Source organism: Lolium perenne, chromosome 5 (genome assembly GCF_019359855.2).
Source record: "Lolium perenne isolate Kyuss_39 chromosome 5, Kyuss_2.0, whole genome shotgun sequence".
NCBI classification, from domain to species: Eukaryota; Viridiplantae; Streptophyta; class Magnoliopsida; order Poales; family Poaceae; genus Lolium; species Lolium perenne.
Genome location: NC_067248.2, coordinates 51557791 through 51629178, shown reverse-complemented (window position 1 = coordinate 51629178; position 71388 = coordinate 51557791). Strand labels below are relative to the sequence as shown.

Below are 71388 nucleotides of genomic sequence, written 5' to 3'. Positions count from 1 at the left end.
GACGCGCACCCGATAAAAGTTTTTTGCACTCCAGGATCATGCCCGGGGACTTGATTCTGTGTAGGGTAACGTTGTTTTGTCAAGCGGCAGTTAACCAGCAAGAAGCTGGGCACGTTACTCATTATCCTTTACGCATTTGGGAGAACACAAGCCTCGATATAAATTTATCGGATGGTTTATGAGGACCCGCAAGAAACTTCGGCAGAGGAAAACATTCGAGTAGTACAACTTGAGTCTACACACGGATTACAAGCATCCGTATATAGACTCGGGGGCTACTCCCATCGGGAGCGCAGGACGCGCACCCGATAAAAGAAGATGAAGCTGTTGCAAGATGGACAAGAACAAATAAAGGAGAAGAATATTCAGTGGAGGCATGCTTTAGTCTCTACCTGAAAAATCTTCGGCTAGACACTCGGGGACTACTGACGTGGGCATTACCCTTCAGGTAACTGATACGCGTGAAGCACACGTCCGTTGGGAACCCCAAGAGGAAGGTGTGATGCGTACAGCAGCAAGTTTTCCCTCAGTAAGAAACCAAGGTTATCAAACCAGTAGGAGTCAAGGAACACGTGAAGGTTGTTGGTGGAGGAGTGTAGTGCGGCGCAACACCAGTGAAACCGGCGCCAACGTGAAACCTGCACAACACAATCAAGATACTTTGCCCCAATGTAACAGCGAGGTTGTCAATCTCACCGGCTTGCTGAAAACAAAGGATTAAACGTATTGTGTGGAAGATGATGTTTGTTTGCAAAGAACAGTAGAGAACAATGATTGCAGTAGATTGTATTCATATGTAAAAGAATGGACCGGGGTCCACAGTTCACTAGTGGTGTCTCTCCAATAAGATAAATAACATGCTGGGTGAACAAATTACAGGTGGGCAATTGACAAATAAAGATTCAATACATATCATGATGATTACTATGAGATTTAATCAGGGCATTACGACAAAGTACATAGACCGCTATCCAGCATGCATCTATGCCTAAATAATCCACCTTCAGGTTAGCATCCGCACCCCTTCCAGTATTAAGTTGCAAACAACAGACAATTGCATTAAGTATGGTGCGTAATGTAATCAACACAAATATCCTTAGACAAAGCATCGATGTTTTATCCCTAGTAGCAACATCACATCCACAACCTTAGAACTTTCTATCACTGTCCCAGATTCAATGGAGGCATGAACCCACTATCGAGCATAAATAAACCCCTCTTGGAGTTACAAGTATCAACTTGGCCAGAGCCTCTACTAGCAACGGAGAGCATGCAAGAACATAAACAACACATATATGATAGATTGATAATCAACTTGACATAATATTCTATATTCATCGGATCCCACCAAACACAACATGTAGCATTACAAATAGATGATCTTGATCATGTTAGGCAGCTCACAAGATCTAAACATGATAGCACAAGAGGAGAAGACAACCAACTAGCTACTGCTATGGACCCATAGTCCAAGGATGAACTACTCACGCATCAATCCGGAGGCGGGCATGATGATGTAGAGCCCTCCGGTGATGATTCCCCTCTCCGGCAGGGTGCCGGAGGCGATCTCCTGAATCCCCCGAGATGGGATTGGCGGCGGCGTCTCTGTAAGGTTTTCCGTATCGTGCCTCTCGGTACAGGGTATTCGCGACGAAGGCTTTAAGTAGGCGGAAGGGTAGGTCATGAGGCGGCACGAGGGGCCCACACCATAGGGCGGCGCGGGCCCCTCCCTGGCCGCGCCGGCCTATGGTGCCGGGCCCTCGTGGCCCCTCTTCGTATCCCCTTCGGTCTTCTGGAAGCTCCGCGGAAAAATAAGACCCTGGGCATTGATTTCGTCCAATTCCGAGGATATTTTCTTTGTAGGATTTCTGAAACCAAAAACAGCAGAAAACAGCAACTGGCACTTCGGCATCTTGTTAATAGGTTAGTGCCGGAAAATGCATAATAATGATGTAAAGTATGTATAAAACATGTGAGTATTGTCATAAAAGTAGCATGGAACATAAGAAATTATAGATACGTTTGAGACGTATCAAGCATCCCCAAGCTTAGTTCCTACTCGCCCTCGAGTAGGTAAACGATAACAACAAATAATTTCTGAAGTGACATGCTACCAACATAACCTTGATCAACATTATTGTAAAGCATATGAGATGGATGGAGTGATTCGAAGAAAAAGATTGCTAACAAAAGATAATGACTAAACAATTGAATCATATAGCAAAACTTTTCATGAATAGTACTTTCAAGACAAGTATCAACAAGACTTGCATAAGAGCTAACTCATAAAGCAATAGATTCAAAGTAGAATGCATTGAAGCAACACAAAGGATGATTAAGTTTCAGCAGTTGCTTTCAACTTGTAACATGTATATCTCATGGATATTTGTCAACATAGAGTAATATAACAAGTGCAATAGGTAAACATGTAAGAATCAATGCACACAGTTAACACAAGTGTTTGCTTCTAATATAGAAAGAAGTAGGTAAACTGACTCAACATAAAGTAAAAGAATGGCCCTTCGCAGAGGGAAGCATGGATTACTGTTTTTGTGCTAGAGCTTTTATTTTGAAAACATAGAAACAATTTTGTCAACGGTAGTAATAATTCATATGTGCTATGCATAATACTTCCTACAAGTTGCAAGCCTCATGCATATAATACCAATAGTGCCCGCACCTTGTCCTAATTACCTTGGATTACATGGATTATCATTGCATAACATATGTTTCAACCAAGTGTCACAAAGGGGTACCTCTATGCCGCCTGTACAAAGGTCCAAGGAGATCAATTGCATTTGATTTTTCGTTTTTAATAGATCTCAACTTAAGACATCCATACCGGGACAACATAGACAACAGATAATGGACTCCTCTTTAATGCTTAAGCATTCAACAACAGATAATATTCTCATAAGAGATTGAGGATGTATGTCCAAACTGAAAACTTCCACCATGATACATGGCTTTGGTTAGCGGCCCAATGTTCTTCTCTAACATATGCATACTCAAACCATTTGATCATGAAATCACCCTTACTTCAGACAAGACGAACATGCATAGCATCTCACATGATATCCAACAAAGGTAAAAAGTTGATGGCGTCCCCAGAAACATGGTTACCGCTCAACAAGCAACTTATAAGAAATAAGACACATAACTACATATTCATCACCACAATAGTTTTTAAGCTATTTTCCCATGAGCTATATATTGCAAAGACAAAGGAATGAAATTTTAAAGGTAGCACTCAAGTAATTTACTTTGGAATGGCAGAAAAATACCACATAGTAGGTAGATATGGTGGACACAAATGGCATGGGTTTTGGCTCAAGGTGTTTGGATGCACGAGAAGCATTTCCTCTCAGTACAAGGCTTTGGCTAGCAAGGTTGTTTGAAGCAAACAAAAGTATGAACAGGTACAACAAAACTTACACAAGAACATATTGCAAGCATTATAACACTCTACACTGTCTTCCTTGTTGTTCAAACACTTTACCAGAAAATATCTAGACTTAGAGAGACCAATCATGCAAACCAAATTTTAACAAGCTCTACGTTAGTTCTCCACTAATAGATTAAACTACATGATGCAAGAGCTTAAACATGATCTAATGAGAGCTCAAAACAATTGCCAAGTTTCAAGTTATTCCAAACCATATGAAGCATTTTCTGATTCCAACCAAATAGCAATCAACGAAGCAATTTTCAGCCTTCGCCATGAACATTAAAGCATAACTAAGAACACAAGTGTTCCATATGAAAAAGCGGAGCGTAATATCTCCAATACAAGAATGGCGGGATCCAACTTTATTCAAACCAAAAAAAAAGCAAACAGACGCTCCAAGTAAAGAACATAAGATGTGATGGAATAAAAATATAGTTTCACTAGAAGTGACCTGATAAGTTGTCGATGAAGAAGGGGATGCCTTGGGCATCCCCAAGCTTAGATGCTTGAGTCTTCTTAAAATATGCAGGGATGAACCACGGGGGCATCCCCAAGCTTAGACTTTACACTCTTCTTGATCATATTGTATCATCCTCTTCTCTTGACCCTTGAAAACTTCCTCCACACCAAACTTAAAGCAAACTCATTAGAGGGTTAGTGCATAATCAAAAATTCACATATTCACAGGTGAAATAATCATTCTTAACACTTCTGGACATTGCACAAAGCTACTGAAAGTTAATGGAACAAAGAAATCCATTCAACATATCAAAAGAGGCAATGCGAAATAAAAGGCATAATCTGTCAAAACAGAACAGTCCGTAAAGACGAATTTTACTGAGGCACTTAACTTGCTCAGATGGAAAAAATCAAAACTAATGAAAGTTGCGTACATATCTTAGGATCACACACGTAAATTGGCAGATTTTTTTGATTTTTTTACAGAGAGTTCTGCGCAAATTCGTGACAGACAGCAATTCTGTTTCTACGCAGCAATCCAAATCTAGCATCAACTTTACCATAGAGACTTTACTTGGCACAAAAAACATGATAAGGAGAGGTTGCTACAGTAGTAACAACTTCCAAGACTCAACAATACAGTAGTAAAATAAAACATGGGTTATCTCCCAAGAAGTGCTTTTCTTTAACGCCTTTCAGCTAGGCGCAGAAAGTGCAAATCAAGTATTATCTAGAGAAGAAGCATCAACATCATTACCTGGGGAGTTGGGAGTTTTCTCAACAATGCATTGTATCAGGTCTATATAAGTAACTCCTCTTTCATTGCTCTTAGGCTTACTATTCTCATCAAACAAATTTTCAGGAACAAGCCAAGCATAGTTATTTTCTAAAGCTTTATGCATCCCTAGGAGCTTACTAGGTATTGGTACTTTGATCTCCCCCTCACCATTAACATTATTAGTATACTTTAATGTTTCCATGTCCTTCTTTTCAAGTGTTTTTGCAAAATCAGTATAAAACCCAAGCCTCTTATGCTTAATAAAAACTTTTCTAGCTTCTTTAGCTATATCAGCAAATTCTCTAAGAAGGACCTCTAAAACAAAATCTCTCTTTTCCCCCATCTCCATATCAGAGAGTGTAAGAAACATGTGTTGCATTATTGGATTAAGATTAACAAATCTAGCCTCCAACATGTGTACTAAGGAAGCAGTAGCAATTTCATAATTAGGAGCAAGTTCTACCAAGGATCTATCTTCAAAATCTTCAACTATACTAACATGAGTGAAAAATTATTCTATATTATCTCTTCCAATGGTAGACCCTTGCCCTACCGGTATATCTTTCAGAGTGAACTTAGGAGGAAGCATGATGAAATAAACAAAAGGTAAATAAAGTAAATGCAAGTAACTAATTTTTTTGTGTTTTGATATAGAACAAGCAAATAAGACAGAAAGTAAAGCAACTATTTTTTTGTGTTTTTGATATAAAGCAAACAAGACAGTAAATAAAATAAAGTAAAGTAAGACAAAAACAAAGTAAAGAGATTGGATGTGGGAGACTCCCCTTGCAGCGTGTCTTGATCTCCCCGGCAACGGCGCCAGAAAAAGAGCTGCTGGCGTGTAGTTGACGTGGGAGTTAGAAATCTCCGGGGTGCAGCTTTTCTTCAGTTCCCCGGCAACGGCGCCAGAAAAAGAGCTTGATACGCGTGAAGCACACGTCCGTTGGGAACCCCAAGAGGAAGGTGTGATGCGTACAGCAGCAAGTTTTCCCTCAGTAAGAAACCAAGGTTATCGAACCAGTAGGAGTCAAGGAACACGTGAAGGTTGTTGGTGGAGGAGTGTAGTGCGGCGCAACACCAGTGAAACCGGCGCCAACGTGGAACCTGCACAACACAATCAAGATACTTTGCCCCAACGTAACAGTGAGGTTGTCAATCTCACCGGCTTGCTGAAAACAAAGGATTAAACGTATTGTGTGGAAGATGATGTTTGTTTGCAAAGAACAGTAGAAAACAATGATTGCAGTAGATTGTATTCAGATGTAAAAGAATGGACCGGGGTCCACAGTTCACTAGTGGTGTCTCTCCAATAAGATAAATAACATGCTGGGTGAACAAATTACAGGTGGGCAATTGAAAAATAAAGATTCAATACATATCATGATGATTACTGTGAGATTTAATCAGGGCATTACGACAAAGTACATAGACCGCTATCCAGCATGCATCTATGCCTAAATAATCCATCTTCAGGTTAGCATCCGCACCCCTTCCAGTATTAAGTTGCAAACAACAGACAATTGCATTAAGTATGGTGCGTAATGTAATCAACACAAATATCCTTAGACAAAGCATCGATGTTTTATCCCTAGTAGCAACAGCACATCCACAACCTTAGAACTTTCTGTCACTGTCCCAGATTCAATGGAGGCATGAACCCACTATCGAGCATAAATACCCCCTCTTGGAGTTACAAGTATCAACTTGGCCAGAGCCTCTACTAGCAACGGAGAGCATGCAAGAACATAAACAACACATATATGATAGATTGATAATCAACTTGACATAATATTCTATATTCATCGGATCCACCAAACACAACACGTAGCATTACAAATAGATGATCTTGATCATGTTAGGCAGCTCACAAGATCTAAACATGATAGCACAAGAGGAGAAGACAAGCAACTAGCTACTGCTATGGACCCATAGTCCAAGGGTGAACTACTCACGCATCAATCCGGAGGCGGGCATGATGATGTAGAGCCCTCCGGTGATGATTCCCCTCTCCGGCAGGGTGCCGAAGGCGATCTCCTGAATCCCCCGAGATGGGATTGGCGGCGGTGGCGTCTCTGTAAGGTTTTCCGTATCTTGGCTCTCGGTACAGGGGTATTCGCGACGAAGGCTTTAAGTAGGCGGAAGGGTAGGTCAGGAGGCGGCGCGAGGGGCCCAAACCATAGGGCGGCGCGGGCCCCTCCCTGGCCGCGCCGGCCTATGGTGCCGGGCCCTCGTGGCCCCTCTTCGTATCCCCTCCAGTCTTCTGGAAGCTCCGTGGAAAAATAAGACCCTGGGCGTTGATTTCGTCCAATTCCGAGAATATTTCCTTTGTAGGATTTCTGAAACCAAAAACAGCAGAAAACAACAACTGGCACTTCGGCATCTTGTTATAGGTTAGTGCCGGAAAATGCATAATAATGATGTAAAGTATGTATAAAACATGTGAGTATTGTCATAAAAGTAGCATGGAACATAAGAAATTATAGATACATTTGAGACATATCAGTAACCGTTGCCCTATCCTGTGCAGCCCAACTGGAGTCCCATGAAGATACCCGACGGCAAGGTGGGCCACTAGGACGGTGCTGAAGGAGATTCCTTGGAGTACAAGACAAAGAGTCGAACAAGGAAAGTTTAGTACTAGATCTTTTGTAAACCTAGTCGTACCCGGACAGATCTCTTGAGACCTGGCCTCCTATATAAAGGCCAGGAGAGAGGCTGCCGAGGGACACAATCAATCTTAGCAACTTTAGCCACCAGAAGTCTAGAGCTAGGTCGCCGTAGAACTTAGCCTCTCGACGAGATCATAGCTGAAACCTTCGGCACCCCATTGTAACCCAATATTTTCATAATCAAGATCAGACAAACAGGACGTAGGGGTGTTACCTCATCGAGGGCAATGAACCTGGGTAAATCGCTTTCCCCGCTTTTCTATTAACCGATGTCTCATGTCAGCCTACAGGATTCCATCAACCCTAAGCCCCAAACGGAGGGCATTGTCGAGGAGCACCCTCGTCACCCTTCGACAAGGAAAGGCGCGTCAACTGCCATTTCTAGTTCTTTTTGAGCTTGCTATAGCAATGCATCCGCGCGAACAACTTCCCATCCGAGTTCTTCCGGTACATATCTATGGCCTTGTCGAACTAACAACAGGAAACATAATCACAGATCATCGAACAAAATGTAGGCGCTACAGATTAGCTAAGAAAGAGTCATACCACGCCGCTGACATAGATGTCGTTGTCGCCTCTGGTCTCGACCTCATGATGGAACCCATGGAGCATGTTCACCTACGCGTGGATGATAGCCCATCGCGTTGACATTGCGTTCTGGCTCCTCTTCATTGTCACTTTGTTGAATTCACTGTTTATTAGCTTGCGCTCATCGAACTCGGTCTTGATCCTCACCCAATACTTCCCGTACTTTTGGTTGGCGCCGATGATGGAGTCATGGCTCACCGTCGACTACGACTCGCAAAGACATTGATCCTCTAGAACCGTCCACTTTGGGCCTCGTATGCCCGACGCCTTCTTCTTCTTCCTCACGCCGGCCGCGTCAATCTCCACGAGATCATCGGCATCCTCCGCGGCACCCGCGTCCTCTTCGTCGCCGCCCTCTTCATCCTCGTCGTTGTTGTCCTCCACCCCCTCCCCCTCCTCCTCCTTGTCCTCCTCGTCCTCCTCAGCACCGGCGCCCTCGAATTCGAGCGGGCCCCTGCAGCCAGTGAACGGGGCGCCGTCTGCACCGGGTCCTGGCTCGCGCTGGGGCGCTTGCTCGTATGCCAGGGAGTAGAAGATGGCGTTGGGGTTGAAGCCGCCATGCGGTAGTGTATCCTGGAGTGGCGGAGGGGCCGTCGTTGTAGAACCCGGATGTCGACGGAGACACCACTCCTGGAATGTACACCGGCGCCGACGTACTCCATGGGCTCGCGTTGGTGGTAGCGATGCACCCGGCTAGCGCGTGCTGGTGCGCGCGCGCCGCCAACGCCTTCTTCTCCAGCTGCGCCGTCCTCCGTCCCTTCCGCTCTGCCGTTGACATCTTCCGGCGCAGACAGTCTTGATGCCACTGATCTTCGGTCCAGCCTTCCGGCTTCTTCTTCGGAGCCGGTGCCTTCCGCGGCTTCGCGAAGGGCGCCTTCGCCCCTTTCGTCTCATTGCCCGGCGGCTTCTTGGCCCCTTTGTTGGCCATGTTTTTGGTGTTGGAGATATGCCCAAGAGGCAATAATAAAGTGGTTATTATATATCTTTATGTTTATGATAAATGTTTGCATACCATGCTATAATTGTATTAACCGAAACATTGATACATGTGTGTTATGAAAACAACAAGGAGTCCCTAGTAAGCCTCTTGTATAACTAGCTTGTTGATTAATAGATGATCATAGTTTCATGATCATGAACATTGGATGTTATTAATAACAAGGTTATGTCATTAAATGAATGATGTAATGGACACACTCAATTAAGCGTAGCATATAATCACGTCATTAAGTTCTATTTGCTATTAGCTTCCGATACATAGTTACCTAGTCCTTCGACCATGAGATCATGTAAATCACTTATATCGGAAGGGTACTTTGATTACATCAAACGCCACTGCGTAAATGGGTGGTTATAAAGGTGGGATTAAGTATTCGGAAAGTATGAGTTGAGGCATATGGATCAAGAGTGGGATTTTGTCCATCCCGATGACGGATAGATATACTCTGGGCCCTCTCGGTGGAATGTCGTCAGATTAGCTTGCAAGCATATGAATGGTTCATAAGAGATGACATACCACGGTACAAGTAAAGAGTACTTGTCGGAGACGAGGTTGAACAAGGTATGGAGATACCGATGATCAAACCTCGGACAAGTAAAATATCGCGTGACAAAGGGAATCGGTATCGTATGTAAATGGTTCAATCGATCACTAAGTTATCGTTGAATATGTGGGAGCCATTATGGATCTCCATATCCCGCTATTGGTTATTGGTCGGAAAGAAGTCTCAACCGTGTCTGCATAGTTCACGAACCGTAGGGTGACACACTTAAGGTTTGATGTCGTTTTAAGTAGATATGGAATACGGAATGGAGTTCAAAGTTTTGTTCGGAGTCTCGGATGGGATCTAGGACATCACGAGGAGGTCTGGAATGGTCCGGAGAATAAGATTCATATATAAGAAGTCACTTTCCAAGTTTGGAAATGATCCGGTGAATTTATGGAAGGTTCTAGAAGGTTCTAGAAAAGTCCGGAAGAAATCATCATGGAAGGTGGAGTCTCGGCTAGCTTGGCCGGCCAGCCATAGGGAGGAGGAGTCCCAGGTGGACTCCACCAAAGGTGGCCGGCCACCACATCAAGGAAGGAGAGGAGTCCCACCCCAAGTAGGATTCGTCTATATGGCAGTTTTCAAATTGGGGTCTTACTCGTTCTCTGGGCAAACCCTAGATGTGTTCCACCTATATAATGAGGGGCAAGGGGAGGGGGCCAGCCACACCAAAGCCACCTTGGCCGCACCCCATAGAGGCTGGCGCCCCCCTCTCCCCAAACCCTAGCTACCCCTCCTCCACATATCTCTCTCGCAGCGCATATGCGAAGCCCTGCCGGAGATCTCCACCACCACCGCCACCACGCCGTCGTGCTGCCGGGATTCCGAGGAGGATCTACTACTTCCGCTGCCCGCTGGAACGGGGAGGAGGACGTCATCATCAACACTGAACGTGTGACCGAGTACGGAGGTGCTGCCCGACTGTGGCACCGTCAAGATCTTCTATGCGCTTTTGCAAGCGGCAAGTGATCGACTACATCAACAACGAGATCTAATCTCGTAAGGCTTTGGAAATTTTCGAGGGTTAGTATCATGATCTTCTCGTTGCTACCGTCTTCTAGATTGCATCTTGGCTTGTTATTCGTTCTTGCGGTAGGAAATTTTTTGTTTTCTATGCTACGAATCCCAATCAGTGGTATCAGAGCCGTGTCTATGCATAGATTGGTTGCACGAGTAGAACACAATTGTTTTGTGGGCGTTGATGCTTTGTTGTCTTTAGTTCGTGTACTTTGCATCTTGCGGCATGGTGGGATGAAGCGGCTCGGGCTAACTTTACATGACCGCGTTCATGAGATTTGCTCCACGCTCGACATGCAACTTGTATTGCATAAGTGGCTTTGCGGGTGTCTGTCTCTCCCACCATAGTGAAGATCCAATTTACTCTTTCTATTGACAACACTAGTATCACCGTTGTGGTTCATGTTCGTAGGTAGATTGGATCTTACTCGAAAACCCTAAACCACATAAAATATGCAACCCAAATTAGAGGCGTCTAACTTGTTTTTGCAGGGTTTGGTGATGTGATATGGCCATGATGTGATGATGAATATGTATGAGATGATCATTATTGTATTGTGGCAACCGGCAGGAGCCTTATGGTGGTCTTTCAATTTCATGTTGAGTATTATTTCATAGTAGTTGTAATAGTTGCTACATGGGAGAACAATCATGAAGACGGCGCCATTGACCTTGACGCTACGCCGACGATGATGGAGATCATGCCCGTTGATGATGGAGGATCATGTCCGTGCTTTGGAGATGAAGATCAAAGGCGCAAAGACAAAGGGGCCATATCATATCACATATGAATTGCATGTGATGTTAATCCTTTTATGCATCTTATATTGCTTAGATCACGACAGTAGCATTATAAGATGATCCCTCTCACTAAATATAAAGATAATAAAGTGTTCATCCTTAGTATGCACCGTTGCTAAGAATTGTCGTTTCGAAGCATCACGTGATGATCGGGTGTGATAGATTCTACATGTGCATACAACGGGTGCAAGCCAGTTTTGCACACGCGGATACTAAGGTTGCCTTGACGAGCCTAGCATGTACAGACATGGTCTCGGAACACGGGATACCGAAAGGTAGAGCATGAGTCATATGATTGATATGATGAACACTTTGAGTGTTCGCCTTTGAAGTTACATCTTGTCTCGTGATGATCGGACTTGGTGTAGTGGATTTGGTTCGTGTGATCACTAAGACAATGCGAGGGATATTGTTTTGAGTGGGACTTCACCTAGTTTAATTTTGTAGAATTAAAATTTGAACTCAATTTGTCATAAACTTAGTCTAAACTCTTTGCAAATATATGTTGTAGATCATGGCGTCCCCATCAATCAATTTTAACTAGTTCCTAGAGAAAGAAAAGCTTAAAAGCAATGGTAGCAACTTCACCGACTGGTTCCGTCATGTGAGGATTTTCCTCAATGGCGGAAATCTGCAATATGTGCTTGAAGCACCGCTAGGTCCCCCACCACCACCTGCAGTATCTGAGAACGTAAAAAATGTTTACGAGACTCGGGTGACTCGTTACTCTCAAGTTCAGTGTGCCATTCTGTGCATCCTAGAGGCAGAGCTCCAAAAGCGTTTTGAGCACCACGACCCTTGTGATATGATCAATGAGCTCAAGGTTATCTTTGAAACTCATGGGGCCGTGGAGAGCTATGAGGTCTCGAAACAGTTCTTTGGTTGTATGATGGAAGAGGGCAGCTCTGTTAGTGAGCACGTGTTCGCTATGTCCGGACACGCGAAGAAGCTCAGTGACTTGGGGATTACGATCCCTAACCAGCTGGGTATTCATCGTGTCGTCCAATCACTGCCACCAAGTTACAAGAACTTCGTGATGAACTACAACATGCAGAACAGGAACAAAGAGTTACCCGAACTCTTCTCCATGCTAAAATCTGCTGAGATTGAGATAAAGAAAGAGCACCAAGTGTTGATGGTCAATGATGCGCGTAGATGTACACGTCCGTTGGGAACCCCAAGAGGAAGGTATGATGCGCACAGCGGCAAGTTTTCCCTCAGAAAGAAACCAAGGTTATCGAACCAGTAGGAGCCAAGAAGCACGTGAAGGTTGTTGGTGGAGGAATGTAGTGCGGCGCAACACCAGTGAAACCGGCACCAACGTGGAACCTGCACAACACAATCAAGATACTTTGCCCCAACGTAACAGTGAGGTTGTCAATCTCACCGGCTTGCTGAAAACAAAGGATTAAGCGTATCGAGTGGAAGATGGTGTTTGTTTGCAAAGAACAGTAAAGAACAATGATTGCAGTAGAATGTATTCAGATGTAAAAGAATGGACCGAGGTCCACAGTTCACTAGTGGTGTCTCTCCAATAAGATAACTAGCATGCTGGGTGAACAAATTACAGGTGGGCAATTGACAAATAAAGATTCAATACATATCAACGATGATTACTATGAGATTTAATCAGGGCATTACGACAAAGTACATAGACCGCTATCCAGCATGCATCTATGCCTAAATAATCCACCTTCGGGTTAGCATCCGCACCCCCTCCAGTACTAAGTTGTAAACAACAGACAATTGCATTAAGGATGGTGCATAATGTAATCAACACAAATATCCTTAGACAAAGCATTGATGTTTTATCCCTAGTAGCAACAGCACATCCACAATCTTAGAACTTTCTGTCACTGTCCCAGATTAAATGGAGGCATGAAACCACTATCGAGCATAAATACTCCCTCTTGGAGTTACAAGTATCAACTTGGCCAGAGCCTCTACTAGCAACGGAGAGCATGCAAGAACATAAACAACACATATATGATAGATTGATAATCAACTTGACATAATATTCTAGATTCATCGGATCCCACCAAACACAACATGTAGCATTACAAATAGATGATCTTGATCATGTTAGGCAGCTCACAAGATCTAAACAATGATAGCACATGCGGAGAAGACAACCAACTAGCTACCGCTATGGACCCATAGTCCAAGGATGAACTACTCACGCATCAATCCGGAGGCGGGCATGATGATGTGGAGCCCCTCCGGTGATGATTCCCCTCTCCGGCAGGGTGCCGGAGGCGATCTCCTGAATCCCCCGAGATGGGATTGGCGGCGGCGGCGTCTCTGTAAGGTTTTCCGTATCGTGGCTCTCGGTACATGGGTATTCGCGACGAAGGCTATATGTAGGCGGAAGGGTAGGTCAGGGGGCGTCACGAGGGGCCCACACCATAGGGCCGCGCGGCCAGGGCCTGGGCCGCGCCGCCCTGTGGTGTGGCCACCTCGTGGCCCCACTTCGTTATCCCTCCGGTCTTCTAGAAGCTTCGTGGAAAAATAGGACCCTGGGCGTTGATTTCGTCCAATTCCGAGAATATTTCCTTTGTAGGATTTCTGAAACCAAAAACAGCAGAAAACAGCAACTGGCACTTCGGCATCTTGTTAATAGGTTAGTGCCGGAAAATGTATAATAATGATGTAAAGTATGTATAAGACATGCAAGTATTGTTATAAAAGTAGCATGGAACATAAGAAATTATAGATACGTTTGAGACGTATCAAGCATCCCCAAGCTTAGTTCCTACTCGCCCTCGAGTAGGTAAACAATAACACAAATAATTTCTGAAGTGACATGCTACCAACATAACCTTGATCAACATTATTGTAAAGCATATGAGATGAATGGAGTGATCTGAAGCAAAAGATTGCTAACAAAGATAATGACTAAACAAATGAATCATATAGCAAAACTTTTCATGAATAGTACTTTCAAACAAGCATCAATAAGACTTGCATAAGAGCTAACTCATAAGCAATAAATTCTTAGTAGAATGCATTGAAGCAACACAAAGGATGATTAAGTTTCAGCAATTGCTTTCAACTTGTAACATGTATATCTCATGGATATTTGTCAACATAGAGCAATATAACAGGTGCAATAAGTAAACATGTAAGAATCAATGCACACAGTTAACACAAGTGTTTGCTTCTAAGATAGAAAGAAGTGGGTAAACTGACTCAACATAAAGTAAAAGAATGGCCCTTCGCAGAGGGAAGCATGGATTACTATTTTTGTGCTAGAGCTTTTGTTTTGAAAACATAGAAACAATTTTGTCAACGGTAGTAATAATTTATATGTGCTATGCATAATACTTCCTACAAGTTGCAAGTCTCATGCATAGAGTACTAATAGTGCTCGCACCTTGTCCTAATCAGCTCGGAAAACATGGATTATCATTGCATAACATATGTTTCAACCAAGTGTCACAAAGGGGTACCTCTATGCCGCCTGTACAAAGGTCTAAGGAGAAAGCACGCATTGGATTTCTTGCTTTTGATTATTCTCAACTTAGACATCCATACCGGGACAACATAGACAACAGATAATGGACTCCTCTTTTAATGCTTAAGCATTCAACAACAAATAGTATTCTCATAAGAGATTGAGGTTGTATGTCCAAACTGAAACTTCCACCATGATACATGGCTTTAGTTAGCGGCACAATGTTCTTCTCTAACATATGCATACTCAAACCATTTGATCATGAAATCGCACTTACTTCAGACAAGACGAACATGCATAGCATCTCACATGATATCCAACTAAGATAAAAAGTTGATGGTGTCCCCAGAAACATGGTTACCGCTCAACAAGCAACTTATAAGAACTAAGACACATAACTACATATTCATCACCACAATAGTTTTTAAGCTATTTGTCCCATGAGCTATATATTGCAAAGATAAAGGAATAAAATTTTAAAGATAGCACTCAAGTAATTTACTTTGGAATGGCAGAAAAATACCACATAGTAGGTAGATACGGTGGACACAAATGACATGGGTTTTGGCTCAAGGTGTTTGGATGCACGAGAAGCATTTCCTCTCAGTACAAGGTTTGGGATAGCAAGGTTGTTTGAAGCAAATACAAGTATGAACAGGTACAACAAAACTTACACAAGAACATATTGCAAGCATTATAAGACTCTACACTGTCTTCCTTGTTGTTCAAACACTTTACCAGAAAATATCTAGACTTAGAGAGACCAATCATGCAAACCAAATTTTAACAAGCTCTACGGTAGTTCTCCATTAATAGATTAAACTACATGATGCAAGAGCTTAAACATGATCTATGAGAGCTCAAACAATTGCCAAGTTACCAAACCATATGCAGCATTTTCTGATTCCAACCAAATAGCAATTTAACGAAGCAATTTCAGCCTTCGCCATGAACATTAAAGCACAATTAAGAACACAAGTGTTCCATATGAAAAAGTGGAGCGTAATATCTCCAATATAAGGATGGTGGGATCCAAATTTATTCAAACAAAACAAAAATAAAAGCAAGCCGACGCTCCAAGTAAAGAACATAAGATGTGACGGAATAAAAATATAGTTTCACTAGAAGTGACCTGATAAGTTGTCGATGAAGAAGGGGATGCCTTGGGCATCCCCAAGCTTAGATGCTTGAGTCTTCTTAAAATATGCAGGGATGAACCACCGGGGCATCCCCAAGCTTAGACCTTTCACTCTTCTTGATCATAGTATATCATCCTCTTCTCTTGACCCTTGAAAACTTCCTCCACACCAAACTTCAAGCAAACTCATTAGAGGGTTAGTGCATAATTAAAATTCACATATTCAGAGGTGACACAAGCATTCTTAACACTTCTGGACATTGCACAAAGCTTCTGAAAGTTAATGGAACAAAGAAACTCATTCAACATAGCAAAAGCGGCAATGCGAAATAAAAGGCAGAATCTGTCAAAAACAGAACAGTCCGTAAAGACGAATTTTTCAGGGGCACTTAACTTGCTCAAACGGAAAAACTCAAAACTAATGAAAGTTGCGTACATATCTGATGATCAGGCTCGTAAAGTTTCAGATTTTTTTGATTTTTTTACAGAGATCTCTGCGCGAATTCGTGACAGACAGCAATGCTGTTTCTGCGCAGCAATCCAAATCTAGCATCAACTTTAACATAGAAACTTTACTTGGCACAAAAACATGATAAGGAGAGGTTGCTACAGTAGTAAACAACTTCCAAGACTCAACAATACAGTAAATAAAATGAAACATGGGTTATCTCCCAAGAAGTGCTTTTCTTTAACGCCTTTCAGCTAGGCGCAGAAAGTGCAAATCAAGTATTTTCAAGAGATGAAGCATCAACATCATTATTTTTCTTACAAACACAACTTGTTGCAGAGGGTACCTTAGATTCTCCATTATCTAAATTTTCTATGGTGGTGCTAGGGGTTTTATCAATTTTAGGCCTATAATAATTCTTTGGTTTAGGCACCTTAGAGGCATACATGAATTTTTGCTCTTTACCCACATAAGCTTTCTCCTTAAACTTAAGAGAAGAAAAAGTTGAACCCAAGGTTCCCATAGCTTTTTCAAGTTCACCAATCCTATTGATTTGATTATCATGGACAACACAAGTTCCTAGGACACTAATTCTTTCATCAATTCCTCCTAAGGATTTATCAAGTTCATCAGTTTTATCAAGTAACATTTCCAATTTTGTTTCAACACTTGGAACATTTTTCTCTATGGTTTCCAATTTTTTCATAACATCCTCAAGAGAGATTTCAATTTTAACTTCATTAACAGGTGGTATTCCAACTAGACTCTCAATGATGCAACTAGCTTCTAAAGCGGGAGTACCTAGGAAATTACCTCTCGAAAGAGTATCAAGAACATACCTATTCCAACTAGATAAGCCAACATAAAAGTTCCTAAGAAGGATAATAGTGGAGTGTTTCTTAATGCACCTATGATGAGCATTACTAATTCTGTACCAAGCATCTTTAAAACTTTCTCCACCTTGTTGCTTAAAAGAACGAACTTCGACTTCAGGGTTACTCATTATAACAGTAATAAAAGTAAACTAGGCAAGTAGAATAAAGACAAGTAACTAATTTTTTTGTGTTTTTGATATAGAGCTAGTAAACAAGATAGGAAGTAAAGTAACTAATTTTTTTTGTTTTTAATATGAAGCAAACAAGACAGTAAATAAAATAAAGTAAGCAAGACAAAAACAAAGTAAAGAGATTGGATGTGGAGACTCCCCTTGCAGCGTGTCTTGATCTCCCCGGCAACGGCGCCAGAAAAGGTGCTTGATGCGCGTAGATGTACACGTCCGTTGGGAACCCCAATAGGAAGGTATGATGCGCACAGCAGCAAGTTTTCCCTCAGAAAGAAACCAAGGTTATCGAACCAGTAGGATCCAAGAAGCACGTGAAGGTTGTTGGTGGAGGAATGTAGTGCGGCGCAACATCAGTGAAACCGGCGCCAACGTGGAACCTGCACAACACAATCAAGATACTTTGCCCCAATGTAACAGTGAGGTTGTCAATCTCACCGGCTTGCTGAAAACAAAGGATTAAGCGTATCGAGTGGAAGATGGTGTTTGTTTGCAAAGAACAGTAAAGAACAATGATTGCAGTAGAATGTATTCAGATGTAAAAGAATGGACCGGGGTCCACAGTTCACTAGTGGTGTCTCTCCAATAAGATAACTAGCATGCTGGGTGAACAAATTACAGGTGGGCAATTGACAAATAAAGATTCAATACATATCAACGATGATTACTATGAGATTTAATCAGGGCATTACGACAAAGTACATAGACCGCTATCCAGCATGCATCTATGCCTAAATAATCCACCTTCGGGTTAGCATCCGCACCCCCTTCAGTATTAAGTTGTAAACAACAGACAATTGCATTAAGTATGGTGCGTAATGTAATCAACACAAATATCCTTAGACAAAGCATTGATGTTTTGTCCCTAGTAGCAACAGCACATCCACAACCTTAGAACTTTCTGTCACTGTCCCAGATTAAATGGAGGCATGAACCCACTATCGAGCATAAATACTCCCTCTTGGAGTTACAAGTATCAACTTGGCCAGAGCCTCTACTAGCAACGGAGAGCATGCAAGAACATAAACAACACATATTGGATAGATTGATAATCAACTTGACATAATATTCTAGATTCATCGGATCCCACCAAACACAACATGTAGCATTACAAATAGATGATCTTGATAATGTTAGGCAGCTCACAAGATCTAAACAATGATAGCACATGCGGAGAAGACAACCAACTAGCTACTGCTATGGACCCATAGTCCAAGGATGAACTACTCACGCATCAATCCGGAGGCGGGCATGATGATGTAGAGCCCCTCCGGTGATGATTCCCCTCTCCGGCAGGGTGCCGGAGGCAATCTCCTGAATCCCCCGAGATGGGATTGGCGGCGGCGGCGTCTCAGTAAGGTTTTTCGTATCGTGGCTCTCGGTACAGGGGTATTGGCGACGAAGGCTATATGTAGGCGGAAGGGTAGGTCAGGGGGCGTCACGAGGGGCTCACACCATAGGGCCGCGCGGCCAGGGCCTGGGCCGCGCCGCCCTGTGGTCTGGCCACCTCGTGGCCCCACTTCGTTATCCCTCCGGTCTTCTGGAAGCTTCGTGGAAAAATAGGACCCTTGGCGTTGATTTCGTCCAATTCCGAGAATATTTCCTTTGTAGGATTTCTGAAACCAAAAACAGCAGAAAATAGCAACTTGCACTTCGGCATCTTGTTAATAGGTTAGTGCCGGAAAATGTATAATAATGCTGTAAAGTATGTATAAAACATGCAAGTATTGTTATAAAAGTAGCATGGAACATAAGAAATTATAGATACGTTTGAGACGTATGAGTCAACAAGACCACCAGTTTCAAGAAGCAAGGCAAACCTAAGAAGGGCAACTTCAAGAAGGGTGGCAAGAAAGCTGCTGCGCCTCATGAGAAGCCTAAGGCTGGCCCTAAACCTGATACTGAGTGCTATTACTGCAATGGGCAGGGGCACTGGAAGCGTAATTGCCCCAAGTACTTGGTTGATCTGAAGAGCGGCCTTGTCAAGAAGAAGAAAGGTATATTTGATGTACATGTTATAGATGTCTATCTTACTGGTTCTCGTACTAGTGCCTGGGTATTTGATACTGGTTAGGTTGCTCACATTTGTAACTCGAAATAGGAACTACGGAATAAACGAAGCCTAGCGAGGGACGAAGTGACGATGCGCGTTGGAAATGGATCCAAGGTCGATGTGATCGCTGTCGGCACGCTCCCTCTACATCTACCTTCGGGATTAGTTTTAAACCTCAATAATTGTTATTTAGTGCCTGCGTTGAGCATGAACGTTATATCTGGATCTTGTTTAATGCAAGAAGGTTATTCATTTAAGTCAGAGAATAATGGTTGTTCTATTTTTATGAATAATATCTTTTATGGTCATGCGCCTGAGATGAATGGTTTATTCTTGTTAAATCTCGATAGTAGTGATACACATGTTCATAACATTGATGCTAAGCAAATTAAATTGAATGATAATTCTACTTATATGTGGCACTGTCGTCTTGGTCATATTGGAGTGAAACGCATGAAGAAACTCCATTCCGATGGACTTATTGAATCACTTGACTTTGAATCACTTGATAGATGCGAAGCATGTCTAATGAGAAAAATGACTAAGACTCCATTCTCTGGTACAATGGAGCGAGCTACAGACTTATTGGAAATCATACATACCGATGTGTGCGGACCAATGAGTGTAGCCTCGCAGATCGACAAGGGAGCGTACCACTCCTGATTGGTATGATCCTTGTCTAAATGTCATGATTGTGGACAACAATGATGAAGATCCTGCAACGTATGAAGAAGCGATGATGAGCCTAGATTCCAACAAATGGCAAGAAGCCATGAAATCCGAAATGGGATCCATGTATGATAACAAAGTGTGGACTTTGGTAAACTTACCTGATAGCCGCAAGGCTGTCGAGAATAAATGAATCTTCAAAAGAAAAACAGATGCTGATGGTAATATTACTATCTATAAAGCTCGACTTGTCGCAAAGGGTTTCCGACAAATTCAAGGAGTTGACTACGATGAGACCTTCTCACCTGTAGCGAAGCTAAAGTCTGTGAGGATTTTGTTAGCAATAGCTGCATTTTTCGATTATGAGATTTGGCAGATGGATGTCAAAACGGTGTTCCTTAATGGTGACATTGAGGAAGATTTGTATATGGTACAACCCAAAGGTTTTGTCGATCCTAAAAATGCTGACAAGGTATGCAAACTTCAGCATTCCATTTATGGACAGAAGCAAGCATCCCAGAGTTGGAACCGACGCTTTGATAAGGTGATCAAAGACTTCGGGTTTATACAGTGTCATGGAGAGGCCTGTATTTACAAGAAAGTGAGTGGGAGCTCTGTAGCATTTCTAATATTATATGTAGATGACATATTATTGATTGGAAATGATATAGAACTATTAAGCAGTGTAAAAGGTTATTTGAATAAGTGTTTTTCAATGAAAGACCTTGGTGAAGCAGCTTACATTTTAGGCATCAAGATTTATAGAGATAGATCAAGACGCCTAATAGGGCTTTCACAGAGTACATAGCTGGACAAGATTCTGAAGAAGTTTAGAATGGATGAAAGTAAGAAAGGGTTCTTACCGATGTTGCCAGGTAAGGTCTTGAGTAAGACTCAAGGTCCGACTATGGCAGAAGAAAGAGAGAGGATGAATAAGATCCCCTATGCCTCGGCAGTAGGCTCTATCATGTATGCTATGCTGTGTACTAGACCGGATATTGCACATGCTGTTAGTTTGACCAGCAGATATCAAAGTGATCCAGGAATGGAACACTGGACAGCGGTCAAGAATATCCTAAAGTACTTGAAAAGAACTAAGGATATGTTTCTTTGTTATGGCGGTGACCAAGAGCTCGTTGTAACTAGTTACACCGATGCAAGTTGGAACACTGATCCTGATGACTCTAAGTCTCAGTCTGGGTACGTGTTTATATTGAATGGTGCTGCAGTCAGCTGGTGTAGCTCCAAGCAGTGCACGGTGGCGAAGTCTTCAACTGAATAAAAATACATAACGGCTTCGGAGGCTTCATCGGAAGCGGTATGGATGAAGAGGTTCATTGTTGAGCTTGGTGTGGTTCCTAGTGCATTGGACCCACTAGTCATCTATTGTGACAACATGGGTGTCATCGCCAATGCACTAGAACCAAGGTCACACAAGAAGCTGAAGCATATCAAGCTGCGTTTTCATTCGATTCGCGAGTACATCGAAGATGGAGAAGTAAAGATTTGCAAAGTACACACAGATCTGAATGTGGCAGATCCGTTGACTAAAGCTCTCCCTAGGGCAAAGCATGACCAACACCAGAATGACATGGGTGTTAGGTACCTTACAATGTAATCTAGATTATTGACCCTAGTGCAAGTGGGAGACTATTGGAGATATGCCCAAGAGGCAATAATAAGGTGGTTATTATATATTTTTATGTTTATGATAAATGTTTGCATACCATGCTATAATTGTATTAACCGAAACATTGATACATGTGTGTTATGTAAACAACAAGGAGTCCCTAGTAAGCCTCTTGTATAACTAGCTTGTTGATTAATAGATGATCATAGTTTCATGATCATGAACATTGGATGTTATTAATAACAAGGTTATGTCATTAAATGAATGATGTAATGGACACACCCAATTAAGCGTAGCATATGATCACGTCATTAAGTTCTATTTGCTATTAGCTTCCGATACATAGTTACCTAGTCCTTCGACCATGAGATCATGTAAATCACTTATACCGAAAGGTTACTTTGATTACATCAAACGCCACTGCGTAAATGGGTGGTTATAAAGGTGGGATTAAGTATTCGGAAAGTATGAGTTGAGACATATGGATCAAGAGTGGGATTTTGTCCATCCCGATGACAGATAGATATACTCTAGGCCCTCTCGGTGGAATGCCATCTGATTAGATTGCAAGCATATGAATGGTTCATAAGAGATGACATACCACGGTACAAGTAAAGAGTACTTGTCGGAGACGAGGTTGAACAAGGTATGGAGATACCGATGATCAAACCTCGGACAAGTAAAATATCGCGTGACAAAGGGAATCGGTATCGTATGTAAATGGTTCAATCGATCACTAAGTTATCGTTGAATATGTGGGAGACATTATGGATCTCCAGATCCCGCTATTGGTTATTGGTCGGAAAGAAGTCTCAACCATGTCTACATAGTTCACGAACCGTAGGGTGACACACTTAAGGTTTGATGTCGTTTTAAGTAGATATGGAATATGGAATGGAGTTCGAAGTTTTGGTCGGAGTCTCGGATGGGATCCAGGACATCATGAGGAGGTCCGGAATGGCCCGGAGAATAAGATTCATATATAGGAAGTCACTTTCCAAGTTTGGAAATGATCCGGTGAATTTATGGAAGGTTCTAGAAAAGTCCGAAAAAAATCATCATGGAAGGTGGAGTCCCGGAGGGACTCCACCTAGCTTGGCCGGCCAGCCATAGGGAGGAGGAGTCCCAGGTGGACTCCACCAAAGGTGGCCGGCCACCACATCAAGGAAGGAGAGGAGTCCCACCCCAAGTAGGATTTGTCTATATGGCAGTTTTCGAATTGGGGTCTTACTCGTTCTCTGGGCAAACTCTAGATGTGTTCCACCTATATAATGAGGTGCAAGAGGAGGGGGCCGGCCACACCAAAGCCACCTTGGCCGCACACCCTCTCCCCAAACCCTAGCCGCCCCTCCTCCACATATCTCTCAGCAGCGCATAGGCGAAGCCCTGTCGGAGATCTCCACCACCACCGCCACCACGCCGTCGTGCTGCCGGGATTCCGAGGAGGATCTACTACTTCCGCTGCCCGCTGGAACGGGGAGGAGGACGTCGTCATCAACACCGAACGTGTGACGGAGTACGGAGGTGCTGCCCGACTATGGCACCGTCAAGATCTTCTACGCGCTTTTGCAAGCGGCAAATGATCGACTACATCAACAACGAGATCTAATCTTGTAAGGCTTTGGAAATCTTCGAGGGTTAGTCTCATGATCTTCTCATTGCTAACGTCTTCTAGATTGCATCTTGGCTTGTTATTTGTTCTTGCGGTAGGATTTTTTTTGTTTTCTATGCTACGAATCCCATCATTTGGGGGCTGTCGGCGGCGCCATGGATGGGGAGAGGGTAGCGGCGGAGGGACGAACAGAGTAGCAACGGCGGGAGGGAGAAATGAATAGGCAGGATAGGAGATAAAATGTGTTTAGAGGGCAGAAATGCGCGGTGGGAGAGGCGCGATGTGGCGGGAGAGGCGCGATTTAGTGGGAGAGGGGGACGAATTTTTCCTGTACCGCTGACGCGTCGGGCACTAGTAGGAAAAGGCTCGTTAGTGGCGCACCAAAAACACATTCTGTGGCGCACGGGCGGTGCGCCACAGAAACTTCACCACAAAAATAAGATTTCTGTGGCGCACCGGCCCATGCGCCACAGAATTAAGGTTTCTGTGGCGCACCAGTGATTCGGTGCGCCACAGAAACAGGTGCGCCACAGAATTATTGTTCGGTGTGCCACATAATTTGCTCGTATTATACACGATTTTTGTACTGCCTGCTATACACATACAGGTTATATACATCAATATACATATATTATACAGATTATATACAGAAATATGCAAATATAATATAAATGTACATTGCACAGATACAAAATAGACATCATCATCACATTACTTAGAGCCCGATTGAGATACATATATAGTGGCAAGTGTCAAATGTTTTACATACAACTCTTAATTCATACAAATTTCACCATTTCGAGATACAAAGTGGTCTTCATCCGGTTCCTCCTTTGCTCCCTCCTCTCTACCCGCCAGGCTCACTTGCATCGGGGTCTTCATCTGGTTCGTCCTCTGATTAAAATGGAAGAAAGTGAGACCAAGTGAGACCAAGTCCGATGCACAAGAGATTGATATTTGTGCTATCTTACCAGGCTCACTTACGCCACCCCAAGTGTACGGTGACCAAACATTTTAATCATCGACGCTATCTCGAAGAAAGACCAAAATAAACGAATAAGTCCAACTCAAACACGAGCCAAGTAGTATCAACTAGATAGCATATGCCTCATACATTGTTGGTCAGAACAAATATTAACATTCCGGGATGGAGTCAGTGAGGCCACATAGGATGCACAAGAGATTGATATTTGTGTCATCACACTAGGCTCACTGGCTCCACCAAAGAGCGTAAGAGTGACCAAGCATTTTAATCATCGACATTTTGAAATACCAAAGCAAATGGAATGACAAGAGCCTCATACATTATTGGTCGAAACAAATATTAACATTTAGAGAAGGCGTCAGTGAGACCAAGTAGGATGCACAAGATATTGATATTTGTGCCATCGCACCAGGCTCAATGGGGCCTCCCCCAAGTGTAGTGACCACAAAATTTAATCATCGTCACTAAAATGGAAGAAAGGCCAATGCAATTAAGAAGTGCCAACTCGAATAAGAGATAAGTAGCTAGTATGAACTATATGGAATGCCTCATACTTTGTTGGTCGAAACAAATATTAACATTCAGGGATGGGGTTAGTGAAGCCAAGTAGGATGCACAAGAGATTGATATTTGTGCCATCAAACCAGGTTCACTGGCCCCACCCCAGAGTGTACAAGTGACCAAACATTCTAATCATCGGCCTATGCAATTAAGAAGTGCCAACTCAAGTAAGATACAAGTAGCTAGTATGAACTAAATGGAATGCCTCATACTTTGTTGGTCGAAACAAATATTTACATTCCGGGATGGTGTTAGCGAGGCCAGGTAGGATGCACAAGAGATTGATATTTTTGTGTCATCACACCAGGCTCGCTTGCACCACCCCGGAGTGTATAGGTGACCAAACATTCTAATCATCGGCACTAAAATGGAAGAAAGAGCCAAGTGGTATCAACTAGATAGCATATGCCTCATACTTTGTTGGTCGAAACAAATATTAACATTTAGGGATGGAGTAAACGAGGCCAGGTAGGATGCACAAGAGATTGATATGTGTGCCATCACACCAGGCTCGCTTGCTCCACCCCCGAGTGTATAGGTGACCAAACATTCTAATCATCGGCACTAAAATGAAAGAAAGAGCCAAGTGGTATCAACTAGATATCATATATATGCCTCATACTTTGTTGGTTGAAACAAATATTAACATTCAGGGATGGCGTAAGCGAAGCCAAGTAGGATGTACAACAAATTGATATTTGTGCCATCACACCAGGTTCACTCACGACACCCCAGAGAGTAGTGATCGACAAAACATTCTAATCATCGGCAAGTACAAATAAATTCTTCCTATAAATGTTCAAAGACTACCCGGCCAACCAAGGGGTCTGAGAGGGGCAAATGAATCTGGATCGCTCGTTTGTACTGCGACAGTAAAATCCTTCCCCCGCTTTCACCCACCACCGTCCGATGAAGTGAATTTTCTTTCACAGTCGCTCAACGCTGAGTAAGTCTATGACAGTTGGGCCCTTCCATTAGTGGGGTCGTGTGGCTGAGACTAGAGGGCTGCTCTCTGCGTCTATGGTTTCTGCCCACCACGGTGAAAACCTAGAACATCGCGAGCTGCTCCCGTCCCCCAATCGACTGCGTCCTTCCTCCTCATCCAATCCCCGCGCCGCCTCCTTCCTCCTCTCGTCCCCAATCCTCACCTCCTCTTCTTCTCTCCAAATCGGAGCGGCACCCGAGCGACGGAGGCGCTGGACGTGGGAGCTGGCGACAGCAGGGAGCTCTCCCGTGGCGCGGCGGCTGGAAGCGGCGGTGGCGGAGGCTCGCCGGACACGGCAACTGGATGCGCGGTGGTGGCGGAGGCTCGTCGGACGGCCGGACGCGGTGAGCTTTCTCCTAAATCACAATTTCAACACGCTGTTAGCTACCAGAAATTTTGATACTCGTTGATTGTAGTGCCCTTTCTTCTTTTCTGATGAAATCAACTGAGGAAAAGTGAGCTTTCTTGATTTGTGGCCCTAAACCAGCCTTTCTCTGCCTGTGCACATCGCCATCCGTTCCGTCCCCGCTCGAGCCCCTCAATCTGATTCTCTCTTCAAATTTATTTTTCTTTCGCAGCTAGGGTTTGGGTGTACTGTAAATTCTTACAGCAATGGTAATAGCAGCTCTACCTCTGTTGTGAAACTGGATGTGCAGTCTGCCCTTGCTCCATTTGAGGTAAGAATGCTTCCATACAAATGCACACTACATTTCAAAACGGCTGGACTAATAATCAGACTATCTCTGTTGTATACTGAGTGGCGAGTGCATTGTATAGCAGCGTGGTTGTGAACTTGTGATAGCAATCAAATTTACAAGATGCGCGTGCCGCCGTCGTGCAGCTGCCGCTGGCCGCGGGTTTCGGCGTCATTTGGGAGGCCCATGGGTGGCATTGATTAGGGTGTGGTTGGAGAGGATGCGCCCTCGCCGGCTCCAGGCGTAGTCCTCCGCCATGGAGCCGCTCGCCGCTGGGCCTTCGCCACCGCCGGGTGCACAACCTAATTTGAAGAACTTGTCGAGAAAATCGTTTTTGTGCTTTGACTTTCCACTTTATTGATATAGTGTTAATGCTTTCTTATCTAGGACTTGCTAATGAGCGAGCTTTGGGACATGGGACATACACTGTTGAGAAAATAGTTTTTGTGCTTTGACTTTCCACTTTATATTGATATAATGTTAATGCTTTCTTATCTAGGACTTGCTAATGAGCGAGCTTTGGGACATGGGACATACACTGCAATGGGATAGTTTTGTATATGGCTTAATATGTGGGAACTCTCTCCTCATGTGCTTTTTATTCTTGGTATGCTCTGTTTGAACGATAGCCAGTGTGCCATATGAGTGCAGGTACGCTTTGTGTGTACATAATCCACGGATACTTCTGTGTCATGAAATATTTATTTTTCTTTTTGAAAGCTATGAGCATACTGATACTGATATATTCCACTTCATTAGCTGTCTTTGGAAGAGCTTGTGAAGATATGTCGGGACAGCAGGGCGCTCGGAGCGCGGCTTACAAGAGCCGGGTGGGGCGGCTGTGCAGTTGTCTTGGTCAAGGAGGGAATTGTCCCTCAGTTCATTCTTTAATTTGAAGGTACATAGAATTCATTAGCTCTAGAACTACTAACATTATCTAAACTGGCGGCAAATGCCCAGTGCCATAACGACACTAATCATCTTTACTTTTGCAGGAGAAGTACTCAAATCAAGGATTGACTAGCGAGTGATCAAGCAGAGCAATCTTGGGCCGTATGTATTCACGTCGAAGCTGTTGATTGGCGTAGCCATATTGAAGTTGTAGACAGAGGGAGGTTGTTGTTCGAGACAACAGGGAAAGGTGGATGACAGTAGCAAATCAGAGCATGTGTTGTTGTTGCCGGTGAACGCCTGTGAGGTAGGTGGCTTGACATCCCATGGCAGTAGCAAATGAGAGCATGTGTTGTCGCTGCGTGCCAAACTCTTGCCTGCTTCCTCCATGGAAGATATTCTTCATGGTTAGGATTTGGGTGGCCGGATGAGAGCACACAACAGCTGCACCTCTGCTACCTTGCCGACGAGTCACAGTTATATCTTCTTAACAATATCGATCTCTTGCCTAAATTATTTGACTTATTTGATCCAGTTTCCTCTTTTGCAAATTTAACCAAGTATTGAGGAAGATGTGTTGCTCGAGCTCTACAAGAGGATTGGCCACTCCATCACCGATGACATGAAGATCCGTAAGGTACCTAAGAATTCTCATAGAAAGATCTGCCTTCACATTGTAATGGGTTTTTTTGTACGGATCGTCGTTTCATGTATTATTTGGTAATCAGTTGATGGAGATAATACTTATGATATAAACTGTACTTGCAGTGTATTTGAGTGTGCTTCGGTCTACAATTTTAAAATTCCACAGCAAATAACTAAAATGTGTGTAGGCTGATCATTTTAAGATAATCAGAACTGAGTGTATTTTTAGTTTGCTTCAGGAATATAGCATCTGGAATTAAGTGCTACGATATGAACATCCCACATTAAAGAACTACAATGTGTGTATACTGATCATTTTGTCCAGAAGGTTCACAGTATACCGTTAAATAAAATTTGTGTTGTTCCATCCTCATTTACCAGGACGATCCTGATGAACATGCTGAAGAAACACACATGCTCTCCACCAGCAGAACACTTCTCGGTATGTATTTTTTAAATAAGTGATATATCGTGCTGGTCAGATGGTTGTTACTTGATTCAGGCATACTTTCTGTGGGGATATTAGGTGGGTAATCATCTAGCTGGGACATGGCTGATTTTAAGACGCCAAGGTGAGCTTCTCAAAAATCCCAAACCCAATACATTGTTTGCTTATAAAAGTTTTGGTGCTCATAAAACATTTAATTAGTGCAGACATTCATGGATAAATTTGGGCTCAAACTGACTGAATTATCTCTCTGTTTGTTGGTTTAGTTCTTGAATTCATGGGGAAGTCAGAACTAGGTACATGGGACGCGTCCATTTAGGTGTAGTGCAGTGGCAGTGTCATTTTGATGTGTTTGGATTTTGTGGCAGGATCATAGAAGGGAGACAAGTTCACGTCACAACCCCCTTTGTTGGCCATCAAGATCATTTTCATGCCGACATCCTTCAGTCCCTTTGCATTCATCGCTTGGTTATGTCTCTACTGTTCTTAATGATCTGGATGGTTTTCCAGGATTTCTGACGGAGGGGTATGTTAGTTGAGGATCCTCTCTTTTGCTTTTCCCGTGTGTCTTCGAGTCCATCAGTCAGTGTTTTATAGTTATCAGTGATGTACAGTTGATGTACGACTCAATCACAGGTAATTTACTTGCGAAAAGGATATATAATCTTAAGCCGTCATAGTTTTTTGAGGTACAAATCAATCTGACTGTTACCTATGATGAGCCTGATGGCATCATGTGCTGCCCAATGTAAGCCGGTTCGGTCTTATAATTGTTTCCCATATGGATATCGACTAGGTCATGAGTAATGATGTTACGTTTTGATGATATAATATGTGTACAAAATAGCTCCTGAATGTATTTATCTTAAGGTGTTTGTATTATGTTTAGTGATGTATTTTTTCTCCCCTCTTTCTCTGTTTCTAATGTTAAATTGTATTTATACAGATTTTACTCCCCTCTTCTTTCTCTTTTTCTAGATTGTATGTGATTCCTAAAATGACAGAGAGGACAATAACCTCATCATCTTCGAGATGCATGACCGGGGTTGCAGTCTTATGTTTGTCGGCAAATTTTATTTTTATCTGACATCTGAATTTTTTTTGTGGCTTGTTGTCTTCAGTTTTCAGATTATAGAAGAGGTTTCCTCTGAAACCTTGCACAAAGGATTCCTCTGAAACCTCCTGGGCAATGCATTTTTTAGATGACTTGGCCCCAATCTTAAGATATATTGTCAGCCTTAGTCATGTGTCCTTGCATCTGTAGATTTGCATGAAGTTTCAAAGGGTGATGAGCTTTTTGTGCCTTCCAGTTAACTTGCTAAGCTGGAGTGTTATGTACGTATATGAGAGGATTGATATTGATTAGTTGGCAACCCCTTCGATTAATATTATACTCTTAGTTGCCTACATCTTATGCGCTGAAAGGGGTTAGTGCTGAATTGTTCATATAATCTTGCACCTACTTTTTGTACTCAAATATTTTGGAAAGCTTTATCATGACGTAAATATTGATTTCACCTTACTGTCATACAGAGGTTGGATGGAGCATAGAGCATTTCTGTCTTGAGGGTGGCCACAGGTTGTGGGATATTAGGATGATTTGGATGTGTTCTTCAGAGAATATGTGACCTTGTTGCCGACGGGTACCTGAAGTACACTGATCATTTGCGCATAGCTTTTCTCTTGCTTTTGTTGTACTGGTGTTTAAGTATTAGGTAGTACCATATAGTTGTGTGCTACCAAAATGTACCTGGCAAGTTTTGTATATTTCCTTATTCTCTCTTTGCTGCTAAAAACAAAATAAAATTTGACATTACTATCTACCAATAGTGCTTTGCTGCATCTATGCATATAGCCTCAGTGAGTAAAGTATCTAATACATGGTACTGGCAATATAGTTGGCGCATAGGTCAGTGGCGGGGTCAGATTTTAGAAAAATGGGTGTATATCGATCCAAAAGATGGTCAAACATTCTGATTGCTTATAGGTATGTTCTCAATTATATAAATATTGTGTAGTGGTAAAGCTTTACGCCAAGATCATGATATTGTGACTCGGTTATGGCAGAGGATCTTTCATGTACTATTGTTTATAGGAATAGCTCTTGAAAATCAACTAAAGGGAAATACATTTCTGAAGGTAGCGATGTTCTTTTATTTGGAAATGCCAACAAATACTGATTCTGTTGACTGAACAATATGTCGCTGCTGCTGATCAGAAGCATATATATAGCTGCTGAATAGCTCTTGAAAATCAACTGATGGGAGGATTAATATATATGTAGCTGCTCATCCTCGAGGCCTGCTACGGCACATCTTGCTCTCGTATGTTTTTTTATCTCTCAACTTGCCTCACCTGATATGCTCAATCGGGTCTTTTGTAGATGATTTCTTCCAAAAGATTGAATTTTGGTGATGCATTTCCTCATTATCTTTTATGGAATGTGCACCCTGCGATGGTAGTAAACTGCATCTCATTTGGCTTCTGCAATTCTATAACTACAGCACTATTGCATTAATTCTTTGTTGGTGCATGCATTTCTGGTCCATGATTCATGGAAGAAAGTATTGTTCTGAAAATAGGTTAATTCTGAAAATTAGTACCTATGCCAACGCTTCTGAAAATTCGAATGTTACTTTTCTCGCCTAAATATAGTACGCTAGCTATATCGATGCAACTGGATAATATCTCGGATCAACAAATAGGTTACTAAGCCATTGCAATTTGATTCGGTTGATGATGTTTTGTTTCTGTCCCCAGAATCTCTATTTCGTATTGGTGTTGATCATGTTCACTCGCAGATGTAAAAACATGACCCATCAGGCCACTCATGTTAGAGATTGTGCAGTAGTTGGCATGTCTTGTGTAGAGAGTGGTGATGCTTGTTTCTAAGGAGGACGTATGTACATATGTTTTCAGTTTGAGCAGAGGATTTTTTTAGACGGGAAAGTTTGAGCACAGGTATATAGCAACTTACAGGTATTGCAACTTATTTGTCTTCACAGTACTGCTTTAGTTTCTTATGGTGGGAATCGGAGGTCTACCTCTTTTCCAAAAAAACATGGTAGATCAATGTCTTCCAGCCACTGTGGACATTAATATGATATACATGTTTTTTTTGTAGTACCATCATTGACTCCAACCTTTTTGTTGGTATTAATGATTAATAGTTGCATGTTTAGTGCTATTGCTATATTGTGGATTGTGATATCTTTGTGACAAGAAGATAATGGCAGTTTTTTTAAAGCACTGCAGTTGCTTGCTTTGATTTTGCATGTGTGCTTCCTATTGCTCAATAGAGTTATTTATAATTATAACTGTCCAGAGAAGGGTCGGTGCTTATAGAAGGATAGAATATAGATCTCCTGATGGACTATGCTTTCTTATTTGTTGAAGTGAGATATGATTGTTGGCTGGAGATTCAGAGCTCATAGAAGGTCATATTCCATTCCTGGATACAGTTCATCATGTATAAATCACTTCAGTTACACTTTTCTGTTGTCATTCCAATAGCCCTGCTACTATTTTAAGTCTACTGCAATCCATATGCATATTCAGTCAACTTTTTTGTCGTTGCAGTGATGTGATAAGCAGCCTACTTGTTGAAGTGCATCTCTATTAGATCTGTGAAACAAGCACCGTATTATATGGTTGTACTGAATGCAACTATCTAAGTCTTTTGCAGTTGGTGAAGAACCGTTTGGGATCCTCATTTTAACTGAAAGTTTCACTAAATCCATTAAAGGCTGTCAGGTATCTTCTAGCTGTGCAGGGATGTGTTGCAGTATAGGCTTTTCTTAGCTGAGTTTTAGTTCTAACATATATTGGTTCTAATGCAACACAGTTTTTAGAAATGGTGACTAATAGTTTCTTTGCTCTTAGAAATGATGATTTATATACTTCCTCCGATCCATATTAATTGACTTCAATATGGATGTATCTAGAACTAAAATATGTCTAGATACATCCATATTAAAGTCAATTAATATGAACCGGAGGGAGTATTTGTTTCCTGCAAGATATTGAAGCGCTAGAACTATAGGAGTGCAGCTTGCACGAATAAATAATGTTAATAACCAGTTTCTGCTACTTTGATTCTTTGACTAATAAACATGCCTGTAAATGTTTATTCCTGTCAAATGCAAGACACGTTTAAGACAGCTCACTGATGAGGAAAAATAACTTTAATTAAGTGTCTACCGTTCTCCCTTGATGGTCAACATATTGTGATGTAAGATTTGTAGGACTTCATGCAAGTCTTAATTCTATTCTTGCACCTTGCTTTCTACAGGCAGATTTATGAATTTGATATCAAGTCTTGTCTTTTAGATCTCTTTGAACAGTAACTGTTAAACGATTCATATGAATGATGTAGATCAAATTATGTGCACCTCGTTGTACAGCTATTGAAGTACCAAAACCCTGATGAGGCACGTAGTAATTCAGATATGTATGCTACCTTTAAGATTTCTAATTGGTATTCCATTTTTGTTAGTGAAGCGTTATTCCTTTTCCGTACCTCAGCCATTTTCACCTGCAATTTATTATATAGTTATGTGATTTTAATTAAAGCTCTGTTTTTATGTTCACTTTTTGGGACTACTCTAAGTTTGCTATTGTCGTGTACAAAACTTGGTGCCTGGTTTTAATTGTTCATTGATAGGCATTTTTTCTATCACCTGATAGAATTCTCGACCTTGTTAACAATCTTATAAAGAGAGAAATTAGGATTGTGTCCCGGTTAAACATGGCTCCTGAGGTGCAAGGCGTACTAACTGCTGCAGTTTTGGCGGTCCATCTTCTCCGAGCAAAGCCATAGGCCATGGACCTGCCGCTGTGCTCTAATTTGGTAGCAGCCTGACAGTTAGCGAGAGATCAGTTCGGGACGGGGCTACCTTACCGGAGTTCTGGACGGTTTGGAGTTAGAATGCCCAAATCCTAAGTTTCTGTTTAACCCCTTTTCCTTATTTATATGTATTTTATAGCTTCCCAGTTATATTACCTATCTATCTTAGACACCATCAGAGTATAACGATACATATTCTATCGGCTGTGTTGTATGGTAGTGTATTGCTATTGGTGATTTTCTGATCAACCTGGTTTGCAACCAAAGTATGAGTTGTGTACTTACTGTTGATTCATTTGCCTTTTATTTCTTGCTGATTATCGCCATGTATTCAATTACTGATAAGATATGGCTTTAATTTAGGCTCGGTTCGATCTTTGTGCTGGGATGCAGGTTCATCCTATATATTAGTGTCCATTAGCATATTATTAATGTGATTTTGTTTGCATTGATTTAGGCATTTCTCTCATGTATTAATTCTGCCATTTGCGCGATAGCGCAACAGGTCATCTAGTAAATAAAAAAGTACTAGCATCAGCCACACGTCATGCACTGATTGGATAAAAATACATGATGTATGGGGTGGTGCACCGTGAGGACCTCATTTTCTCTGTCCTTAATATATAGATGGATCTATGACACAAATAGCAATAGGGTTACCGAGGAAAATCCATAGATGACATGCATTCTTCCTCCATGCTGTAGTGCCTACTGAAGTTGTCATCATCCACATTGACATTGTTCTGTTCCAGTGGTGCGTTGTTTGCCACTGTTTGCATCGCTTCAAGTCTTGTCTCAACTTGCCTCATTGTGGGTCTATCTTCACCCTTTAAGCTTAAGCACATCACTGCTACCACTGCAACGTCCTTGGCTTCTTCACCCCCTTCCTCAATGACTTGCTGGTCTAGCATCTCGAAGAGTTTGCCTTGGTTCACTCGCAAGATGAACTCTGCAGTTAGACTCGCTCCTGGTGATGGCATGTGGACACATGGCTTCTTCCTTGTTAATAACTCCACAAGCATGACACCGAAGCTGTATACATCACTTTTCTCAGTGAGTCGCCGTGTGTGGTAGTACTCTGGATCCAAATATCCAAAGGTTCCTTGAACAGCAGTTGCAACTCCAGTTTGATCAATGGGGATGCCTCGAGAAGCTCCAAAATCTGATACTTTTGCTGTGAGCTGATCATCAAGTAGTATGTTGGCGGACTTGATATCTCTATGTACTATTGATATTGAAGCAGCTGAGTGCAGATAGGCAAGACATCTTGAGGTTTCAAAGGCTATTCTTAGCCGCTCTTTCCATGGAAATGATAGTGGGGTACTGGCATGAAGTTTATCATAGAGAGTGCCATTTGAAATGAACTCATAGACTAACAATGGAACTTCTGTCTCGAGGCAACATCCAAAAAGCTTCACTGCATTCCTGTGGTTTACCTGAGAAAGGATGGCAACCTCATTGATGAAATCATCTGTCTCTCTCTGAATTATAACTTTTGATTTCTTGATGGCAACAACACGTTGGTCAGATAAAATCCCCTTGTAGACAGTACCATGGCCTCCTCCTCCAAGTTTCCGAGCATTGTCGAACTTATTTGTCGCCTTTTCAAGCTCTTGTAAGCTAAACATCATCCTTTCAGCGATATCCTTGTCTACAAGCCGTTGTAGCAACAACCCTCTGTTCTGTTTGAAGAAAAATTCTCTCGACTTTTTTGCTTTCCAAGTGATGAGATTTCGTCTCACGAATAGAACAGCAATGATAATTAGCAGAACACCTACACCACTGCCAACCTTTAGCGCAATGGCAAATCCTGGAGACCACATAATCAATTGGCCCGCATCTCAGATTTTGAGCAAATAGAAGAATGTACAAAAGAATAACGAATACTGACAACACCAATAATCTTTACTTATCTTATGCCGGTATGAACATAAAGCATTATTTTGACATTTGCTTATTACCTGAGAATTTTTCTTTGGCCGATTTGGTTGAAGAACATCCATTTTGTTTCCGGGGGTTACCACTGGTGCCATGTGGGCAGGTACAGGTGTATGATCCTATTAAATTTGTGCACTGGCCAGAGCATGAGTACTCTCCTGGACGAGTACACTCGTTGATATCTGCAGTAGTAGTGAAGCTACTTATTTGCGTGCATAGTGTTGATTGCTGAAGTAATAGTATATGAAGAGTACAGGGAGTCTAGTAGCATACCTTGGCATCCATGTCGTCGGTAAGGGTTGCCTTCGTAGCCTCCCCGACAGTGGCATGTGTAACCTCCTGCTGAATCATCTTGTTTGATGTAGTCAAGGCACTCACCGTTGTTGCTGAGGCATCCAAAGTCACTTGAATTTCTAGCCTCAGCACATGACAGACTACTGAACACCCAACTGATAACTGTCCTGATCGGTACCCCCGGTATAGAGTGGACCACACCTCTGGAGGCACCAAGTGTAGTGTCAGCTAAGACCGCTTTCTGCAGCGTCATGTTGTTCCCGTTGCTCCACCATCCACCCTCCATTACAGCCAAGCTTGCATTGATTGGGGCGGTTATATCGCGTATACTTAAATCAATAGGGATCAGATTGCTATCAAATAGCAACACTTGCTGCTTCGGGTAACTGGACAGACAATCATATAACGTACTGGAGGCTGGTGCTGATTCGTGATCAAATGCAACTAGCATGATGAATCCGCACCCCAGCACTACGAGATCGTTTCTTATTGCCGACGTCGTATAGATGCTGCCGTTAAGGGGAATTGCCCATACTGCGTTGGTATCCTCATTCCTTGCTAGTGCTAAGCTGAGGATCCCGCTGTCGATGGTCACCGTGCTGTCTTGCGTCGATATTTCCAGAACTTCGACTACAGAATTTTCCATGAAGAGCTTTGGGGGATGGTATGTCTCGTTGCAGAAGAGCTTGAAGCTCTCGCGGTGGCATCCGGCTCCGAGGCCGAACGGGTAAGGAATGCTTATGTTCCCGCATATGCTGGCGCAGTTGGGTGATGCAACGTTGACTGAGACTAGCACTAGCATAGTGGCCAGAAGCTGCAGCAGGGCTGCTATACTTGCCGCACGCATTTGCGTGATGTGGTACGCTCAGCCAGAAGGAAGTGCTAACTAACCCTATGTTTGGTGTGTGTATATGTAAGCAATTGTGGTGTGGAACTGCAAACTGGGTGTGATTCCCTCTTCCTCTACTGCAAACCCTCGTATGCTATGTTTTAAGCTGTACAGACAGGGCATGTAAGATGCCGCTTGCGGGTAAAGAGATTAAGATCTGCTTATTTGATCGACTTTTTAAAGGACTTTTTCCATCCTTAAGTTTATGCTCATAAGATTTTTAGGGCTTTTTAAAGCTTATTTGCAGAGTGTTCACAAAAAAAATGATTCTTGGGGCTTGCAGGGTAATGAATCATTATCATGCAGGGAAAAGGTTTATTCATCTCAGCGGCATGCCTCTCTAGCTGACGAATTTTGTTCTGCAAATTCTAGTGAAATAATCATAACCAAACACTGATGATTACCTTGTGACAGGTAACCTTGTAACGTTCTTGCTAGGGATCTCTCCTCCAGATTGGGGACTCGAGGCTGTGGCTTGGAGAAGAGGAAGAACAAGTGTAGGAGAGACAGCAAGGGGGATAAGGAATTTTCTATTCAATTCGATAAGAGCCACAACTCGAGTTGGATGGCTTATAACACGCCTCATCCACACACAGCACAGGCGATTTAGTTTGCGAACTTCTTATTTTTAACGAAGTGTTCAGGAGGTCCGTTGTTTCTTGTAATTGCTCAAAAGACCCTATACCGTGTTTTCAATAGTCTAGATGTTTTCTTTAAATTAAATTTGCCTGGGCAAAAGTTAAAATGTTTGAATTCGGAAGAAAACGTTTGAAATCCTAAATCCCGTCCCATTACCTTCTTTTGGGCTCGCCTTGTCAAGTATTCCTGTTGTTCCTTAGAACGTTAACCACTGGATGTTATATCTCGCCGTCGTTGACTGTTCTCCATGTTCTCGTTCTTAATTAAATCATAACTTATTAAATATGTGTAATATCACAAAACTAAATTTATATACATTACGAATTATAGTTCAAACTACTTAAATAAATTAATTATGAGTATATTACAAATTATAGTTCAAACTACTTAAATAAATTAATTATGAGTATATTACAACTCATATGGTCATCCTTGGTGAACTCAAACATAACCATCCAACATTTAGGCATAACCTTTATTTTTGACATTTGGATCACAAATTATAATATGAGAGAATAACATATGATATAGTGCTTCATCCACAATTATAAAATCATCCACATACCATTTATTGCAAAATGCGACTTGGTTATCCAAAAATAAAGAAAACTACAAGATAATAATAATGCCACATAGGATGAAAATATCTACATGGCTTGCATCTTAAGCTATGGCAACTCATGCTTAAAGAGTTGCTATGGATGAGAGCATGACAACCAAGCATTTTGCTCATCAAACAAAAACAAGAGTCACTCACCTATGTGTCAGGCTACTAGAGCATGCTCAAGCCTATTCAGACATCATCCATTTGATCATCTAGTAACCCTTTGGTGGTATCCTATTATAAGTAGTGAGGGAGACCATACCCTAGTCAACCCAACATGATATCCACACATACATAGCCCTTATCTCCATCTAACTTGTGTATCACATGGTGATCATAAGTAAAATGTTAAGACCACAATCTAAGGGAGTATATGTGAGGTGATTATATGATAAACCCTAGTAGTAAGCCATATCCTTAAAACCAGGAGATTTAACCAAACAACACTTACTAGAATTCCACCCAAGATTGTGAGGCAAACAAATAAAACTTAAATTCTAAAAGTGCATTCTAACTATGTTTCTAAGAAAATATATATTTTTATGGGAAAATAATAATACCTCTAAGAAACCAAAGAATAGACCTATATATAATACCCCATTAACCTTTTGAATATCATTAATAATTTCCAAGTATTTAGAAATTGTTGAGCACATGAAATAATGCCAGGAGATTAAATCTACCAACAAGAAGCCAAGCACAAAGAATTAACCTTGTAAATTATTTATTTAACAAAAGTAGTACAAAATACAACCTTTATCTATCACTGGGTAATTTTACAAGTTTTATAAAAATAATTTAAACTTCAAAAGAATGAGTATTGGATATATCATTATTAAGATACCTATTTGAAAAGCTAACCATATTTAAAGTAGAAATGCACATTCCAATATTACTACTACTACCATACCATGTACTAATTGATATCTCCTAATTATTTTTGTAAAAGCCACACAGTTGTAATCATTCAAAACATAATGGAATTCAAATTGCAAATCTAAACCGAAAATAAAATAGAAAAGAAATAAGAAAAAGAGAGAGGGGTTTACCAGACCAAACAAGGCCATCGTAGCCCAACCGCCAGCCCGGCAGCAGCCCAACACGCGGCCCAGTCCACCGTCAGAACAAACCCACTCCACATACCGTTTCGGTATGAAAACAAAGAAAAACGCCGTCGTCTTCTTCCCTGGGATCGACATGCCGACGAGCCAGCTCCGCCACCTCCTCGTCAACGATAAGGACGCCACAGACGCCAGAGACTAGTCCAAAACCCTGCACAAACCTTGTCGCGTCCGTCCTATCCGTAAACATCAAGATTCGCGCCGAGAACATGACATACATCGCTGTTACATCTCAACCACTATCATCGGCGGAAGGACGATGTCAGCCACCTCCAGTGGTATAAAACCATCAGGATCATCATCATGCAACCCTTGTTCATCTCCGCTCTTCCAATCTCTCTCTCTGTATCCCTCAATCTCTCACAAGCTTCCTCGACTGGTCGTCGGCGCTCATATAAAGACGTCGTCGATTGAGAGCATCCCAGTGACCATGGAGTGGTTCTGCAGATGCACCTAGTTAAAGAATAAATCATTTATAAAGAGAACCATGTACAACATATACACATATATATCAACCAGTGAGCATGAGAATTCATCCATATTGCTAGCAACGAGTGAGCATGAGCATTAATTTATTCCCTAACCCCTCAGCAAGTGTTCATCTAGACACTACTGCTTGCATTAGCTTCCTAGTGCAAGTGCTAGTGGTTGTTGGTGCTGTTGTTGCTAGCATGCCATCTATTTGAATTACCTTGTGCTAGTGTGAATGCATTAGGACAGATTTGGATGTTCAATGCATTAGGAAAAATATGCATATACATGAATCGCCACCTATGCCAAAAGGTGTGTATCCCCATACAATACACCATAAAATTGGGCTTACTCCAAAAAGCTTCGCTCTGCACCGGTTCGACCTCTCGTCCTCCCTCGCTATCCTGATAGGAGTACCAGGAAGAGACTTGAGCAAGGCAAAGGCAATGGCCAGCCTCTCACTATGGTAGTTTAAGGCAGCCTCTTTCTCTTCCTCCTCTATATCTGCCAATACATTGCTTGTGCGAGGGACATAACCTTGGTGCCTCAATCTCTCAGCTATCTGAGCAAGCATTTGGTATATCTGCTCACTCTTGGGATGTGATCTATCGCCCATAACAAACTCATACACAGAGTTGCGGAGCTCCACAAGGCTATGCCCTGGGTTCTTTCTCACTCCATGCGTGATCATTGTCTTCCTAAGCACATGGACACACCTCACAACAGCAGCATACAGATCTGAGAGGAGCACATAGTCACCGCTGTGCCTAGGGTCAAGCTCAACCAGCCGTGCCCAAGCAGCCTCCTCAAGTTCCAGCTTCTTGTGCATAGCGCAAGCACCTAGCAAGGTCCGCCACACAACAGCCCCTAGAACGGCCAACGGCGGTCAAATCGCCAGGCGCGGCGCCCTATCCGACTCTGCAACGCCACAACGCGGTGTGCCCGTCGCCGTCACCACTATGTTGGTTTCACTCGGACCGGAGCCTATAAACCCCCCGCCGCCGCCCTCGCCCCACACCGCTCATCCCCGCTCCCGGCCCGCCCGCTCCCGGCCACCCCGCATGCCACATCTCATTTCATGGACCACGAGCACACCGGCACCACCAACCACCCAGACACCATGGACGCCGCGCTGCTGCTCGAGCCCAAGTTCGAGATGGAGCCCCTGCTGCAGCAGCAGCACTTGCCGTCGCCCCGCTACGTCGCGCTGAACCACCACCACCACCAGCATAGAGGGCACACTACGGCGGGCGGCGCGCGGCAGCACGAGCATTTTGTCGAGCACGTTGTGCTCGCGCGGGAGAGGGAGAGGGAGGGGAGGGGAGAGCTCACCGACGACGACGGCGGCAGGGGTGGAGGAGGACGTTGACAACGACGGCGGCAGGGGTGGAGGAGGGCACGGCGGATCCTCTTCCTTGATGCGGCGTCGGCCCCTCCTCCTTGACGCGGCGGCCCCTCCTCCTCCACGCCGCAACAGCTTGTGCTGCTGGTGGCGGGGATGGGTGGAGCGTGGCGGCATGCGGCCCTCGCGGAGGAAGGCGGCGGCGACGGCGACAGCAGCGCTCACCATTTCATACCAGGAAGGCGGCGACGCGCGGCGGTAGGGAGAGGGAGAGAGGGGTACGGGCAAGGGAGGGGGCACGGCAGGTGATATAAGCGCGCTATTTCTGTGGCGCACCAACACAAGTGCGCCACAGAATCACCTATTTTTATGGCGCACCCTATCCTATGTGCCACAGAAATAACGACACCAATTATTGATGGTGGCAGGATGTGAGCCCCACCCGTGTCAGGTACGCCACGTATACTGTTTCTGTGGCGTATATGAAGTAGGTGCGCCACAGAAATAAGATCTCATCTATAAGGCTTTTTCTACTAGTGGGGCCCGCGTCTCCTCGTCTCGCTTTTCGTTGTGTCCGGCGTGCCCGGAGCATCCCCGTGTAGCGGGGACGGGATCGGGGCACCGGACACCATATTGGACCGCGCCGGACAAAAAGTGGTTTTGGAGGACGCGGCTGGGAACGTTTTTCCGACGCGCCCCAAATTACTTTGGAGACGCTTTAGAGGATGCGGCTGGAGATGCTCTTAGCATCGGCAAGTAAGACTCTAGCCGATTCTTTATACTCCGTAATTTAGATTAGAGGAGTAAACTTAGAGTCAACGATGGAGTAAACTTAGATGAGTAATATTTGACTTCTCTAATTGTAGTCGATACCTTAAATTTAATTCCTCAAACAAAGTGGTCCTATGAAAGTTTCTTATGTCTTCGTCTTTCTTCCGGCGTCTCCATCTTAAGTAGAACCCCGCAGTCACGCACAGGAACAACATATCACTCCACACTGTTTCTATGCCATCCACCATACTACCTCCCGCGTCGCAGGCCCTACCGCCTACTCTTGGTCCCACTATGTCGCCGGTCACCCCACCACCTGCTCCCACAATTCCGCCCCATCTCCCCCAAAGTACCCTCCGCTAGCTCCCACCACTCCACCTCCGTCTCTGCCGGTAACGCCACCTCGTGCTGCCACCACCCCGCCGCCATCACCGGCCACCACTAGCCATGCCCCTCCTCCCGTGGCAACATCGCCTCCGGCAATGGCTCCCACCACTGTCTCGACTCCCTCCACCTCTCTGGTCAGCCCCAAGCCGCCCTCCCCCACCAGCGAGCGAGATGTCTCCATCCTTGTCTCCCACGCTCGCGTCCACGTCCGACTGCACATAACCGAACCGAAACTGAAAACCGAACCGAAAAAAACCTAACCGAAACAAAATTTCAGTTTTTATGGTTTTATGGTTAGGTTTCAGTTAGCAAAACATCAAACCGAAAGGACTTCGGTTAATTCGGTTTTTAACCGAAAAACTGCGGTTAAACCGAAAGAAACCGAACGCCCAGCCCGACACAAAATCCCGTTTACTAGGCCGGCCCAGCTTCCTGCATAATCTTAGTATAGCACCTAAAATGATTAGTGTACACGTAGTCTGCTCTACTGTGATGGTTCGGCCCATTGTTTTACTGCGTATGTAACCACAGGTTGCAAGTTCAACTCCTCAAATTGTCCTGTAGGTTTATTTTGGCCAATTAATTTTTTTCTTCCTTTTACTACTTGGCAAAACCTTTAGCACGGCCATACAAAATACATCCATATTTTAATTTATTCAAAATTACTTTCTTTTTTGTTTTTCTCTCTTGCAAAATCTTTAGTAAGATCATACAAAATATAGAAAATAAAATATATGACCATAAAAGTTAGTTTTCAATCCAAAATTCGCGTCAACTTTGGTTAATTTGGTTATTACCGAAACCGAACCGAAATTTAATGGTTATTACCGAAACCGAATCGTATATGTATACATAACCGTATTAACCAAAGTATTAAAATCGTATTTACCGTATAACCGAATAAACCGAACCGAATTAACCATATTAACCGAACGTGCAGCCGGACGTCCACGGTTTTTTTTTATGAAGTTCCTCGCTGCCGGCAAGATTACAGTGTTGGCGAGGGTCGCCAGAGTTGCGAGGTCGTTGGGGGTTTCATTTTCCTGCTCACCAGGGTGACCGGTCGTCGGCGGGCGAGATAAAAGGATGGCTAAATTTTAAGGAACGGTAATCGCAGATGAATATAAATAAGAGACTTGGGCTTGAAGCTTGATTTAGAGGAGTAAATTTTTTTGCTCCTCTCTAAAGATTTGACGTATTAGATAGATGTGGTTTATAGCTTCCTAAAAGGAAAATTTTACTCCTCTAACCGACTCCAAGGAATCAGCTAGAGATGCTCCAAGAGATGCAAAATCGGGAAGATGAGAAACATCATTAACACTTACCGTCGCTGGTTACCAGAAAGACGAGAGACGTCGAATCAACATTACCAAGAAAAACAAGAAGAAATCAAATCAACCAAAAAAGTTAACATGAACCTGCCATAAAACAGGAAACACCTAAAACACATGACTTGGAGTCGGTTACCAAACATATATACCGGATAAAAAAGAAAAGTAGACAATGGTACAACATGATCGGGTCACTAGTAGAAAATAGGGCTTTCGTCCGAAGCCCCTGGTAGCTTTAGTTCCGGTCGCATTACGAACCGCGACTAATGTGAGCATTAGTCCCAGTTCAACCAGCGCGGGTCACAACCACCCTCTAGTTCCGGTTTGTTTGGAATCTTTAGTCCCGGTTGGAGGCACCAACCGAGAGTAAAAGGGTTACGGCAGGCTGCCTCTGGTTCAACAGGGACTAAAGGTTTTCATAGTTTTTTGCTCTCCACGTACCCCCCCCCCCCCACACACACACACACACACACACACATGCGTATCGCCTTTTTTAGCTTTGTAAAATACAAAAAATAGATGGAAATTTAAAAAAATAATATTTTTTGAGATTCCCATGTATTATGTCATCTACTTTTAATGAGAATTAACAAATATAAATTTCGACTTTTTTTATGCAAAATTGTGCCATGTAACGGCAAAATGGGATTTCTGGTTGCATACGAAGTCGAGAAAACGTTTAATATATGAAAATGTATCTACGTGAAATTTCCCATTTGAATTCACTCAGGAACACCCGGTTAGCCAATTTTTAGATTCTCAAACTGCCAAAAGGAAGTATGAAAAATTTCAGGTTTTATGTTTTGCAAAAAAAATTAAAAAATTATTTTTTTACTTACTCAAAATTATTATTACTTCATTATTTTTATTTATTAAAGTAATTATTTGAAATTCAAACAATAAATAAGTGTGACATCGTGAAGGAGAGGTTACTAGGATTGATATGATACTACTATCAATAACATGAGCTTGAAGCACTTGGAAGCGGGACGGGAAGGAACTCGAAAGTTAAGAGTGCTAGTGCTGGAGTAGTGGGAGGATGGGTGACCGAGAGAGAAGTTTCACCACGAGTAAGTAAACTGAAATACTAGAAATTCTCATAAAAGTAGAAAAAAAGGGAGTGGAAAAGAATTAGGAAAAAATTGGATAAAAAAGATTAGACGAAATAGCCTTTATACCGGTTAGTGTTACAAACCGGAACTAAATATCCCTCACCCCGGCGCGCGTCCGTTGCCCACGTGGAGGTCCTTTAGTCCCGGTTCGCAGTTCCAGTTACAAAACCGGGACTAAAGGCCCTTACAAACCGGGAGTAAAGCCCCATATTCTACTTGTGGCTATTTAGTGCAAAGTTATTCGAGCATCACACATTTGATAGTATACTAATATCGTGAAGATATCAATTATACTCAACTTATGCAATAATGTACTGCCCTAATATCAATATGGATGCACACAGCTAAAAATGGAAAGAAGAATTTATAAAAGAAAAGTCATGCTCCTCGTAAGTTGTAACAACGGACCAAACACCATCAGATAGCACTAAAAATCCATCAACTTCAAAAGCAACACTTTCAAGAAGGAATAGTGCACAAGCGCCGTCATCCTGATCAAGGACCATAGTTTTTAACCTAGAGAAACTCCGCTCTTACAAAACAATGCCTTCAATAAGATAATTGTCAGCCACAACCAACTAAGGTCAGACCTTAAATTTCACCATGCAAGTTTAGAAACTGAATTCCTCCTGTATTATCTCCCCCACTTGCCAGTTTCGCTGCTCCAAGTCATGAATCATCAAGTTAGAATCGCTGCACAATAGGAATTCAAACTTTCATTGTCAATCCTCAGTTCTCGGCTTTCATATAATTCTCCACGTCTAACTTTACCATGGAACAAAGCCATGTCCCATGATGGCAACAGACCGAGAGTTTCACCACACCCTCTCTGAAACCAAACGGTCAGAGTAAAACATGATTAAGCGTGACCGAAACACCATTCACTTGGGCAAACTCCAGGCATGACATCCATTTGTAATATGCCGACGCAGCCTTCCGAAACTCGGTAATCCGCCCAAGATCAATGATGAGAGGCGATAGATAATTCTTCATCATGGTGTGAGAAAATCCAAGGACCGCCACCTTTATTCAAAACCACGCCATCAGCCCCCTCAGCACCGGCCGACAGTGAAGAAGAAGACGAACACGAGATGCCAAAATAAGGATAAACAACCGAATGGCCAGCAGGCACCTCGCAGCACCGAGGCGGGCCGAGATCAGGTCCAGGATGGCCCGCCCCGCTTACAGCGATGCGCTTCTGCCAGCACAACGCCGCGCCGGCGGCGGCCACCGCTGCCAACGCCCATTCGACACCACACATGTATCAATCTAGTCTCGAGCCAACAAATAAATGGCAAGCTAGGTTGTGACCGATTATCTCCCACCAACATTTTGAGATAGTAATCAACAGAGAATGTTAATAAGCTGATATATGTTGATGCTGTATTGCTTCGATCTGTGCCTGAAACACTTCCCTTAGCAAGCCTTTTTCAACAATGTCGCCTTCAAGTGTTGGTGAGTCCTTTTTCAATCTTGTCGTCATCTAACATTTCTATTGTCCGCTTTCTCAATATTGTCACTTATTTATTAGTGTGGGGCAGTTACGATGTACATTGGCCATGCTCTCAAGTTCCAAAGCATAGCCTCCACATCTGCAACCCTCACGCCACGGCAATTTAGAGCATCTTCAACACTCTCGGAAAAAAAGCATGTAGCGTTAAAAAACAACTTTTAGGGTGTGGGAGGTGGAAATCGGTGCTCTAGCGGACGCGCTAAAAATCAGCGCCTGTATTTTTTTCAGCACAAGGGATAAAACAACATTGCGCTCGGCATATTTGGCTTTCACTCCAGCACGTGATAAATTTACTCGTTGCGCTTGAGACACAACCGCCAACATGTTTCTCTCCCGCGCGTTTATGCGCGTTTATGTCATCGTTGCTTCATCTGCCCCATACCCTTTGGTGACTCCGCCGTAGCGAATCCCGCTACTGATGCTACGCCAAGGTTGATTCACAGACGCCGCCGCCGTGGCCGAATCGCCGCCGCTCCCCCATTTGAAATCGGCTGCGTTGTCGCTGTGCCGAGGTGCCGCATCGCCGCCTCCGCAGCGGCTCCCGGAAGGTGCTGGAATGTATGGCGTGCGGTCGACTCACCCTTTTAATTTTAGCATTGTCATTTATTTTTTTAATGTAGTCCGATTTTCATTGTTTGTAGATGAGTTCGTCGTACGCATCCGATGAGGTTGTGATCTTCAAGAAGAAAAAGAGAGCATATGGAATTTTACAAGCCTAATTTACTATTGTGAGAGGAGCGGCTACATTTTGAGATCAAGAGATCCTTTGGTACATCATGAACGTTCGCGTCGTCATGCATAACATGATCATCAAGAATAAGCGAGGGCAAAACAATGACTACTTGCACTATGAGTTGATGGGACGACATGTGCAAGTGTGTGGGAGAGAAGAGAGGGTAGACCGCTTCATTGCCTCGTATAAAGCTATTCGAGACGATGATGTGCATGATTGGCTTTAAGAAGATCTCATCGAGTAGTGGTGGTCGTGAAATGGTCAACAATAGTATGTTTTATCTCATATGTATGTTTGTTGTATTGTTGAAAAACTATCTATTGTATGGTGAGATCTATTTGTTGTATTATTGATGAAATATATGTTGTATTGAAAATAAACTATTTATTTATGTTGTGATAATAATTGAACTATTTATTATTGTCTTTTTTCTTCCAGTTTGATCTTCATTGTTCTATATCTATTGTTGTTTGGTGCTTGTGGAGGCACTAACGCACTGCCTTTTACAGCGTGAAAAAGCGATGCTACCCGCACACGATATTTTGGGCGTCCGGTGAAGGAATCCAGTGCCGCACGTGCAAAACAGTTAAAACATGCACTGCAAAAAAAATTTACCGCGCGGTAATTTTGGGTGCCTGTTTGAGATGCTCTTATAGTGCCACTGAGCCAAGCAAGGGTGGAGTTGTACTGGATGCGAAAATCAAAAACACAACAACCGTCACCATTTGATTCGATATGAGTTGAATAAAGAGGTTAAGCTCCTTAACAGTTGGCATACTTCCTCCTTCAAACATCAACCTCGTAACAGCGATGCTCGACCCAAGCTTCTGTAGACGTTGAAACCCTTGCCTCCGCCAGGGACACCACGGCCAGCCAAGTCTTTCCCATCTCCAGCGAGGTTGACGTATGGTCCTCGATTTCGTCCCGGTCATCTTCTTGATCTCTGGTAGCTGGCCACGCCTAATGGGCTGAAGCCCACCATGCTTTCGTTTCATGCGTCAGGATGATACCGATGCATGAAGCGTCAAATAGGGATTATCGCTTTAAGTCAGAGCGAGTGCCGCTCCGCTGAAGCTCTTCCTCCTAGGCGCTCGAAAATTGCCCTCCGCTGGGTGGGGGGGTGGGGGGGGGGGGGGGGGATGGTGCGGTGCAGGCTGATGCCGAGCATCGTGTCACGGGCGCCTCGATATCCTCTGTGACTGATGAGGATCTCCCCAAGTTTCTGTACATCTTTGCCTTGTAATAATAACTTTTTGATATTCCGATCCGTAATGTTTTCGTTGTACCATTCCCATGGATGTACTATTTGCGGAACAACATGCTGGGTCACCGTCAAGCGCTAGAATAGTGTTGTTACCTTTTGGTGGGTGTGCCTCGCTTATTTGCTGGGCTAGGTGTCATTTGGAAACATTGGCTGAACCAAAAACTTCTTGAAGCACAGGTAAACATGCTTAAAATGACAGTTTTCGAAATCATTTGAAGTCACATAACGCAAGTAGAAGCACCACTGGAAAGTGTGGGTAGGGGCTCGGGTAGGAGGGATGCTAGTCTATCCCTGATTTGAAACCTTCGTGGTGATTGTGAATTGGTAAATAATTTATAAATGCCAGAGACCAAGTACTTTGTGTGAAGATCTACCCCCATTTACTGGGCATGGACTTAGCTCAACAAGACATAGCTTGGTCTTCATGACTGGACACTTGGTATCTGTGGGACGTTGAGGGTGGATAAGCATGCTTCTATCAAGGTTTTTGGCCCTACTTTAGGGTGGGGTAGCTGGCCGACACGAGAGAAAATCACCGATAGTGAAGTTTAATGGGGATGGTTGGATGGGAGGTTAGACCCTGCTGCTGATTGCGGTTTGAGAAGGATCAGGTGAAGAGGCAGTGATGCCAAACGCGAGTGTGCACTATTAGAAAAGCAGCTAGCCGTAGTGTTACTACCAGTGGTGCACCATGCTAGAGGTGCTCCACTGCTATATAGCAGTGGCGCACTACGTCACTACTAACACATGTTCCACTTCTAACACATGTTCCACTTCTAGCACAAATACTAATTACGCAGTACGTATAAGGTGCACCACTACTACTACTAGGCTGATTGACCCTCGCCTAACACACATACCAATGATGCACCACATCTAGGTGTGCCATTGCTATTTAATTGAGGTAGCAATGACACACCTAGGTATGGTGCGTCATTGGTACGAGCAGGTGCGGTTATAGATCACTCTCGTAAATATTTGAGATGCTAGCAGTCTAGAGGCTACCTACCCCGCTAGACCGTGCTCCGTAGCTCACCTGATCCTGCACACCCACCCATCCAATGGCCGCAACAACACACAAGGAAGCACAACCTAGAGAAATAATTGCAGTGTCAGCCTCTGCAGATTCCCTCCTGCACTAACTCCTCTACATGTTCCCTTTCCGCACTAACTCTTCCACTTTCCCCTCCCACCCGCATCCCTCCTCCACCGACGAATCCTCACCTGCGCCGTCACGTGCCCTCACCAGCGCTGCTGGATAGCCATCGTAGCCCGGCCTCCTTCCAACGCTGGCCCCAGAACCCCATGCCTCTCACCGAATCCCCTATGTCTGTGAGCTCGCGCGACCCAACCATCGCCACACCTCCGCTCGTCCAGCCCGCCGCTTACTGGGCCTTTCTGAGCCTCGCCACCGTCCGTTGAAGCTCCGGCGCCGCCTCTCTACAGATTTCCTTGCACGACCTTCACCGCCGGGACCTCGCCATTGACCTCCTGCCTCACCCTCTCCCTCGACACCCTGCATCCCCGGCTGCCCTGCCTCGCATCTCGCCGGACTCTCACCTGCCCCGCTTTCGTATGGGAGCTCCACATGCTCTCCGTTCCTAGACCCTCCCATCCCGCTACTGCATCCCGTCGGGAGGAGCTTCTCACCTATCCTCAGCGGCACGCTAACCAAGGGAACGGCCGACGGCACGCTGACCAAGCGCATGGCCGGTGGCGCGCTGACCAAGGGCACGGCCGGCGGCACGCTCGACTGGACCTTGCCGGACTTGCAATGATGGCATGGGTGGTGTCCGGCGGCACACTTACCGGCATGGAAATCTTCAACTCAGTCGGACATCGTCACTGTCAATTTGTACACATGCGTTCTAATCCACAGAAGATCTCACAGAACGGGGCCGCAGAATGTGGCGGTGGTGTGGGTCATTGTAATCGTACTAACGACAAAAAATATATCTATGTAGATTCCCCTACCATTGAGGCAGGGCCTATTTTTTTATTAGGCAGCGTTCGTAGCAGTGGCGCATCGTTCCAAATTACTGTGGCGCACCATTTCTGAATACCTGTGGTGCATTATGTTTAGGGTAAGCCATTGGTATGTTGCTTACTGGTGGCTTACCATATGGTGCGCCACTAATAATTGTTAGTAGTGGCGTGTTTTTCAAGTAGTGGTAGAGAGGCTAGCGTATATGCGGTTAGAAGCGTGAGGGTCACGCGGCGAAGAAGATCCACTTGCTGTGTGAATCTATTTTGTCGTCTAGCCCAAGAAACTGGTCGCTGGGATTAACCACGAGATCACCCATGCTCAGCTCACGTCATGCGTCCTACACTCCTACTCCGTGGTGAAGGAATACGGACGCGCATGTCGGTGGTGTGTGGGCTTACATCTACCTTATCTCTTCCCCAATACTTCTCCTCCACATAGTTTTTCTGCTATTTATCACTTCATCTCTCTCAAATCGCACCATGTTGAGATAACTTGTCGCAATCGTACGTTGCCGCATGTCGATTCCTCCATTGACGGTGTTGCGACGTAGGGGCACCGGTGCTGCAAACCTTTATTGGAGATTGTTCGAGCGCAAGCGGGTGCTGCTACAAGTGACCACCACAGTTTCTACAAGCGACCGAAACAATTGGTACAAACGTCATTGTTGCTGCTACAAGCATCTGATGCGGTTGCTACAAGTGGCGTCGCCAAAGTTGCAAGAAGACCATCAGTGCCATCGCTGCTGCAAGCCGTCTAACTGGTAGGCTAGTCAAGGCCCATGTGTCCTTGTATGTGAGGGGGAAATGGATATGTGAGATAGCGTGCTCACCGAAGCGGTGGCCGGGGGGCTTCATTAGGAGCAGTTGGAAGGGCAGATACTCCCTATATGGCGATGTATTTTCCGCATTAAGTTTCTTTAAAATTCAAACCATGTGGATTTTCATCAAAATTTATACGAAAACAAGTCAACATCTACAATATCAAATCAATACTACTGGATTCAACATGACGCATATTTTTATATGGCATAGATTCGGTGTTCTTGATATAGGTAATTTTATTAAAAAAATTGGACAAGGTTAGTGCAGTTTAACTTTTGCGAAACCGATGCCCATTATATTATGGCAAGTACACGGCAGAGCTAACCATCATGTGGTTAATCAGCCTCCAATCCGAAAACATTGGATACTCAGCAAGTAGCAACCGGAAATCGGGCCAGGCCCACATTCATTCAATTTTAGTTAGAACTCATAACTAGCATGAATCACGAAACAAATTTAACGATTCAAAATACTTTTAGTTGTATTCCTACTTGCATTTCAGTTGCAATCTCACCTGTAGCTGAAGAAAAAAAACTCAATTGCAACCTAACTTATAGCTCAAATGCAAGAATCATGATGCAAAATTAAACGGTGTAGAACTTAACTGAACATAAACTTTTTAGATCCCTTATAAGTTTTTCATCCAGACTTGTCAGTGCAAAAAATCATATGCATATGATATCGGTCAGTTTAACTCGATCATTTGTGATTACAGAAGTCCTACAAAAATGCAAATGCAACCGCTGAAGGCACGCAATTAAGAATCTATAGGACAATTCATTCCAATTGATCGCGTGGTTCATATATACTTCCAATAATATTTACTCTGTTTTCTCTAGGGGTAACGCATTTTCTCCGGTCCCTTCTCCCTGTGCAGCCGTGGCCTTGGGCAGGCTGCCGCTGCTCATTACCTCCGCCTCTTTCGGCTGATATGGACCGACCCCATCGTCGAGTTTTGTGTACGCCGGCGATGGACTGAACCTGTTTAACTCAGACGGAACAGTCGGCCTGTATGCCGGCGAAACTGGAGCGTATGCAGGGTATGTCGGCACGTATACCGGTGATACTGGACCGTACGAAGGGGAAGTCGGCCTGTATTCCGGCGATATGAGAAATGGATTATACACCGAACTGTATGCAGGGCATGTTGGACTTGTCCATCTGTTGTTCACCTCATCACTGGCCTCGTCCAATTTTGGTTTTGTTGTGGCGGACTCCTTGAACGGGGCAGGGGACTGAATCGCCACCCCGGTACCGTTGCTAGGGTCGACAACATGTCCCGCGAACATGACTGCGGCATCTGACCCCTCCTCGATGATGAAGTAGGCAAACGGGTGGTCGGCGACGAAATTCACTCTCCGCGAATAATCTGGAGCGCAAGTCGGACTATACGCAGGAGCCATGGTGACAGCCGCAGCTCTGGTTCCTTCCTCGTTGACCTCGATGACAGCCTTCTGGAAGACCTCCTGCAGGAGGAACGGCAAGTTGGAGCCATCGTCCTCCAGCATCTCGGAGAGGTCGGCCTCTGGGCCGAAAGGAAGCCGGAGACCCATGTCATTGAGTATGGTGGTGACGCTGCTCCAGAAGGTGAGCTCGAACTTGGGCACCCTGAACTGGCCGACCTTCACCATCCTCTGTGGCAGGTGCTCGCGGAGGAAGCCTGGGGACGACGTGATCTTGTCCATCAGGCTCGCCAGGCCATCGCGCGCGTCCGGGAGGAAGATGCACATGCAGTGGTGGAACCGTGTGTAGGACGACCTCTTGTAACGTAGCTTCAGCACCTTGAACCCGTCGTGCTCGCCGATGTAGTGCCTGTCGTCGTAGTTGGTCATGAAAGGGACATCCACGGCGGTGCCGTCGAGCCGGTAGAAGAGTTTGTTCTCGGTCCATCTCTCGTCGAAAGGAAGGTCCCATTTACCCCTGAAGTAGATGGCGTTGGCTAGCACGAGCTTGGTGTCCGGGTGCATGGGTCCCGGAGGAACGGCGGACCCGATGAGGTTCCTCGTCGCCTCCGCAGCCCATGCGTTGATCCGCCGTTTCGCCTCCTCTGCATCGTTCCTGAAGTCGACGACGCCGGCCTCGGCCTTGTAGGTGCCGACGACGGCTTCGCGGTAAGCCGGCTTCAGCGGCCGCGTCAGGTCGCTCCACACGCCGTGTGCAAACGCCACGCTCGGCCCGCCGGACCCAGACGTGTCCCTGAGGGGGCCGTCCAGGAGACGCGTAACGGAGTCCTCTAGCTCACGGCGTGACCGCGCGCCTAGGACGCCGAGGACCTCTTCCAGGGTGTCCCCGCCGGCGCCGGCGGCCAGGAGCGCAAGGACGGCATAGATGGAGAGCGGCGAGAAGACCAGGTTGCCGTTGCTGTTCGCGTCTGCCAGTCGCTTGGTGAGGCGGGCGGCGAGATCGGCCATGCCGGACTGCTGCGCCTCCATGATAACCTACCGATAATCCTACACCTACGGGCACGGGAGAGATCTGATCGAGATGATTCGGTTTGACGTCGTGCAACGGCCTGATATATATGGGTGGGGTAAGTCGGTTGTGTTTTTTTTCTTTTTCTTTTGGCATAGTCGGTTCCAATCCAACATGGACCTGATATCTGAACTAAACTCCGTCCGGCGCCAGCGGGGAGACACTACATCATGGTAGGGTTTTAGGGGCACATCCTTAGAGGCACATTTTATTTATGCCCTAAAAAACTACATATCATGGCACATATTTTAAGTGCCTTTATATGACATAACAATTAGGGCATATTTTGGATGTGCCCTCAAAGATATACTTTTTAGGGCACATTTCGATTTGCCCTAAAAGTATGGCCTGTAAGGGCACAAATCCATATGCCCTAAATAGTTTTTGGGGCATATATGCAATGTGCCCTCATAGGTATACATATGAGGGCACCTATCCAATGTACCCTAATAGGTAGAGCTATGAGGGCACAAATCCATGTGCCCTAATAGCTATAAGGGCACATTTGTGATGTGCCCTAAAAGCTACAAAGCAACAAAATAGAAAACACATATTAATAGTTACCTAATAAATTACATCACACAGATGTTGTCACACATATGCCTTACTTAGGTATTACAGTCTAGATGTTACTTATATATTACAGACCAAACTTAACTGTTACATTTCAAAATATTTTAGTACAGACAATAAGGACATATATCGAAAATTCGAATTCCAATGAGAATGGTACCAATTCAACTGCACATGTACTGGTTGTCTGTAAATCAATATTGCATATACCACGTTCCAGTCCAACTAGTAGATCCCAAACAGTACCCGATCCCAAACTAGTAGAGCCCACATGTCAGCCTAACAAAACTAACCCAGATCCCATTCTTGAGCCCACGAAGGCCACGAGACGCTGGTCAATTCTCCACGTCACTGCAAACTCCAATCCCAGACCCACGATCCCACCTTCCTCTCCTCCGCGATTCATGGGGGCACACCGGCGGCAGCCGCGCGTCGGCGCAAGGGGGATCTCGTCGCCCGCATCCTCCCGCCCGCATCTGCTCGTCGCCAGCATCCTCCCGCCCGCATCAGCTCGACGACGATCTCCCCTGCATCTGCCCGCCCCCGCAACAGCTCGCCGCCCTCATCCTCCATCAAGAGCTCGCCGCCAAGGTCCCCGTGGAGTCTCCAGCATCCTCATGCAGATCCCGCCGTCGAGGGCCCCGTGGAATCCCCAGTGGGGGTCGAGTACCCGTCATTCGCGGGGACGGGGGACGTTTCTCCCCCGATAAGGCCTTGTTTGGCACTGGTGTTTTAGTGGGGATCAGTGGGGATAATACTCTAGAGTATTGGGTGACAGCAGAAATTCATCCAATCCCCACAAAACCCCATCCCCAATCCACTAGGTAGATGTAGAGTATTGGGGATTGAAAAAATTACACTAAATTTTGGGGAAAAGTGGGGATAAGTGGGGATTAAACTCGCTCATACTCTATCACCAAACATGCGTTGGGGATAAGTGGGGATTTGAAGTTTGGAGCGGATTATCCCCGCCAATCCCCAGTAAAACTCTAGTACCAAACAAGGCCTAACCTGGCGGGTACTGGCGGGGGCGGGTAATGGCGGGGATCGGGGCGGGGATGGTGGAGTCCCCGTCGCCACCTTGACTTCCCGGCCTCTTCCCCGCACCACATCCTCCGCCGCCAGGCCCCACCGGCCACGCTCGGGCGTGCCCCCGTGGTTGCCGCTTCTGCGCAGCGGCGCCTCGCGGTGCCCGGCGACCTTCCCCTCATCTCGCTCGCGTTCCGCGGCTGGCCTACCCGCGCAGGGGGCCTCGCCGCTGTTTCGTGAGCGTCTCGGCTTCCTCCCTCCCGTCGACCGGTCCGCAAGGCGGCGGGGGCGGTAGGGGGAACGACGATGGAGGGGGTGGCGGGGATGGAGGCGACGGGGACAGGTGGAAGCGGCCGCGTGCTTCCCAGGGGACTGTGGTGACGGAGGAGGCCGATACCATAATTCTCGATGTTGGGGTGTGACTTGTCAATTGTGAATAATTACTCTACCTCCTATCTCCACGTTGTTGTTGGAACTAGAAGCATGTAATCTGTACCTATGTTAGCCATTTGATGGTTTTTGAACTTTTGATTGCAGGGGATGTCCTATGGGGGCTGCACAGCAAGCATTAAACGCATTCTGGAGATTGAGGTTAGTTTGCATCAGCATGCCTCACTCGCTCAAAGTCAAATGCAGTGCTTTCCCGAAGTTTTTTTTTGTTCACTAGCTTTGTTTGTAAGTAAGTGTGCTTGTGTTTGCAGCCCCAGGTGCAGTCTGCAACTGTCAACCTTGCCACTGAGACGGCAGTTGTGTGGGCAGTGCTGGAAGATACGTCTGTGAAGGATTGGAAACTCCAGCTAGATGAGAAGCTTGCCAGCCAGTTGACGACATACGGGTACAAATCCAGCCATCGAGGTAAACTGTTACGATTGGCTAAATTGTGTCGTGGGATTGTCTAATTGTGGGGCGATGAGATCAGTCTGAATAATAGGTTAGAACTTTGGACATTCCTAGTTGTCCCTAACATGCAAAATCAGCAAGATGGGTAGGCCCAATGGTTGATACTTGACAGTCTGATTAAGCATTTCGATCATCTTTTGATTTGAGATCTATAGATGGTATTTTAGAAGTCCAGTTATTACGTATTAGTATTAGTTGAAGCTGGGCAACCTTTGCTTCAGATATATCACACTCCATCTGTTCACTTTCACATGTTAATTTAAGGATAAAAAATGGTGAAATGGCAACACTAGCCCTCAACCTCATTCAAGGGAGTGGTAAACCTTCTCGGAGATGGAACATGCATGGCATGGACAGTTGTTCCGACCCACTAGCCAGTGAAAGCTAGCAGCCTAGTCTTTTTTTTAAATTTTTGTGTTGGTGCCAGTACACTTACTTTTTACCCGGGAGTAGCATTTTAAAAGAGAGTAGTCAAGCGGTAAATATTTATTCAACTACTTTCATTGGTCGGATGTGCTAAAATGTTACTCAGGAGAGATAAGACTGCATACTGGCACCCACAATTAATCTCGTAAAATCATTCGTAAGTACTCATTGGGTGCAGGCAAGGGCATAATAGGAACTATGACCAAATATGCGTTATAAAACATCATGTATTCCTGAACAAGAAAGAGAAATTCTAAAATGTCATCTCTATACGAATGGTGGGAGTATATTCCGAAGTATTGTTCACATTGTATTTTGTAATTCAAGACAGATGAAATAGCTTTTGTATTCTCCTTTTTCGCTTTGTACTCTAGTTAAAGTCTGAAACCCCCTCGGACGTTTTCTGCCATGTGCCAGTCTCATATAAATGTCTATCATACTTGCAGATTCTTCAAAAGAGAGTTCACAGAAAGTTTTTGAAAGAAAGATGGATGAGAAACTTCAGAATCTAAAACAAAGTGGTAAACTTCATTTGCATTAAAAATTAGCCATCAATATTACGAGCTTCCTCCAAGTCAACATTTTATTATGAAAAAAGGTGACAATTTTGTAACTAACATGACATTGATTTCTCTTTTAGGCCGTGATCTTTGCTGTATCTTGGGCATTATGCGATGTTTGCCTACCGGGACATATTTCTCACCTCTTTGGAGTTAATGCACCATTGATGCATCTATTTCATTCCACTGGATTTCATTTGTCACTCTCAATATTTACATTTGCTGGTCCTGGTCGACGACTAATTCTTGACTGAAAAGTCTATTCAAGGGGTCTCCAAACATGAATACGTTGGTTGGTTTAGGCGCTCTGTCATCTTTTGCAGTCAGTTCAGTTGCAACCTTCATTCCAAAGCTGGTAACTCCTACTCTCTTCCTGGAAGGATTTCATTTCTGCATAGTTGCATGCATGGCCTCAGATAAATCAAAACAGAAGAATCAGGAATTTGAATTCTTACCACAACTGCATCCTTGTCGCTGCTTTTTAAGATTTTGTTGGGCAAGTTCATAATTTAGGTTCCATTTTATTCTACAATCTCTCTATTTTATAAACATTACTTCGCATTCTAACATATGTTCTTAGTGTACAATGCTTATTATTTTATACCAACTGATTTTCTTGCAGGGATGTAAGACATTTTTTGAGGAACCAATTATGTTAATAGCTTTTGTGCTTCTAGTGAAGAATGTTGAGCAGAGGGCAAAGCTAAAAGCTGCTAGTGATATGACAGGATTGCTCAATATTTTTCTGTCAAAAGCACGCTTGATGGTGGATAGTGATGCTGAGCAATCATCATCCGCAGAGGTCCCATGGTACCCTTGTTGAGGGGGACTATATAGTATATAGTGGTGCTGTCTGGGGTGAGTAAATAAAATTCATATAGACAAGCACACTAGTGGTGTTGCCATGGACCTCCTCGACGCGGGCCACTGCCACTAGTCAGAACTCTCTGCCGACATGGATGACGCCTCCGTGCTCCCGGTCTTCGGAGCCGCCTACCAGCCCTACATGTCCCAGCTCTTCTCCTTCTCCATCGAGCGCCTCCACAAGGTACTCCCGTGAGTCCACTCGCGCTTGCAGCGCTCCATAATCCTTAGTATGATCAACGGTGGTAGTGATGTTTTGGTGGTGGTGTTCGTGTCTGCGCAGGAGCCGGAGCTTCTGCGAGTGGATGGGAAGCGGGTGTGGCGGCAGATGTACGAGGTGGCGGTGGAGAACTACGCCGCCTTCATAGCCGCGTCCAAGGCGCTCTCCTTCGTCTGAGTTCAACTCGAGGGATTCGACAAGCACCTTGAGGCACTGGTAATGCCCGCTGATCTCAGCTCGTTGCAACTTGTACCATTTTATATGCCCTTAAGCATCAAAAACATTTGTTCTTTATGTGGATGAGTAAGTATATCTCAACTTAAATTTCCCGGTTGTGTGCAAAATCTAACAGTGTCGTGTTAAGTCATCAGATGAATGCTGCAATTTTGAGATGGAGTGATATAGGCATATAGCTAGTAGATCTCATTTTGATATCTCAACAATAGATATGAGGTTTAGCTTTTTCTGGAAATGTGTTTGTGTTGTTACTTTTCAGTGCTAGTTAGTTGAAAGGCATAATGAAACATTTCAAGTCGGTCTTGTTAGTTTTGTTTTATCTCATTATTCATGTGGGATTTTTCTTCCTATTTCCACCAGTCACCCATTACATTTTACATGCACTTTATTGCCTTTTTATAACTCTGTGGAGAAGTATCTCTGCCTGTTTGCTTATGAGTAGAATTGACTCCTATTAAATACCAAATTATTTGATCTGTCTACTCTCTTCAGCACATATGTATCTAAGTCTGGTCCATTTTATTGCCTACAGTTATCAGAATGTCTTCGTACCGTTGCACATCTGTGTTGTATCGTAGTGTTCAGCGAATCCGAATTGCGCTTACAGGTATTCTGAATGTTTCATATGAATTTGAATACAATTATGCTTCAACTTACATGTGCTCCAGTTATTTTCTGCTTTCCATCACGAAATTAGTGTCCTCGTTTGAGATTTAAACTTACGTTGTGATTTCCATTATGAAGACAGTATATGAGTTTTTTTCAAACTCTTCCCTAGAGACTACACCTTTGTGCTATATAGATTCTATACACTTATTTGGTGAGTACCGCCTAAGATTAGTGTCCTCGTTTGAGATTTCCTTTTTGGTCGCCTTTCATCTTTATCATCTGCTTATGTTACCGTCCTTCTGTTATACTACTATGGTCGGTTTTAATCGACGCGGCAATCACCCCGCCTGCAGGCACGCACTGAACACACTCAACGTCGATTAAAAACAAACGGAGGGAGCAGCTAGCTACTTTCATTTCAGTGATGTAGCTTTTCTTTCTTTGCTACGTCGGCTTTTCTTGTTAGTATAATTGATGTTGCTAACCTTTACATGTGTCAAGTGTTCAACATGTATTACTTTAAATATTTTCAGACGAAGATGTAAAGAAAGAAAAGAAGGGGAGAGTGAACAAAAGAAGATGTAAAGGAACAAATTCTAGTTTGATTTTCATAGAATTCAATTCTGAGACTTGTGTATTAATTCTGTTCCGTGTGTAAACTGCATTCTGTATGAAAACTGTGATTATGTGAATTGATGTCTGAATTTGTAAACTAAATTTTCCATTTGAAAACTTTATTACTGATTTAGGCTGTAATGTGAATTTTAAAACTGCTTTTTGATGTGCCCTATAAATAATTCAGGGCACAATTTAGATGTGCCCTCTAAACTTTTCAGGGCACAATTTAGATGTGCCCTCTAAACTTTTCAGGGCACAATTTAGATGTGCCCTCTAAACTTTTCAGGTCACAATTTGGATGTGCCCTCTAAAGTTTTATGGGCAGAATTTTGATGTGCCCTCTAAAGTTTTTAGGGCACAATTTTGATGTGCCCTCTAAAGTTTTCAGGGCACAATTTTGATGTGCCCTCTAAACTTTTCAGGGCACAATTGTGATGTGTCATCTAAAGTTTTAAGGGCACAATTTTGATGTTCCCTCTAAAGTTTTTAGGGCATTTTAAAAATGTGCCCTCAAAAGTTTTTGGGGCATTTGAATATATGCCCTCAAATGTATACCTATAAGGGCACATTTTTTATGTGCCTTTAATACTTTCCGAGTAGCAAGTAAATTCGGCACATTTTTATGTGCCCTTATAAGTTTTTAGGGCACAATTTATAAATTTAAAGGCACATAAAAGTGCCCCTAAAACCCTACCGTGGTGTAGTGAGATGCAACCTGAAAACGGTGACAACGTGCATGCTAGCAGACAGTGTTCAGATTCTTTCAGTTCAAGTAGTATCGATCAGCTGATTCATTCAGTTCAAACATAAATAATCAGCTGATTCAGTTGACACCGTTCTGTACTCGCGTTTTTGGTGATTTTCATGACAAATATCGAGCAACATGCATGCTTCAGTCGTTAACCTGACTAGTAACTAGTGTACGCGCACTGTATTTATCGCCCAATGCAAAAAAGGTTGTTGTACAAATTTACAAAAAAAAACTAATTCAATTTGCAAGATCTCTATATCTCTTACTACTATAAAGCAAAAAACCGCCACCAGGAAACAATCAATTGCCTATATTCACATGCAGCCTATCCACATCATCGCATATTCGCATCCGTCCGATTAGCATCATCTGACCGTCTATCTTTTTTATAAACTTAGTTAAAATTAGAATATGTTGACTTTTAACTAAACCTATATGCTTTATATTTTAGGATGGAGGGAGTAGACAATAGAAGAAGTTACCGAACCCGTACGTGAGTAGGAGAGCAACAAAGGCGATCATTGAGGCGATACTAAAACCAGTTTCGTCCCCTCGCCGGCAAGAGATATTCGTCACTTCTTAGGCTATTTTTAGTGTATTTTTCGCGTTGGTGAGGCAACGACTATATCTTGAAGACAAAATAACTGGCTACTGGTGGCGTACCCACCATAAACGGCACCAGTAGTTTAGATACTGGTGGCGTAGCCATGATTGATGGCGTACCCCTCCCACGTATGCCACTACTAGCAATATAAAAAGAAGCCACTCGCGCGTGCATGGTTCCGCACTGCATACAAACCGTTCAACGCGCACCCACGCCCAACTGCATGCTCGCCCCGCGTTGGCCCTGCTCGCGCCACCTGGCCAATGTGCTACTCATGGACATCGTGGTGCCAGAGCAGACACCGAGGCAGGGACGTCGTCGTCGAGGTGGCGCTGGCCCCGTGGTGATGGCCTCGAATCCCCATGATAATGCGACAAAGTCCTTGCGATTGGGATGAGAGTGAGGGGATCTGGCGTTGGCTTGGCGAGCGATGGATCGAGAGGCAGTCGGCCTTGGCCGCGTGCAGCGCAGCTAGTGGTGGGGTGGAGCCGAGCGGCAAAGGAGCTCGGTGTCGAGGCCGTCTAGCCAGAGTCCCGCATGAGGTCTTTGGTGTACCATTGCGGCAACGGGGGCATCGGCGTTGCAGAGAGGACATATGCCACTACTAAGGGCTTACTAGTGGCGAACCCTCTTTTTAACCTCCTCCACTAGCCATGATGGTGGCGTAGAAAAATTATGGTGCGCCGCTAGTAAGACTCCACCTAACCATATTCTTACTAGTGACTAGACAAGCTTTGTCTGACTTTAGTGATGGAGGGGCGAAGGCGGCATGCCTTCTCTGACGCTCGTATGTGTAGTCATCGCTAGGTGGTCTATGGACCTATTTATAATCTTTATTATTTTAGGTGTTCTTTGTACTGGTATGGATGCTTATCAATAAATAGAATTTTCGCTAAAAGAGGGAGTGGTGCTTTGGCTCATGAAAGCATATGCTCCTTTTATTTTGAAATACATCTTAGAAACATTTTTAAAATGACAAATTAATTAAAACAAAAAGTTTGCAACGTATATTTTCACGAGCTACACATACACCAAGTTGTTTCATAAAAAATCGACTTGTCATGTGGCGGCGTGTGTAAGAGAAAAAAAATCGGTGCTAAAAATAAATCTTTAAACGCATTTTTTTTACATAGACTACAAAAAAAGTATTGGTTTTTCCCGAAACTTAACACACATATAGAATGGAGATGTACACTTAGAATATTTTTATTTTTTTCGAAATTTTAAATTTTGATTTTTTTGGTAGAGGAAGCATGTGTACCAGGAGCCGAATTGAATTTCAAAAAAAAAAGAGACTTGAGAAAAATCTAGACAACCCATGAAGAAAGGAACTGAAGAAAGCTCCTTTGCAGTTTGCAGAGCGGACCGACCCGGCATGTGCGTCGTTCCACCCCTCACTCAACGGCGCGCTCGGCGCTCGTAGTCGCAGCGGCATTATTTGGTTCCCTTCCCAGTTCCCACCATCCCACCTCTCTCTTTCGTACTCCGCTGTGCAAGAGGAAGAAGGGAAAACCCCAAACCCGCCGCGCTCGTCCCTCTTCGCTCGTTAGGCCGCTCTTCCTGGCCTGGAGGGTAAGATTTTCCCCTTCGCCTTCGCCTCCGTGTTCTTGTTCTCGCGATTTGGTTTGTTTTGGGAGGATTCGAACACATGCTTGCTCTTCAACTTGTTATTCTTTTCTTTTTTGGAAACCTAAAATTGCTTTTTTGGGAAAGAGCAAGTTCGGATCTTGCGACTACAGTTGGGAAATGTGCTGTTGCTCTGTTCCGTGGGTTTCTTCTGACGATTCCCACCCTATTTTTGTTCCAAGATTTAAGTTTCAGTTCCTAAAGCCCTAAACCCTACCAGTCCTGTCCTTCACCCACCTAATCGACTGTTCCCCTTCGCAGATCAGCTCGAGTTCGGCCCGGCGGAAGTTTAGGCGGCAGCACCGTGGTAGAACCAATTGCAAAGGTGAGGTTTTTCCCCAATATTTTCTTGGATTGCATGAGCAAGTGCTCTGTTTCTCTGATTCCCCTTTGACGACACCTGTCAGTGCCGCTAGTACGTTCTTCAGTGCACAACCAACCACCTGCTACTACGAATTCATGATCTGACGACGGTGAACATGCCAACGAGAAGCAATTTATGAACCTTTATCTAACTTTGATGAGATTCCGAATGATCCAAATGAAAATCGTGTCTTTATGCTTGCTTTCCTGTGAAAGGTGTTTCTTGTCAATTGTATTACCATGTTCTAAGTTCAACAGTGCATAATCAGTCACATGTTTGGCTCATAAATGCACCTTTTATCTTTTAAGTGCATACTAGGCTATTACCTAACCACCACAGAAACACTGGCACTAATAGTGTAACATGGTGCAAGGTGACTATGTTTGTGATACTCTGTTGGCCATTGAACCTGCAGGCTATATGGCAGGGAGCAGAGCAAAGGATGCCACTTCTGATGCTTTGACTTCAAAGCTTGAATCGAAGATATACTACCACAGAGAGGCTGTTGTGGAGTATGTGCAAATCAAGGCTATGGTTGACACAGTTATAGAAGATAAAAGGAAGCTCCTGGATGAGAACACAGAATTCCTGAGTACTATTGATAAGGTTTTAGAAGAAAAAGAGATTCTCCAGAAGGACAATGAAGGTCTGTGTTCTTTCTTAAAGTTCCAAGTTCTGATTCCTAATTTGTTTCTTGGGATCCTTATGTGCGATGCTGGACTCATTTTGTGGCAGTGATCAAGGAGCTGGTAGAACCGATGGAGGAGGAGCTTGAAATAGTGAAGGATGAGCTTGAAGAAGAAAAGCTTGAACATGTGGCAGCAAAGAAGGAGCTTGCCACGGCAAAAGAGCAACTTGCTCAGCAGAGCAAAGAGATGAAGGCTCTTAGGAAGAAGCTTCAGGAGAGTGAAGCCATGCACGCCCAGCTTGAGTCTCCTAGGCCTGGAATGGTACAAACTAACAACTGATGCATATGGCCTGAGAGGTCACATATTGTTCTTCTTGCAACATTATCAGCCATCCATATTCTGTAGTAGCCCTAGACTTCTTGACAATTACTTACAGTTTGTAGCTTCTAACCTAATTCTTTAGGCCCGGAATGGTACAAACTAACAGCTACTCCTCCGGTCCATATTAGTTGTCGCCGATTTGGATGTATCTAGACACATTTTGTGTATAGATCATCCGAATCTGCGACAACTAATATGGAATGGAGGGAGTAATTCATAAGGCCTTGGAGGTCACATATTGTTTTTCTTGCAACATTATCAGCCATCCATATTTTGTAGTAGCTCTAGACTTCTTGACAATTATTTACAATTTGGAGCTTCTAACTTAATTATTTATGTTGTATGATGCAACATAAGTACCTAACACCTTTATGGTTTATGAATATCTTTTTTTTTTTGAAACGGAGGCAAAAGCTTTGCCTCATCTATTAATTAAGAAGTTGCTCAGGTTCATGAATATCTATTACTCTATACACTGGCTATCTCTGAACCTTTCCTTTTGTTCAGTATTTTCACTAGTAGAATATCGATTGTTTTTTTCGATAAGGAGTAGTAGAATATCGATTGTTGTTTGGAACTAGTGCTGTAAATGCAATGAACATTTGCAAGTGCATGAATTTTCTCTCATTTATATATGTATTCTTTTCAGTCTGAAACCACTCTTTTCAATCTCTGCATACTTAATTTTTTAAGCTGATTCTCTGTCTTTTGTAGAACACCATCATGTTCAGTTTTTTATTTTCTTGTTGGTCTGTAGTATGATTATAGGAGTCTACTGTATAAGCAGGTGACAAGATTCTCACATAAACGGGCTGTGCTGCTCCAAGGATCACCTGCCAATGATGCTAACAGAGATCGCCTTAAAAAACAGAGATCCTATCCGCAGCCACCAAATAACCCAATTGCTGGCCAGCATGCAAGCAGAGATAACGACCTGGAGGTGGTCAGACAAAAGATGATCAAGGTTTTATCATACATCCCTGAACTGGTATACTGCATACATTCTAGATCTGTGAGCTTGCAGTGAGCACATGCATATGTGTTACACATGTACATACAAAATTTGTAAATCTGTGGCATCGTGAAAGCTCATCGTCTGATGCTATCCAAATTGGTATTCCAGGGGTTCACTGAAATTGATGCTGGGTGGTCTGTTGGGCTAAAGGAAATGGGGAAGTTAAATGAGAAGCCATTCCAGGATGCTTGTGCTGACAAGCTTTCTCCAAAACATTCTGGCGCAAAAGCTTCTGAACTGTACAGCCTATGGCAGGAAGTACTCAATAGCCCAAACTGGAATCCCTTCAAGTCTGTCATAGTTGATGGCAATTGCCAGGTAACTCGTCTGCTGAGAGCTTTATTGTACATTGCAGCATGTGCTTCGTCTTAACAGATTTTGCGTGGCTTACGTGACTAGGAGGAGGTCATAGATGTTGATGATGATAAGCTGAAAGGACTGAAGATGGCATGGGGAGAAGGCCCCTACAATTCTGTCATCAGTGCATTGGTGGAGAGGAAAGAATACAACACTGATGGAACAGGTGGTGTCTTCGATGTTTGGAACTACAAGGAAGGGAGGAAGGCCACTCTTGGGGAGTGTGTTGACGGTATCTTTGACCATGTGAAGAAACTCAAGCGGTACCAAGTGACATACAGGTATGGTGTTGGTGATTGTGAACTTTTTGCAGCGTTTAAGTTATTCATGACTGGAGTATCAGAATGGTGTTTCAGTTGTGGTCTTGCGACAGTTACATGCGTTGCTGTCGCAGCTTTTTGGCTTAAGTAATAGCTTGTTTCTAATAATTGAAGACATAAAACTGCTACTTGTTTCCTTTATTGGACATCCACTGTGCTCTCTTGAACTTTGTGCGTTAATGATATGCCGGTCAAGAAAACATTTCATCTAACAACAATCTATTTAAGTGTTTAGCCACCCTAACGGAAAGACTACCATTTGATATTCATGCTGCTCTGTAGAAATAGAACATAGTTTGTGTTGCTCGAGGGGATGATGACTGACTTGGTGACTGAAGCAACACAACTGACAATTGTCTTTGAATTTCTCATGTTGGATTTCTAGATTTTTTTGTAGGTTTTGAGTACCACATATATTTTATGTGATTTTTATTGTTAAAATTTGCAGAACTTGCTATTTGCCTCGCCCAATTTAAAACTCAAACATCATGCATCTCTGCAAGTGTACGCTGCTAGTATTTTTGGACGTTCATCTTTTTTTTATGCCATAGATTATGCCTCATGCAGAGGTCTGGATGGTTTCTCTTACATTATCTGAAACAGAAACATATTTTTCCTTCAGAATTGAGTGTCCATAATTGCCGCTTTCTTCCACGTCGAGCTCATGCTTACACAGTTTCTCGCGCAGGTCGAGGCAAACGACGTGTGCTGAAAGTGACCCAGTGAAGGATCTGACGGTTGCAATGAAGGAAGGAAGCCCTGAGATGTTTAACTGTAGCAAGCATGGAAGGAAGTCATGAGATGTCCTAGTCAACACTAGCAAGCATGGAAGGATGGCATGATCTTAGCGAGCCGTCTATCCTGTGCGATAACCTTGATAATGCATCTTTTTTTTGGAGCAGCCATTTCATGCATATTAGTAGAACTGTGGTGTATAAATATGTCCTAACTTGATTTCAGACTTCTGACAAGAACTATGTGATGGCTTTGGTTCTTATTCAATGTTCTTATGTTCCCCTTCTCCGAGTTGCTTATCTTTCTGTTTGATACATGGAAGGTGAAGAACAAGAGCTTGATCTCCACTTTTCTAGTGCTTCAGTTATATATTTGTAAGTTCTGGTATGTCTTCCTGTGTTAGGTTGTGGAATGGGTCTGATGGACATCTTCTTTTGTAGTCTTCAGACTGGTGGTTATTGCTGTGCCTTAAGTCACATATTTTCTTTCCCCAGTCCAAAATATTTACTGTAGACAAAAAATAAAACGGTCCATGCCAGGTCCCCTAATTTTTGGTTGGCAGGTGCATTTGCTGCTCCATGAACAGGAAAGAAACTATATATATGTCTAAAAGAAATTCAAAATTCTGTTTTCTATAACATACTGTATATGGTTTAATCAGCTGTCTTTCTTGTGCTTATGAAGAAAGACACATGGTGTGTCATGGACAAATCAACAGAAACCACGTCTCTAATAAGAATTTGAAAGGCACCAAATTCATCACATCAGTTTGCTTTCTACAAAGTCCCGTGTGTGGTACCTTCTAGTTTCTCTTAAAAGGACCAACCAACAAACATGCCATTGGATCTCAAAAGAAAGCATGCTATTGACTCATACCATTGCACAGTCGTTCACACCATTGGTCACTCAATAAAAGAATCCATCACACCTTTGACACGTGGCTTCAGGTACTACCATATGGTGTGAGCACTCTGCGAGGCAGTGCTATAGTCCTGCTAGTTAAGACTTAAGACCACCTCTGCCTTGCTTGAATGCTTGGTGAGTGCCTCTCTTTGTCTTCCTCCTGTGTGCGAGAAAGTGCAAAGCCCTAGTTTCCTCTATCGCCATTCTCATCTAGTGCATTTTATTCTAGTGCGGAGTTCTTACGTGGTAAAAGGTTCAGATTTCTTACTTTGCTGTAATTCTATGCTAGATTGTGTCTGTTCTTGCTGGCTGTTGGGGGATGATCAGATTTTTGTTTCATCACCTTAAGCTCTTCCTAGAGGTTAAAGACTGGCCTATGTTTTTTAACAGGGTTAAAAAGGAGTGTTCTTGTTTGTGTTTGAGCCTGTGCTCTCGGTTTGTAAAATTCTTCTGCTATTCTCCTCTCTTCAACGGAAAAAAAAACACAGCATTTTCCACTCCATGATTTCTTCGCCTATGCAGCTTGGGTTTCTCTTTCGAGATCAGGAAGAAATATCCGTTCTTCGACTTATACAGTTTTTTTCTAGAAACCCTAAGCTTTGATTTTTGTAGGCTTGTCAGAAATAGCAAGTTCAGATCGCGCAACTCCTTTTCTTTATCATTCGGCAGTTGGAGTAAATGTGTTCTTGCTTTGTTTAGTGGGTTTCTTCTAGGCACTTTTCCACCTTATGTGTTCTTTGATTTCTTGCATTTCTTATTTTATAAAGACTTCAGTGTGTATTGGTGGGACTGTCTTTCTTGATGCGGATGGTTGTTGGGTTGCATTGCTTGCTTGGATTAGCTTGGGAAGGCTCTGTTTCTGGGGCAACATTGATTGTAGCTTGTAGACCTGTAATTGTTCTGATCAGCGTTGATGTCCTGGCTAGTACTACTATAATTTTTTGTAGATAATAATTGTGTGAACATCATATGACATTGACTACTCTATTTTCACTATGATATAAAAATAGATAAGTCCATCCAGTCCCCAATTCTACTAATAGTACTACATATGTTTTCAATTTTTTGTCGATAAAAATACATGAAATGAGAAATAATTAACATGTTTTTTTTCGATAAAGAAATAATAAATTAACATGTGGGCGAAAATAAATTGAGAATTTTTATATGTCTTTGATGAAATTATGGATGGTCTAGATGCATTGTGAGTTCTTATGCTGCATGTCCATTCTTCTTATTCTCAATTCTAAATGACCCATTCTAGGTTTCTTGATATTCTGTTAGCACTGAACCTGCAGGGTGCTGGCTATATGGCTGACATTGCTGATGCACTGGCTTTTAAGCTTCAGTCAAAGATATGCTACCATAGGGATGCCAATATTGACTACCTAGAAATCAAAGGTATGGTTGATAAACTCACAGAAGAGAACAAGAAGTTCCGGGATGAAAAAATGGAATATCTGGATATGATTAATATGGTCACAGAAGAAAAGGAGAATTTGCAGCATGATTATGATGGTTCGTGACCTTCCATATTGCTTAATTTTGCCCCTGAATTAGTTTCTTAGGATCCTTACTTATGATGTTGGACTCATTTGGTCGTGCAGTAATCAAGGAGCAGGTGGCATCAATGGAGGAGCAGCTTGAAACCGTGAAGAAGGAGCTTGCGGCGGCGAACCATGAGCTTGTGGCGGCGAAAGAGCAACTTGTGGCAGAAAAACATGAACATGTGGCGGCGAATGAGGAGCTTACGGCGGCCAAGGAGCAACTTGTGGTGGCGAAACATGAAAGTTCTGCGGCAAAAAATGAACATGTGGTTGCGAAGGAGGAGCTTGTGATGGCAAAAGAACAACTTGCTCGGAAGACCAAAGAGCTGGAGGTTTTAAGGAAGAAACTTCAGGAGAGTTATTATGATGGTTCGTGATCTTTCATATTGTTCAAATTTACCCCTAAATTAGTTTCTTAGGAGCCTGATATTTGATTGTGGACTCATTTGGTAGCGCAGTAGTGAAGAAACATTTGGCAATGGAGGAGCAGCTTGAATATGTAAAGAAGCGCCTTGTGGCGGCCAAAGAGCAACTTGTGGCGGCGAAACATGAAAATATTGCGGAAAAACACAAGAATGCGGTGGCAAAGGAGAAGCTTGTGGTGGCCAAAGAGAAACTTGCTCAAAAGAAGCAAGATCTGGAAGATCTAAGGAAGAAGGTTAAGGAGAGTGAAGCCATGCAGACTCTTCGTCAGCAACAGAGAGGAAATGCTCCTGGTCCTGAGCCTGTACATTTCAGAAGGGTGAGAACTAATATTTTACCGGAGCACCATACGTCTTGAAAATATTTACATTTTGTAGCTTCTAACTCAAGTCTCCGTGTTCTATAATGAAACATGTATCCATATTTGCATACCAAACTCCTAAGCTGATTTTCTTCGTATACAAGCATAACTATATGTTCAGTATTTTTTTTCTTGTTGGCCTGTATTATGATTATAGGAGTCTATCTGTGTAAGCAGGTAACAAGATCATCTTATAAACGAGAAATGCTGCTCCAAGGACCATTGGCAAATGCTGCTGACAGAAATCGCCCAAAGAAACGTAAGTCCTGTCCACAACTGCTGAATAACCTTAAATAAGAAAAACAAGTATGGACTGTTGAATATTGTGATTTGAGGAAAAGACATACAGCAAAATTAATATAAAACTATGTGTAGATCTCCTGAAGAAAAGGAAGTTTTTAGTATTTATCTAGCTCGCTAAAAGTAGGACAATGTTTTTCTTGTCGTATGGGAGGATGAGTGGGTGTCTGAAGCAACACAAGAAAACTACTCCGTATTAGTTTAGAATACCTCGTGCAGTATTCTAGATTCTTTTCAGTGTGATCCTACATTAGAAAAGAAAGTGCTTTATGTGGAATTGATAGCTTTTTGAGTACCACGTCGATCTTATGTGATTTTCATGGTTAAGGAATTACACAACTAACCAGCCACAATCTAAAACTCAAGCAGGGTGCATCGAAGCTGGTGTATGCCGCAATTACCTTTTGATGTTATATCTCTCATCTTGCTAAAGATTTGGCCTTATGCACAAGCCGAGTGCGAATCGAGAGTTTTCGGACAGTAGCAAGGAACTCATTCTAACCCTTTGTTGTTGCCCAGGTCAACACGGAGCAATGCATGCTGACAGTCTGACACGTGAAGGATCTGACAGTAGCAAGGAAGGAAGTGACAGTAGCAACTAGAGTAGCAAGTAGGGAAGTTACTATCTCAGCAAGCTCACTCCATTTCAGGCACTTTTTGGAACCGCTGTGTAAAAATATGTTCACACTTTGATTCGCACATCTTACAAGAACTCTGATGCATGAGAATAATATTACTTTGATACTACATTCATTTAACTCTTCTTTATCGATTAACCGGTGGCCGCCTAGCTTATCTATCTGTATGATGCTTGAGAATGAAGTAAATTAGCTTTGTTTGTTTATTTGCAAGTAGTGGTATGCCGTTCTCATGTTACATTGCAGATTCTGATGCCTGATGGGACCTGTTCTTTTGGTTGTCTATAGACTGGTTTACTGCTATAGCTTCAGACTCCAGTAGGCTCAGATTGTACTGTTAGTGGCACGTCTGTATTCTTGAAGTTAACTGAAGAATGAGTTCCTCGGAGTTCCAATATGGCATTCATCAGTTTTGAATGGATCGACGTTTGAATTAGTTTTAATACGGACACGCCTGTGTTCTCGTAGTTATCTGAAGAATGAGTTCATCGAGATGTAATCTGGGATTATGGAGCATGATTTCCGCTACACATCGCAGGTCTGACCTGCCCGACTCCATCACAGGACCATGGATAGAATTTATGGCGCGACTTCTCCTCCTATATGCGGACCATGTCGGCGGCCCAGTTAGGCGCTGCCTTTTTTTCCTATTTTCTTTTTTCTGTTTTTAAAAAATTCTAAAAATATTAAGATTTTAGAAATGTGCAGATTTTAGAAAAAACTAAATTTAAAAGTGTTCAAATTAAAAATGTGCAGATTTAAAATTGGTTAATTTTTAAAAAATATTATTTAAAAATGTTCAATTTAAAATTTGTATTCTTGGGAAAGTATTTTTTAAAACGGAAACAAGAAAAAAATGGAAAAAGGGGAAAAACGGCTGCCCATCTCTGCAAGTACTTGCCCCAATTTTCATCTTGATCATTTGAAACCTACTGTTGTCCTAAGACATCAACATCGTAACCAAATCCTTGATGAGAGCTTTCCTTCTTAGAGCATTCCTAGACACGCCCCTCAAACAACGTTTGGCACGCGCGCAGACATACCGAATGAAGACGTTGATGTGGGTAGCCACTTTTGGGTGGTGCCTGTGCCCAACAACGTCCCTCAACCGGTCGACCCATCTAGGTTTTTCAGTTTTCTTCTTTCAATTTTAACCATGCTTCTAAATAATGCAGTAAAATTTAAAACACAAAATAAATAGTTTGACACACAAATAAATAATTTTACAACAAGTAAAAAATAAAATAAAATAAATAATTCATACAATTCAAATAAAATCAAC

At 43.4% G+C, this 71388-nt stretch overlaps 5 protein-coding genes and 1 pseudogene across 5 annotated transcripts; 3 read left to right on the top strand and 3 right to left on the bottom strand.

Moving 5' to 3' along the window:
- Positions 1-33938: 33938 nt before the first annotated feature.
- On the bottom strand, positions 33939-36595 carry LOC127299171 (wall-associated receptor kinase 5-like). The gene is made up of 3 exons (XM_051329092.1): positions 35639-36595; positions 35389-35547; positions 33939-35237 (listed from the first exon to the last, which is right to left on the bottom strand). Exons 1-3 carry the CDS (start codon positions 36504-36506, stop codon positions 34084-34086), a joined length of 2181 nt encoding a protein of 726 aa, XP_051185052.1. The 5' UTR covers positions 36507-36595; the 3' UTR covers positions 33939-34083.
- Positions 36596-39302: 2707 nt separating this feature from the next.
- On the bottom strand, positions 39303-40212 carry LOC127303331 (pentatricopeptide repeat-containing protein At4g21065-like). Its single transcript, XM_051334074.1, has 2 exons — positions 39736-40212; positions 39303-39365 (listed from the first exon to the last, which is right to left on the bottom strand). Exons 1-2 carry the CDS (start codon positions 40210-40212, stop codon positions 39303-39305), a joined length of 540 nt encoding a protein of 179 aa, XP_051190034.1.
- An 11253-nt stretch (positions 40213-51465) lies between these two features.
- LOC127303330 (putative serpin-Z8) lies at positions 51466-53113 on the bottom strand. The gene has a single exon (XM_051334073.1). The coding sequence runs from the start codon at positions 53074-53076 to the stop codon at positions 51466-51468; it is 1611 nt and encodes a 536-aa protein (XP_051190033.1). The 5' UTR covers positions 53077-53113.
- Positions 53114-53128: 15 nt separating this feature from the next.
- LOC127299170 (uncharacterized) lies at positions 53129-56585 on the top strand (annotated as a pseudogene).
- Positions 56586-62399: 5814 nt separating this feature from the next.
- Positions 62400-66222, top strand: LOC127299168 (uncharacterized). Its single transcript, XM_051329087.2, has 7 exons — positions 62400-62458; positions 62913-63143; positions 63233-63447; positions 64295-64495; positions 64631-64840; positions 64922-65160; positions 65888-66222. The coding sequence occupies exons 2-7, from the start codon at positions 62918-62920 to the stop codon at positions 65997-65999; spliced, it is 1203 nt and encodes a 400-aa protein (XP_051185047.1). The 5' UTR covers positions 62400-62458; positions 62913-62917; the 3' UTR covers positions 66000-66222.
- Positions 66223-68117: 1895 nt separating this feature from the next.
- LOC127304628 (uncharacterized) lies at positions 68118-70359 on the top strand. Its single transcript, XM_051335258.2, has 5 exons — positions 68118-68355; positions 68445-68753; positions 68843-69126; positions 69346-69427; positions 69988-70359. The coding sequence occupies exons 1-5, from the start codon at positions 68148-68150 to the stop codon at positions 70068-70070; spliced, it is 966 nt and encodes a 321-aa protein (XP_051191218.2). The 5' UTR covers positions 68118-68147; the 3' UTR covers positions 70071-70359.
- The last annotated feature ends 1029 nt before the right edge of the window (positions 70360-71388 follow it).

What these genes read in the sequence shown, in the direction of transcription:
- LOC127303330 (XM_051334073.1), bottom strand. Translation starts at nt 53,076, where the DNA reads ATGGAGGCGCAGCAGTCCGGCATGGCCGATCTCGCCGCCCGCCTCACC.
- LOC127304628 (XM_051335258.2), top strand. Translation starts at nt 68,148, where the DNA reads ATGGCTGACATTGCTGATGCACTGGCTTTTAAGCTTCAGTCAAAGATA. An exon ending in AGCCTGTACATTTCAGAAGG is followed by an intron (nt 69,127 to 69,345) that starts GTGAGAACTAAT and finishes CTGTGTAAGCAG; the next exon opens with GTAACAAGATCATCTTATAA. An exon ending in CAGAAATCGCCCAAAGAAAC is followed by an intron (nt 69,428 to 69,987) that starts GTAAGTCCTGTC and finishes GTTGTTGCCCAG; the next exon opens with GTCAACACGGAGCAATGCAT.
- LOC127299171 (XM_051329092.1), bottom strand. Translation starts at nt 36,506, where the DNA reads ATGCGTGCGGCAAGTATAGCAGCCCTGCTGCAGCTTCTGGCCACTATG. An exon ending in CCGACGACATGGATGCCAAG is followed by an intron (nt 35,548 to 35,638) that starts GTATGCTACTAG and finishes CTACTACTGCAG; the next exon opens with ATATCAACGAGTGTACTCGT. An exon ending in GGCCAAAGAAAAATTCTCAG is followed by an intron (nt 35,238 to 35,388) that starts GTAATAAGCAAA and finishes TGTGGTCTCCAG; the next exon opens with GATTTGCCATTGCGCTAAAG.
- LOC127299168 (XM_051329087.2), top strand. Translation starts at nt 62,918, where the DNA reads ATGGCAGGGAGCAGAGCAAAGGATGCCACTTCTGATGCTTTGACTTCA. An exon ending in TCTCCAGAAGGACAATGAAG is followed by an intron (nt 63,144 to 63,232) that starts GTCTGTGTTCTT and finishes ATTTTGTGGCAG; the next exon opens with TGATCAAGGAGCTGGTAGAA. An exon ending in TAGTTGATGGCAATTGCCAG is followed by an intron (nt 64,841 to 64,921) that starts GTAACTCGTCTG and finishes TTACGTGACTAG; the next exon opens with GAGGAGGTCATAGATGTTGA.
- LOC127303331 (XM_051334074.1), bottom strand. Translation starts at nt 40,212, where the DNA reads ATGCACAAGAAGCTGGAACTTGAGGAGGCTGCTTGGGCACGGCTGGTT. An exon ending in GCAGAGCGAAGCTTTTTGGA is followed by an intron (nt 39,366 to 39,735) that starts GTAAGCCCAATT and finishes TTCTTTAACTAG; the next exon opens with GTGCATCTGCAGAACCACTC.